We start from the raw sequence: 71,458 nt of genomic DNA on the forward strand, positions 1-71,458 counted from the left end.
TATCAACCTTAAGCTTAGACACGATTCTAAACAACCTCTATGTCTAGATGAATGTTCATTTACTAACACATTTCAAACAACAAATGTCTTCGATTGAATAATATGGAAGCAATCATTACTAACAGGTCTAAGGCTATCTTAGCATTTCTAACAACAAATGTCTTTGGCAAAATATGCTATAAGCTTAGAAGAGTTGTTTCAGGCATTTCATCGAATACCTTTTGGGTGGGAAATGCCTAAAGATCAACTTTTGAGAAGCTAACTCAGAAGATGCATTATGATTACTTTACTAGCAAGGCTTTGAAATGATCTACTCTAAAACATTCTAATCACCCTTAATCTTCCTAACCCATGAATTCAAATGGTGATTACTCACTACTCTTCATGATTCCTCTTAAACCCATTTTGGATTTCAGATTAATCATGTAGAGGGATACAACAACGAATTCGAAACACAGAATTGCAATAACTAGATGAACAAAGATGATTCAAGAGATGAACTTTCCAAAGGTTTTTTCTTAGAACCAAGATAATCTGTCTGGTGGCTGCCAAGAGTACTTAAAACATAGGTTTTCAGAAGTAAAAACGTGCATAATAAAATGACCAAAAGACCCTTGAGTAGAAATGAATTCGAGTAATCAGACGTCGCGCAGCGACCTCCAGTAGTCGCTCCGAGAGGTCGCTCCAGGCTTCGGGAGCGACCTGGAGGGGTCGCTGCGAGACGTCGCTCTGGGTCGCTCTTCGCGAGAGACCTCGCTGTGTCGCTCCGGTCACGTCGCTCCGAGTGATGGAGACGCGAGCGACCTCGCTGCGTCACTCTGGTCAAGTCGCTCCGAGTGATGGAGACGCGAGCGACCTCGCTGCGTCGCTCCGGGTGATGGAGACGCGAGCGACCTCGCTGCGTCACTCCGGTCAAGTCGCTCTGAAAGGGTGTCACAACGACTTCACGGTGTCGCTCCGGTGAGGTCGCTCCCATGCACTGCTCGTCCAATGATCACCTTTTTTCACCTCTTTTGAGCTCCAAATGCACCCAAATGTCTCCAAGAACTCCATGTGGTACTCCAATACCTGATAAGGACTCATGTATGCAAAATGAAACCTAAACATGGCTAAATCCTAGTCTATATGATCAAAATGCACATGGGTGAATGGATAAGACAATGAAAATATGCAAGATATCAGGTCCACTGGATAATGAAATTTATATGAAAGTCCCAGAGGGAATTGAATTGGAAAACAAAGAGAGTTCTCGAGAACAACATTGTTTAAAGTTGAATAAATCTCTTTATGGATTGAAACAATCAGGTCGAATGTGGTACAATAGACTAAGTGAGTACCTAGTGAAAGGGGATATAGAAATGATCCGATCAGTCCCTGCATATTCATAAAGAAATTCGACAATAAGGGCTTTGTGATCATAGCAATGTATGTTGATGATCTGAATATCCTATGAACCTCTGGAGAGATCTCCCAAACAGTATATCTTAAGAAAGAATTCGAAATGAAAGATCTAGGAAAAACGAAATTCTGTTTGGGATTACAACTTGAGTATATTAAAGATGGAATCCTTGTGCATCAAATGGCATATACAAAAAAGGTACTCAAGAGATTTAACATGGCCGACTCACACCCTTTATCCAGCCCCATGGTCGTGAGGTCCCTCGACCTGGACACTGACCTGTTCCGTCCCAAGATGGACGATGAAGATGTCCTTGGTCCCGAAGTGCAATTTCTGAGTGCCATAGGAGCTTTAATGTTTTTGGCAAGTCACACACGGCCTAATATATGTTTTGCCGTGAATCTATTGTCTAGATTTAGCTCTTGTCCGACCCAAAGGCACTGAAACGGGATTAAACATGTTCTTCGTTACTTGCAAGGAACAAAAGACTTGGGTCTATTTTATACTAACCAAAACAAAGAAGGTTTAGTTGGTTTTGCTGATGCAGGTTATCTATCAGATCCACACAATGCTCGATCACAGACAGGTTATGTCTGTACACATGGAGGTACGGCCATATCATGGCGTTCCATGAAGCAGACGATCGCGGCCACTTCATCAAACCATTCAGAGATCTTGGCCATTCATGAGGCCAGCCGCGAGGTCATATGGTTGAGGTCGATGACCCAGCATGTCCGAGCTGATTGTGGGATGATCGAGAGCAAGGACCAACCAACCGTGATATATGAGGACAATGCAGCTTGCATTGCTCAGCTCAAGGACGGCTACATCAAAGGAGACATGACGAAGCACATCTTGCCTAAGTTCTTCTTCACACACGATCTACAGAAAGCTGGCGAAGTCCAAGTGGTCCAAGTACGTTCCAGCGACAACTCAGCCGACCTGTTCACCAAATCACTTCCTACCTGCACGTTCAGAAAGCTCACACATCAGATTGTGATTCATAGACTGAAAGACCTTCAGTGATATTCAGAACAGGGGGAGTAATACGTGTTGTACTCTTTTTCCTTCACCATGGTTTTGTCCCACTGGGTTTTCATGGTAAGGTTTTAATGAGGCAACATCTAAAGCGTATTACAATCCCTGTATGGTTATGGCATCCAAGGGGGAGTGTTAGAAATCATTATTGTGGATGTCCATAACCGGTCCATACTAGAGAGAGAGAGCCGGCGCCCTAGAGAGAGAGAGAGAGAGAGCCGGCGGCTGAGTGTGGGAACCGAAATTCGCACTGTCGATTTCCATTTAAATTAGGAAACTAGGAAAACCCTAATTTCCCAGAGGTCCCGGAGATCTGTTAATACCACACGCTAAGAAATCAGAACACAAGAATAACAACGATAAAGTATAAGAAATCAAAAAGAGAGCAAAATAGATCTTATTCCGAATTCGCGTTTGAGCGTCACAACAAGGTAAGAGCCTGGGCTACGAGAGCTGTCGGTGAGATTCCTAGTTCTAAAACCCTAAGACAGCAATAACCTAGTTGAGTCGCAGCTCGAATAACAAAAACGGAAATATGCCTAATTGCTCTAAGTGCTAAGTTTGCTCTGAAAAAAGTCCTCCTCATGCCTCTCGCCTAAGACTCCTTATATACTGGCTTCTAGGTCGGTTTACGCTTTTCCTCTTCTGCCTTTAAGCCGTCATAGCATAAAAATGGAGATATTCCATTTTTTCCGATCTTCGTAACTATCTTCAAAATTTTGTATTTATCCGCGGAAACTTGACATTTATCTTTCCTTGCGAACCAAGCGTAAACCCTCATGCGTCTTACGGGCTGTTGGTTAAAAATCGTAAGTTGGGCCTCGAGTCATGTCTTAGGTCCCTTTGGGCCGTCTTCTGACTCGAAGCGTTTATTACAGCTTTTTCGATAAAGAGTGAACTTTCTGCGGTTTTTACCGTAAAGTTTGATCGATGACTTAGAATGGCGGGAAACATGAAATGGGTTCGCTAGGGTCTTCGGGAGATAGCATCGAAGGGTAGACGAGAATGCATGGACTAATGTCGTATCGACGTTTCGGAAGAGCTCGGTCGCTACATAGCGACCGAGCTTCGGCTCGAGCTCGGTCGCTACGTAGCGACCGAGCTTTGGATCGAGCTCAGTCGCTACGTAGCGACCAAGCGGAACACGCGTTCAGTCGCTGCGTAGCGACCCTTTTCGAGCTCTTGTCCGATGTCTAGTGTTTCCTCCGCAAAACTTTTCGTTTAGGAAGAATCTATTTCGAAAAAGTATTTGGCGAAGAAGGTTTTTCGTTTTCTTCTTCGGGGATTTGGACGTTAACTTCGTCGTAACCGTTTTCGACCCCAACACTGAGGAGAGATAAGAGCACCTTTTCTCTCATGCAATTTTTGAGAAACTCAATTACACATTCAACTTTTCAAAAGATACAAATGTTTAAAAAATTATATAATATGATATAATTAAGAGAAATTCTCTAGGATGATCCTAAATTCTTTTATCATAAATATAGCTCATAAGGGTTAAAATGACAAAATATTTTATTAAAGAGGTAAATTAACACTTATACCCCTATAGTTAACTAATATAGACTCATGGTTTAGATTTGAATGTGGATTTTAGGACTTAAAGCAATAAATAAATAAATACTAAAAATTTAAAATAACATTTTTTTAAGTCTCAAAAAGACTTTTTGGATTTCAAAATAATATTTTGAAATTCAAAATAAAATTTTGAAAAACAAAATTGAAAAGAAATGAAAAATAAAAAATAAAAGTTCAAATTTAAAAAAAAAACGTATAATTCGAAAAGAAAAATATATAAATTTATTTTTATCATTTATTTAAATAATTATGTAAATTTAAAATAAGTCAATTTTTCTCAAAAAACCCTAAAATGAGGTTTTCACCAAAAGAGCATAAGGAGGAAAATGATCCAAAGAAGTTTCATTTAAGAGGTAAAAAACTCTTCTATCCTTACTTTATAGATATATTAATATAAATAATTATTTAAATATATAAAAAGAAAATAAATGAAAAAAAAATTATTTTGAATCTTTTCAGATTTGGTTTTAAATCCAAAATTCTTTTTGAAGCTATTTTTAAAATTTTATTTTAAATTTTAAGTATTAATCTTTTTAAATTCTAAACCCCACCCCCTCTCCCCAAAAAAGCTCCACCTCCAAAACTCCACTTCTAAAATCTAAACCCTAAGTCTATATTATTTAATTTAAGATATAAATGTTTATTTATATATTAATGTTTTATACTGTCTAAATTTATACCGTTTATCTCATTGCTATGCAGCATATACTGAGTGACAAACATTACATTATCATATAATTTATAACTCTATTGCATATGATGATCAACTACCTGCAACATATGTGATATTTATGAACAACACCAAGTATAATGATCTCACGATAAAGTTCTCCCCGAAAAACTTGAATAGACGGACAGTTCCGCTTGTACAACATCGTTGATGGACATGCTCTTTCCGCAGCAGACGACCACAATGAATAGTTTTATTACAGTACTCTAGAACCTCATATAAGCTTTGAATCCTATATAATATGCAAGAAATTTTATAGTACGGAATTTGAATTCATACATAGGTGTGGAAACTTTTAAACTTTAACCAGAAGATTTTTAACAAGCAGGTTCAAGTGCTTCCCATGCTATGTAGCATATCTATCCACTGTGATGATCAACTACCTGCAACATATGTGATATTGATGAACACATCCAAGTATAATGATCCCACGATAAAGCTCTCCCCGAAAAACTTGAATAGACGGACAATTCTGCATGTACGACATCGTTGATGGATAGCTCTTCGTAGCAGACGACCACAATGAACAATTCTATTTACAGTACTCTAGAACCTCATATAAGCTTTGAATCCTATATAATATGCAAGAAATTGTATAGTACGGAATTTGAATTCATACATAGGTGTAGAAACTTTTAAACCTTAACCAGTAGATTTTTTTAACAACCAGGTTAAGGTGCTTCCCATGCTATGCAGCATATCTATCCACTGTCGTGATCAACTACCTGCAACATATGTGATACTGATGAACAACTCCAAGTATAATGATCTCACGATGAAGCTCTCCCCAAAAAACTTGAATAGACAGACAGTTATGCATAGGACATCGTTAATGGACATGCTCTCTTCGCAGTAGACGACCACAGTGAACAGTTTTATTCACAGTACTCTAGAACCTCATATAAGATTTGAATCCTATATAATATGCAAGAAATTGTATAGTACAGAATTCAAATTCATATATAGGTGTAGAAACTTTTAAACCTTAACCAGTATATTATTTTAACAAACATGTTAAGGTGCTTCCCATGCTATGCAGCATATCTATCCACTGTCATGATCAACTACCTGCAACATATGTGATATTGATGAACAACTCCAAGTATAATGATCTCACGATGAAGCTCTCCCCGAAAAACTTGAATAGACGGACCGTTCTGCATGTACGACATCGTTGATGGACATGCTCTCTTCGCAGAAGACGACCACAATGAACAGTTCTATTTACAGTACTCTAGAACCTCATATAAGCTTTGAATCCTATATAATATGCAAGAAATTATGTAGTACGGAATTCGAATTCATACATAGGTGTAGAAACTTTTAAACCTTAACCAGTAGATTTTTTTTAAAAACAGGTTAATGTGCTTCCCATGCTATGCAGCATATCTATCTACTGTGATGATCAACTACCTGCAACATATGTGATATTGATGAACCGCTCCAAGTATAATGATCTCACGATGAAGCTCTCCCCAAAAAACTTGAATAGATGGACAGTTCTGCATGTACGACATCGTTGATGGACATGCTCTCTTCGCAGCAGGAGACCACAATGAACAGTTATATTTACACTACTCTAGAACCTCATATAAGCTTTGAATCCTATATAATATGCAAGAAATTGTATAGTACGGAATTCGAATTCATACATAGGTGTAGAAACTTTTAAACCTTAACCAATAGATTTTTTTTAAAAACAGGTTAATGTGCTTCCCATGCTATGCAGTTATCTATCTACTGTGATGATCAACTACCTGCAACATATGTGATATTGATGAACCGCTCCAAGTATAATGATCTCACGATGAAGCTCTCCCCAAAAAACTTGAATAGATGGACAGTTCTGCATATACGACATCGTTGATGGACATGCTCTCTTCGCAGCAGGAGACCACAATGAACATTTATATTTACACTACTCTAGAACCTGATATAATCTTTGAATTCTATATAATATGCAAGAAATATCCGCTGTGCGCACCCCCCCCCCCCCCCCCCCCCCCGGTAGTCAGTGAATATGTGATTTTCCTACCCTATGTTACAAAAGGCCAACGGTATAAGTAATTGAGAACTTTACATGATAACATGCTTTGTCTAGATATATTTACATATTAAGGTACTTTACACTTGAAGTGTACTTTGAACCTCGTAGGAATTACTTTTGTGACCAAAATGCCCATAACTCCAACGATTGTAGAAGTACAAAAGGTAGATGTGGATATATTCATTTGTTTGAATGTTGGATTTGTTTGTGGTTATAGCACATAAATGGTTAAGATAAGTTTCTAGCACCATTATGTTGGCTGCCACCTCCACCATCACTGTCATATTCTCCGGTCACAGTTTGTAAGTCTTGTTCGGCTTGTGGTCAGTGGCGGAGATAGGAAAGATTTTAGGGGATCAATTTCAAAATTAACATATGTTGTATGGGTCATTTAGATAAAATTTACAAAATTTACCTAGTTTTTACATAATTTTACAAATATTTTTTTTTTAGAAAAAAAATTAACTTGTGTCAATTGACCCACCTTCCAACACTCTGGCTCCGCCACTGCTTGTGGTCACTGATCAATGCCTAGGCGTAGTTTTGGTCACTGGATACTAGTGTAGGCGCAGTTGTGGTCAATGGTCAATACTAACTTGAAGATGTGGTCACTAGGTACTGGTAAATCCGTAGAGCCAGGCTGTTGGAAAGGGTCATTTCATCTTTGTGTTCACTCCACAAAAGCTTGTTGCTCTGGCCATTCTCTAGCTACACATATGGTGGGGAAAGTAGTAACTGACTCATGAAATGGTGTCGTGTCTTCATCTCTTTGCTGTAACTTGGCGCCAATATCACACCCTACCTCATAAGCTTCTTCCGATTTTCAGAACCTCACGCCATTCTCTTGACCCATCTATAGTTGCGCCTCCGTACAAGCATTGTTCCTCAAGAATCTCACAGCATTCTTACTGTGAGCATCACGCTTCAGCTGGTTACGATTTCTCAACAAATTAGTCTCGGAGTCATCACTATCACCATCGTCTTCAGTCATGAGTGTTGAAGGAGTGAGGGCTTCTACTGGAGCTGAAGGATGAAATCTTGTGGTGGTGGAGAAAGATGGAAAGAGAAGAAGATGAGGGTTTTTAAGAGCAAAGATTTTTTGGGTAAATTACAAGAACAAAGCACATGACCAGCCCAAAGTATGTGTTAGTGTAAAAGGAGAAGGTAAAAGTATGCGTAGATGTAAGTATTTATAACTGAACCAAATTATTGAATCCAAAGAAAAAACACATGATTTTTTTAATTTATTTTTGTTCTGTGAAAAGTCCAATTAACTTTCGTTATCAGCTAATGGGCGGGACCGTTGTGGCCCGAAACATAAAATGAAAAGCCTTCTCGAGATTTGATGATATTGCGGTAAAAGAAAATCAGGAAGGAAGAGTGGTGTCCTGTCCTCAGCGATGATGAACGTTGAAGAAGAAGAGCCCAAATTGCTTATATGGTAGATACGATTTTCTCTTCTCTTCTTCCTTCTTCGCTTTCTTCTTCAGATAAAACTTCTCATGTGCCGAAGAAACCTTCTCTTCCTTCTCCTTCTTCGACGCTTCGTCGACTCTGTTTCTCGAATTCGAATTCAGGAAACTAAGCGACTGCTTGCCTTCGCTGTAACTTCTCTTCAACAGGTCCCTAATCCTCCACCGCTTCGACGTAGACGATGATGATGATGATCCCGTCGATTTGCTCTTTCTCCAACCGCCGTTCGATGATTTCTCCGGCGTCCATGGACAGTAGATCTCACTCGAAACTCCGTCCAGCTCCTTCTCTTCGTCGGACGACGACGATGAAGAATCTTCGCGATCGCGGAGGAACAGATCCCTCAGCCGAGTCGTAACCGCCGGGCGCGAAGATTCGTCGGATTTCACGGCGGAGGGTTTGGAGATTATAGCCTGATTGAAAACCGGAAACACGAGATCGCAGTCGCCGGGGAAAGACGTCTCCGCCTCAAAATCCGATTGTATATTCACGAATTCGAAGCCGTCGAAGTCGTTGTTGTTGTATTCACCGGAACATTCAAGTCGAACTCGCTCGGCGGTTTCGACGATTCCATCGTTAGCGTAACTGCTAAAGCTAGGACAAAACGACGCCGTGTAGTCGTCTTCTCTCTCCATTAATGTACTTCTCTTTATCGTAACCCAAGAGTGTATGAAGCTTTTCTCTCTATTTATAAGGAGAAATTAAACAGTTGGTTTCATGAAAAAATGGCAATTGTGTAAATTTAAAGGAAGTTGTGAAAGCGTAGACTTTCTAGAAGCATTAAGTTGATCCATAAAGTTTAGGTAGAGATTAGAATTGTAATTAATTAGTTGACAATGAGGCATTACTTGACTCTTTTGTATTTGGATGATTTACTGACTACAATCTACTAAAACTGGTAGCATGTCTATTTGACCAGATAGATAATTTTTATGACCAGATGTAAAGTTTGCTTATCACCAGTCTTAGATCCTTTTTGAGCAGTCTAGCTAGATGTAAAATTTGCCTTCTATGGGGTACAAATGAAGGAGGAATTGGCATAATTGGCTTTCAGAGAAGATTTGTGGATCCGTACGGTATGCTTTTGCATTCATCTTTGGTTCAGTGATGCATACACATGTGGCAGGTTAAATTCTTATCCAATCTTTCTACCTCTATGTTATGTTACCTTCTTCTCCAAGAGTTACCTCAAAGATTTCAATATCGCCTTACTTGCGAATCAAGTCTAGAGGTTGTTACATCACCCCACTTCTTTACTAGTTCGAGTTTAAAAATGTGAATATTTGTGACACACCAACCCTATGGAGGTGGATACCTCAATTTTTTCATCACCTGGGTGGAAAAGCATGATAGCAGCCCTACATCTACTTAGAGACGGAACGAGGAAAAATGCAGGTTCAGAATTTAATACAAAAGTTTTGGGTCGAAGTAGGTACCTTTAGTCGGTTTCTTGTGTGTAGCTTCTGTGTGCCAAAGTAGCAATAGTTAGGGATCGGCGTTTGGAAATGCTGTTCGGGTTTGATTCGAGTCTATTTGAGTTTTGGATTTTAAGAGTTAAGGATTTAAACCTTATTTAGATATTTATAAATTTCGGTTAAATTCGATTTGAACTCGGATATCCATTTATCTTATATGAAATTTCAAAAATCCAAAATTATTTTAAAATTTCCAAAATTTAAAAGTAAAAAATAATATACAACGTACATGCTAAATAATGTAAGGATAAGTATTTAAAAGTAAAAAAATAATATACAATAATATACAAAATTTAAAAGTAAAAAAAATAATAGGCTAAATAATGTAAGGATAAGTATTTAAAATTAACATGAAAATTACTTTGATTTGGATATTTGGGTGGAAAACGGATTTAGATATTTCAAATATTTCCGGTGTTTTGACTATTTTTGCTATTTTCAGATATTGACTTGTAATTTTGGATAACTTGCATATATTTTCATGTGTTTTGAATATTTTATAAATATTAAATCTAAAATAAATAATATACTTAAGTATATAATTGTGATTCATGTATTTTTGGGTATCCAAAAATATTTGGTTTAGATCGGATTGGGTTCCAATTCTTCTAATATTAAACCTATTTTGGATTTTTATTAACTTCAGTTCGAATTTGGTACTATTTCTCGGATCGGAACGAATTCGGTTCGGTTGTTCGAAGTAACGGTTATTTCTAAATCACCCCCCCCCCCTCGAAATCAATGTATTAGAATGATTTTACAACAGAATATAAATATCAACCGAGACTAAACTATTATCACAACATATAAAATTTTAAGTTAAATGAAGAAGTAAGATATAGCTTGGCTTTCGAAGTACAAATTTTATTGGCTAACAAATTAATTAGACCTTATGTATAATTCTACATCGTTAATGATAAATATTCTTAACATTAACCACATTTTCAATCGTTTATGAAAATCTATTTTGGTTAAGATTCGATTAAAAAACTCTATAATTTAAATTAGAAAAAGACAAACATACTTAAATATAAGTTCAATAAATATCACAATTGCATGTCATTGTAAATAAGTGATAAAATTAGGGATAATCTAATTTTGTATATAAAGTATTTAACTTTAATCGGATGTCGATAAATTAAATGAAGAAGTTAGATATAGCTTGGCTTTCGAAGTACAAATTTTATTGGCTAACAAATCATCTACAACTAAGTTTGCTAAATGATTATAATTCTTTCACGAAACGATATCAAATATATAGGATAGAAATTTGTATTTGTTGGAATTCAGGAAATCCTTTTCGTTTATGTTAGTGAATCAACATTCTATTGATGACTCGATCGACCAGTATCAATTTATGGATGATTTTCGTCTTGCCATTCGATTGTCATCAAAATTGGAAGCTTTTACTCATGTATCAGTATTGAAATTCTTGTGATAATTTGGACAAATCCAAATCAAAGGAATGAGCGTTTTAATAGTGAATTAAAAACATTTTCAGAGATAAAAACGACGGAAGCCATTCATAAGAATTTTTTATTTGAGGAAACCAACACATAAAAGAAATTCTCCCAAAAAGAAAAAAGAAAAGAGATATTCAGTTAACACTAGCCAGTGGCGTGACGCCAATAGAATACAAACTTACAGAGCCTTGAGGTGCAAGGAAACTTTTATATTTGGTACAAAACCTTAAATAATCATCAACCATATGCGTATAATCTTCTCTAAGAAAATGTTGTTTCTATATTTAAATAATATTCGTTTGGAGACATCACATAAAATAATGAAAACGTAATTGCTGACGAATGAAAAAAAGAATGATGACTACTTTGAATTCTAACGATTATTTTTCTTAATATTTTCTTCTCGAAAATGAAGGTTCGATTGCTTCAGTTACTTAATGTTACAGCATCATTTTTTGCTCTCGTCATAACAACGATGGCTTTAATAAAATCAAATGAATAACTGGAATTATACACTCATAACTCTATTTTGTGTAATGTACTATAAATACATCTAGGTGTTCTATAGAATAATAATAACAGCCTTGACAAATCTTAAGGGCGAAGCTAAATAGAATTGTTTTGTTTGATAAAAAAAAAAAATTGTTTTGTATGTATTGATCTAAAAATCGAAACAAATATTAAATTTGTCTTTCTGTGGTAGAACAAACTCACACCAATCTAGTTTCTAACAAGTCTTTTGTCAGTGCACCGGCATACATAATATAACATATCTTCTTTGTATTGAAAAAAACAATATCAATTAATTGTTACTTAGAGAATACTGCATACCCGTAAACAATAGTTAATACTGAGTTATTGAAATGTTAAATTAAGAGACGACAAATTAAGTTGGTGTTATGAAGACAACGTTGCAAGTAATACTAACTTGTGAGTTACGTGTGACAGAAAACAAAGCCTGAAAAGCCTGAAAGCACATAATATATATTTACTTTAATGCATGGATATTTAGTATCCGAGTCATTACATAAGGACAATCTCTTAACTCAAATCGAAGTATGTACATACTCAATCAACCAAAAATTGTAAAATGGCTAAACAGCCTAAACTTTGGTGCCAGCTAAACTCCAAACACGCAACTTCCCATTCTTGTCTCCGGTGAATAACAATCCTTCAGGACCAATCGTGATTGTGCCGACTGTGTTCGTAGAGAACATCTTTCCTCTCACTTCAAAACTGTTTGCATAACCCAAAAAAAATAACAGAACAGATGAGTAACAAGGATTAAGGTTAAAGTAACAATATAGCTAGAGAGACTTTAGGACTAAAGCTCCACTTACGATGGTAGATCGCATATGCTGACTGTTCCGTTTTCATAAGAGCAAAATACAATCGGTTTTCCCTCTGCATCGCTCATCCCACAAAGAGTATGCACACTCTGTTTCAAACCACAAAGAAAGAAAACATTAAGACACGTTTTTTCATAAATGTGGTTGTTTGTAATGGGAATAAAGTGTGTATACTAAACTTACTTGTTCTTGTCTGCGTGTATTAGTAACTGTCAAGCTGCCATTTTCAGAACAAGCCCAGACTTTGATGGTCCCATCCAAAGAAGACGATATGAGATATTGATCCCAACATAGGAGGGAAGTAACAGTGTCGGTATGGTGCCTCAGTGTCATTGTACATTCCAGTGTGTTGAGATCCCACACCTTTATTGTTCTATCAACAGAACCAGAGTATAGTCGATGACCTCCAACAATAAAGCATGTGACTTCACCGCTATGGTGTCCCTTCAGAGATGTGAGATATGTGAAAGGATCAGACTCGGAGTCAGTTGCTTTCCAGACAGATATACTACCAGACTGCACAAAGCAACTTTTCTTTAGAACCAACAATGAAGCAGGTGACTAACACAAGTAGAAAGCGAGAGAGTAAACTAAAATACTTACACTTGTCCCAGCAAAAAGCATTCCATTGCCAACAGTCATAGTACGGACCTGACCAACCACTCCGTTAAGATGCAAATCTTTACTGGTTTGAACGTTAAAAGCCTGCATAATTGTATAAAAGCAAGAAATATGAGACCAGAGCCAAAGAAAACACAACAAATCCCACTCAAGAAAATAGACGATTGTCATAATTGCTAAAAGATTCCTTAAAATAACCTTTACAGCATTCGGCAAGCCAAGGAAAACCCATGGTCCTTCACAGATTAAAGACCCTGCTTCTGCCTGGAGGTTGATTGTATGAACACACTGGCCAGTGTGGCAGTCCCATATTCGCAATGTACCATCGCTACCGGCTGAAAAGAGTTTATCTGAACCCTGCGGAAGTGCAATCCCCTTTAGATCCTATAGGCAACAACAATATTTACAAGTTAGCTAAACAAACCTTTTCATTTAGCCAAAAGTCAAAGAGTAAAAAAGAAACAAACCTTCTTGTGTCCTTCAAGAGCAGCTACCATGACCAATCCAGGGAGGCAAGTCAAAGAGTGCAAGAAAGAGCATTGATCACCCTTCTTGCAGTTTCCAGCTTTCCAAAACTTACACACACATTCCTTAGACTTGGGACTGCCTCTATCACTAGACCCCCAACCTCTCGTGTCTGAAACTGATGAGCTTCGTTGCACATATGCAGCATCCTTCCTCTGCTGGTTTGACACAAGAGCTCCTGCGCCTGAAACTTGTGGTTTCGTTGACCCATAGGTGTTACCATTCTTCCTTGGCTTGTTGGCACCTGAAGCCGTCCAAACCAGATTCCTCGACCACTTATTTGAACCCTTGTTTTCATAAGGTCTTCTGGGAACTATATCAGCTACAAAATCTTGTTGTCTTTCCACTCCGAAGTTCCTTCCGTTAGAGTATCTCCTTGGCGCCTTGTAACTCATACTATAAAACACATCGAGAAAAACACTAACTTTAGAAGACTGAACCAACAGAGTCGATCATTGTTGCTGCTTCATCCATGATGATCCGCAGAAACTCTCAGAAGAGTAACAAGACGAGGAGAATCAAAAACCTCCCATCCTCTGATACTCTCCTAAGTTCATGCTAACACTCCAAGTATCGTAGAGCACCAAGTCCACAGATACCGAACTAAACCCAATCTCCATTCATAACCCTAGTCTAACTCTAATCCAGAACCTAATCGATTCCAGATACGCCATAGATGATCGATCTTCAAATCAAAACCCAGATGATTTTCGCGCGTTCATTACGTGTAAGATCCTAACTTTACACAAAAACACAAATCAGATTGATTTGATTCCATCATCCTTCATCGGCGAAACCCTAGCTTCGTGGGTAATCGATGCGAATAGGACGACGAACATTGAGAAGAAGCGGAAACCGAAATTGAAAGCACGAAGAAGCCATCGTAAACGTGGAGATCCGTAGTTGAAGAAAAAGCAAACCTGAGACTGAGAGAGATCACTTCGATTCGGGGGAGAGAGCGAAAAAAAAAAGATCTTTTTTGACGCGGGGAGCAAAGAGACGAATGAATCAGCAGCAGTAGCCTTGAGATGTATTTATAGATGGACGTAGAGGTTTATTGGCATGGTTTCTTAATTGGGCTTTACTAAGGCCCAAAACCAATTGGATGTAATTAATGAGTATTTTTTATAAAAAAATAACTTTTTATTTTATAGTATGCATAGTCTATTTTTTTTAAAGAAAGTTTCATATATTCTACTAAATTTCATCATTTAATGATTTACATAAATAAATTTAATTTAAAAAATATTATTAACGTAAAGAAATTAAGTTAAGTATATATTAAGGACAATTCTTTCAAATAGCTTTTTTAAAATTTTTGTCCCAAAAATAGTCTTCAAAAAAGAAAATAACCAAAACAGCTCCTTTTTATTTTGAAAATTTTAATTTTAATTTTTTATTTTTTAAAATTTGAAACCCTATCCTCAAAATCCCACCCCTTAACTCTAAACCCTAAATCTAGATTAGTTAACCCTAGGATAAAAATGAATTTTTATTCTTTAATAAAATTTATTTTAGTTATTTTCTTCATTGATGATTTTTTTTGTGATAAAAACTTAAAAAAAATATCATATGGAATTTCTCTTATATTACTGCAACAAATAAATTATACTGAATATTTGTGAATGTCTTGTTAAATTTAAAATAGGCTCTTATCAAAATAAATCCAAAATTTTTTTAATAGTAACAGTGGGTAGATTATGAACTAAACTTATTGAAAGACCCATTTGGATGACTTTGGCTAAAAATTAACAAATTTGTTTGTATTTAATTAACTTAGAAAGATCTAGCTTGGCTAGTGACTTTTAGATATCAATTTGTTATTTCTTTAGCAATTTGTTATTGAAATTTCTTGCATCATTTAAAGAAACAAAATCACTAACGTCGTAACTTGTAAGTTATGTGTGACTAATCTCAGTTGCGGATGTATCTTCAGATTGAATTAGTGTAAATTTATCAACCTTTTTAGTAATGTCCCTGTTCAAAATTAAAAATTTGTAAAGATATTTAGTTGTGTTTTATGGTTTTGTGGTTTTTCCCCGAGCAAAAAATAATTTCAAAATTTACCACTCTTTGTTCGTTAAAACCATAACAAAGAATTTGATCCGATATTTAACAACTTGGATATAGACAGCGAAAGGCGAAAAAGTTTGTGTAGTGAGTGCAAATCATAGAGGATTGGATATGTAGCAGAGAAGATGAAGAGCTTGCCGGAGATGCACTTGAAGATTGACCGGCGTAACCGATCTGCATGTTTTATTATTGACACGTAGTTTGGGATTAAACTTTGTATTTACACGTGTAAAACTTGTAGCTACGTGTTCACTATATTCCTACAGTTTATGCTTTAATAAAAGCAAAAGTTGACAAAAAAAAAGGTCTTAGAGAAAACCATAAAATAAAACAGAGGAAAATATTTGTCTCTGAGCTGCCACCTCGTCCAGAGCTACTCATGACCGCTTTGGTCGCACGCGTCCCTGCTCAAGCAGAAATTCCCCTCGATGGCAACTCACGACGTCCGGAAGCATGACCAGTAGAAGTCATCTGGTGGCCAGACCCAACTCACATATATTATGTACTTAGTGTTGGGTAGTACTTTTTGGCTAAACTGTACTTGTTTAAAAAATTAAGACTATATGCTTTACATGCATAGTCGTTTCAGAAGGTAAACCACGAAAACTATTGATTAGGACATCCTTAAGATAACTTGTTTTTAATTAATGTATATAGATGATAAATTGATAGTTTTCTAGTTAGAACAATATTTGTTATGCATTTTTAGTTATAATATATTGAAAGCATCATGTTTTTTTTTAACACAAAAAGCATCATGTTTAAATGTGAAATTTTTGTTTTAAATAAGAGTGTAAATTTAGATATAATTGGTGATTGTTTATTTATAAAACTAAAGATTTACCGATAATCAATACATAAGGGCATCTCCAACCATAACACCAAATTTGGTGTTTAAATTACACTTAATTTAGCGTTTTGGTGTCATACTTTTTTTGTCATCTCCAACCTTAGCACTAAGTACTACGCTAAAAGTAATATATATATATATGTTATTTAGTATTTTCAGTTTTAATAATTATTGTATCATTATTAGTTGTAATTGATAAATAATTATTCTATCACACTTAGATATTATGTTTTTTAGTTTTTTTATAATTTTATATTTATAATTTTATATTTATATTTTCAGTTTAACAATAATATACTTTTATGTTTATTTTATATAAAATATTATATTAAAAATTGCAAACTATTAATTATGAAAAGCATATATCAAAATAGTATATTTATTTTATGTTTTGAGTCTTTATTTCAAATATATTATGCATTTTAATCTTATCCAACTTCCATTATTAATTTCTGTATTTTATAAAATACTAATTACAACTTTATATTATAACATATAAAATAGAAAATTCTATAATATTTTATTTTCTTACAATACAAAGTAAATGATAATAATTATTGGAAATTTTCATATTTACCACTTTTTTTTTGAAACACATGTTTACCACTTTCATAGTATCATTATTTATCTTTACCACTATTAAATAGACATTTTCAAAAATAGCTTTTTTATTAAACGGCAAAAGACTCTTATACCCTTGTTTTCTATATATATTTAATAAATAATTATTTAAATAAATTTTTTTAAAAATTATGTTTTCAAATTATACTTTTTCAAATTCGAATTTTTTTATAAATTTTTTTTTCGAAATTTTTTTTCCAAAAATACTTTTTGAAAATCGAAAAATTATGTTTGAAACTATTTTAAAATTTTTTTTATATATTTTAAGTATTTATTTATATATTTATTAGAATCCTAAATTTCACATTCCAAAAACTCTACTCTATCCCTCAACTCTAAACCTTAAGGGGCTATATTAGTTAACTCTATTGGTATAAATGTGTTTTACATTTCATTAAAAGTGACGGTAAAGGTGGTTAGTGTAAACATGAAAAATGATATTATGAATATGATATTTTTGACAATTTTATATAATTATTTAATGATTTATTATTTGAAAATAAAAAAAATATTTTAACTATGTAAAAATAATTTTAAAATACAATATATTTAGGTGTAGTTACAATTGAACTAATTAATAATAATAATTGAACTATATTATTAAATGAAATATAATAAAATATGTATATCAAATATTTGGTGTGATGAATAGTATTACACTAAATTTTATGTAATACTATTTATTCTATACTAAATTTGGTGAAATAATATAATTTTTAGTATTTTATAGAAGATGAAATTACACTAAATTTGATGTTTTGTTGTTTTACCGGAGTTGGTCCTAAATGAAGAAAGTAAAGAATTCCTACAGATTTATAAAATCACCCAAGGCAATAAGAAAATCTTTGAGACTATACCTGCGTGTGGGACTGGTCTTTATTATGCCCAGACCAGTCTTGTTGAGGCTAATGCCGTCTTGAATAAAGAATTCAAAGAAGAGTTCACTCTTTGGCACAATCGGCTGGGACACCCCGGTTCGAACATGATGCGAAAACTCATATCAAATTCAAATGGTCACAGTTTGAAAACAAAAAGAGTTATCCCTAAGAATATCACATGTGAATCATGCTCACAAGGGAAACTAATTACTAAACCATCACATACCAAAGTGAATAAGGAAGTGACAAATTTCCTAGAAAGAATACAAGTTGATATTTGTGGACCAATACACCCACCCTGTGGGACATTTAGATATTTTATGGTCTTGATTGATGCATCCACAAGATGGTCACATGTTTGTCTCCTATCAACTCGTAATCTAGCACTTGCAAGATTGTTGGCTCAGATAATAAGATTGAGAGCACATTTTCCAGATTTTCCATTAAATACTATACGTCTAGACAATGCAAGTGAATTCACTTCCCAAGCTTTTAATGACTATTGTATGTCCATGGGGGTAAGTGTGGAGCATTCTGTAGCACATGTCCATACTCAGAATGGCCTGGCTGAATCCTTTATAAAACAGATCTTGCTGATTGTCCGGCCACTCGTAATGAATACCAAACTCCCAGTATCAGCTTGGGAACATGCAGTACTACATGCAGCTGAGCTAATTCGCATCAGGCCATCTAGTGAGCACAAATACTCGCCATCCCAATTACTAACGGGTCATGAGCCAGATATATCTCATCTAAGAGTTTTTGGATGTGCCGTCCAAGTGCCTATAGCACCACCACAGAGAACAAAGATGGGACCTCAGAGGAGGATGGGAGTATATGTTGGATACGATTCCCCTTCTATTATTAAGTACCTAGAGCCAACAACAGGTGATTTGTTTAAGGCCAGGTTCGCGGATTGTCATTTTTATGAATCCCAGTATCCAGCATTAGGGGGAGATTATGGTAAGCTGGTACAGGATATAAAATGGAATCAAACATCCTTAACATGGCAGGATCCTCGGACTAGAGATTGTGATCTAGAAGTCCGGAAGATTATACATCTTCAAGAGCTAGCTAACAGATTGCCAGATTCTTTTGCTGACCCAAATAGAGTAACTAAGTCATACATACCAGCTGCAAATGCACCAATAAGACTTGATGTCCGTGATGGACATAATCAGGCTGCTACTACGTCTAAACCACAATTGAAACGTGGTAGACCAGTAGGTTCCAAAGACAAAGAAGTTTGGAAAAGAAAGAGTGCAAAGAAATCCGACAAAGTGAAAACTCTAGACATGGAAAAGGAAACTCATGTACCACCAAAAGATACTTGGGACGCTAAGAATCAAGGTAATGAAGTTCCTGACAATAATGAGATCTCAATAAATTATGTCATGTCTGGAAGGAAATGGAACAGAAAACATGTCGACATGAGTGATATATTTGCTTATAATGTAGCAGTCGAATTGATGGATAATAAGGATCTAGAACCCACATCTATACTAGAATGTATGCAACGACCAGATTGGTTGAAATGGAAAGAAGCCATTAATGTGGAGTTAGAATCACTGAAAAAGAGAGGAGTGTTTGGACAAATCATCCGGACACCTCACAACATAAAACCAGTGGGATACAAATGGGTTTTTGTGAGAAAAAGAAATGAGAAAGGAGAAGTTGTGAGATATAAAGCACGACTTGTTGCACAAGGATTCTCACAAAGACCAGGAATAGATTATGAGGAAACTTATTCCCCTGTGGTGGATGCTACGACCTTAAGATTTCTAATAAGTTTGGCTGTAAGAGAAGGTCTTGATATGCGGTTAATGGATGTTGTAACTGCCTACTTATATGGTCCACTGGATAATGAGATATACATAAAAATTTCAAATGGTATTGAATTAAAAAACAAAGAGAGTTCTCGAGAACAACATTGTATCAGATTGAACAAGTCTCTTTATGGATTAAAGCAATCAGGTCGAATGTGGTACAATAGACTGTCTGAATATCTCCTGAAAGAAGGATACAAAAAAGACCAGATCTGCCCATGCATATTCATAAAGAAGTTCAATAAGGGTTTTGTAATCATTGCATTATATGTAGATGATTTAAATATCTTAGGAACCTCTGGAGAAATTTTCCAAACTGTTGAATATCTCAAGAAAGAATTCGAGATGAAAGATCTTGGAAAAACAAAGTTTTGTTTATGATTGCAACTTGAGTATATGAAAGATGGAATTCTTGTGCATCAAAAGGCATATACAGAAAAAGTAATCAAAAGATTTAATATGGACCAGTCTCACCCATTGACTAGCCCCATGGTCGTGAGAAGTCTTGGTCCGGACACTGACCCATTTGGTCTGAAGAAGAAAAATGAGGAAGTCCTTGGTCCAGAAGTGCCTTATCTCAGTGCCATAGGAGCTCTGATGTATTTAGCTGGCCACACACGACCAGACATCAGCTTTGCTGTGAACTTACTTTCTAGGTTCAGTTCCTGTCCGACCCAAAGGAACTGGAACGGGATTAAATATATACTTCGTTACCTACAAGGAACGAAAGACTTGGGTCTTATGTTTACTAACAAATCTAAGGAAGATTTAGTTGGTTTTGCTGATGGAGGTTATCTCTCAGACTGGTTATGTTTTTACACACGGTGGGACAGCTATATCCTGGCGGTCCATGAAGCAGACCATGGCAGCCACATCCTCTAACCACGCAGAAATATTAGCCATGCATGAAGCCAGCCGTGAGAGTGTATGGATGAGATCCATGACACAGCATATTCGTACCACTTGTGGTATGATCAAAGGAAAGGATCCACCGACCATCCTATACGAGGATAACACAGCATGCATCGCACAGCTTAAGGATGGATACATTAAAGGAGATAGGACGAAACATATTCTTCCTAAGTTCTTCTTTACACACGAGCTTCAGAAGGCAAGAGAGGTCCAAGTATTGCAAGTCCGTTCGAGTGAGAATTCAGCCGACCTCTTCGCCAAGTCACTACCAACCTCAACGTTCAAGAAGCTCATATGGAAGATAGGCATGCGTCGACTGAAGGATCTTCGGTGATGCATTCATCAGGGGGAGTTCATGTGTTGTACTCTTTTTCCTGACTTGTTTTCCCTTTTACCACATTGGGTTTTGGGTTTATCAAGAGAGGTTTTAATGAGGCAACATCCAAAGCATGAATGAACCTTGACCGGATGTGTCGATCAAGGGGGAATGTTATAAACCATTTAGTGATCGACCCATTTATCAGCCCGTGTAGCAAGACGGACCAAGCCCATCCGCAGGATCATACTGGCGCCTATCTACTCTTGTGTTTATCTACATTATAGTTGGTGTTTATCTTACGTATTGCTAGTCATTATCTAGTTAAGGATAAGTACGATCTCATGTCGATCCAGTAATTAGACCGTCATTACCATATGTATATAAAGACCAGTTGGTCGACCTAATAATACACACAAGTTCCCCTCTTCATTCACAACAGTTTTTTGTTTATTCATCACTCCATTTTTCATTCTATTTTGCAGTAAATTATGGAGTAGAGTTGGAGATGCCGAGTATAGAAATCCGTCGGCAAAACGAAAGAAGTTAGAAAGCCTATTAAAATACTTAATATTTTGAAAAATGAAATCTATACTATTAAAGCAGTATCATATTGTACTTTTTACCTTAGTCTGCTCTTTCTTTACTAACATTGCATGTTTTATTAAGGGCAATCAAGTAATATTAATAATACATCTATATTGGGCCATTTTTTTTTGGATCCAGCCCACTGTCCACATCAGATCTCTCTTGGGCCATTTGGGCCGATTAAGAAATCAGATCCAATTCTCACATTTTTTTTTCTTTGGGTCATTTAATCCAAGTTCAAAAAAAAAAAATTCAACCATTCTTAATTTTTTTTTTTCTTAATATAATTTAAGCATTCATAAAAAAAATTTTGATTTTTTCATTGAAAAGTAATAATCTTTATTAAAAGTATATAATTATTTTTATTAAAAATATTAACCACATAATAAAATTAATTTATCAGAGTTATACCAATTTAATTCATTAAAAAATAAAGTTTAATTTTTAAACATAAATAGTCATTTAAAATGAAACACAATAAAGAAAGATAAAAAGTTTAATTTTTTTATAAAATAAAACACAAATATATGAAATATGATATTTACTAAATATTTGTCAATTGAAAAAAAATAAATAAATAAATGGACACACTTATGATCAAAATCTAGTATTATTATTAAAACACAGAAGTTTTCTTAAAGTTTTCGAAATTGAAGCTGTTACCAATGAATTGGCGTTGTTATCAATGGACACACTTATGATTAAAATTTTGACTATATAAATTTATTGAATGGTTTTGTAGAAAAAAATAAGAAAAATATATTTATGGCGTTTTTAATTTACTGTTTTTATAAGCAGTTGACTGGATTCTATTGTTTTTTCTTTTTTTAACAAAACTGGATTCTATTGTTTTATAAAAGTTTTATTTTTGTATTTTGGTCGTTTTATACTTTTGGATAAACTATACTATATAAAAGGGGGTAATTTTTTAATTAGCTTACAGCCATGATAACATTCATGAACCGACTAGATCGTGGATTTTTCTGTCTCTCTTTTTGTGTGTTTGTAGAGTCTCAACACTCTACCGGAGATTATGTTGTGTTCCTTTCTCCCATCCTTAGTGACACATACTTGTTTGATATTCTTTCTTCGTATTAAACTGAAGATAGTGAGACCAATAAGAGAAAAAAATCTTTTCATCGTTTTGAGGTTACTTTTTAATATGCTTCTGGCATTGACTAAACAAATGAATTATGGAAAATAAGAGAACCATCTAATCTATTAAAACAGAAGTATAATTAGTACTTAAACTTTATTTTTCCTTAATATTTACGAAAGGATGCCATTGAGTTTATATACACAGTCGTTTTTAACTTACCATGCCTAATAAATTAATGTGCACTTAAAACGAGACTCGGTTTAATATCTGACCCACACGCTTCACTTAAAACCGAGTTAAATATGATTCAGTATAATTTTGACCCGTTATATGGCTTCACTTAAAAATGTGTTAAATATACCACCAAATATATACGACTCGGTTTAATTTTGTCTGCAGAAATCAAAACAAACATGTTTCAATACAAAATATTTCTCGGTTCACTACATACAAAAACCAATATTTCTAGAAACATGTTTCAATAGAAATCAAAATAGACATGTTGGCCCGAATTATTATCCAACATTTTGTATATACATAGTTATGTTCACTAAATTCTCTAAATACTTAACCATGGTAAAACAAATGCCTCGGTTTAGTTTGGTCAGCAGAAATCAAAACAAACATGTTTCGATACAAAATATTCATTGGTTTAGTTACAAAAAAAAAAATCATTGGTTATATGTTGATATACAGAATCAACCAAATATATTATTAGATATTACCGGTGCACTAAATCAAAACAAATTGACCTTTTTTTATTCCTAACATTGATAATATTCTTAAACAGTTTCCTATTATTGTGCAATCTAAGAATATAACTAACACTTAAGAACTTGCAAAAGAATATTCTGATAATTATGATGATTTGATCTAAAAGGGGTAAGTAATTAAGTATTAATTCAAATACCTATATTCTCATTCAATACGTTCATATCTCAACTGATAATCGAGTTGCTCATAATATCCTATTTAACCTAGGCTATCGGAAACAAACTATATATACCTCCTCTCTATTGCGTGAAAGGAACAAAATTTAACGCAGAAAAACCTAAGCATGTCTAAGATGACAAGTTCTACTCTTCTCATAAAACTCAAGCCTTTTAAAACCTCAAGGCGAGTTCAAGTCGTCATTGTCCCCTCACTCCAAATAATCAAGCGGGTCAAATCTTACCTAAGACAAGTATCGACCATTAACTCAAAAGCTACAACTAGCCTGTTTGATGAAAAATCATAACACGGCACAAAAGATTGAACGAAACAAAGTTTCTTCTAGCTGGTGACATGATAAATAATAATCATACGACCATAAGCATAAATTAAAAAAAATGGAAAACAGAATCAAAGACCAACCCTGCAGCTCTCTTTCTATAGAAAGTAAAATATACATAATTTTTTTCTAGATTCTGTACATTTTACTTTCTATACAAATTTATAAGTATTAGATTTTGCTTTCTGTACAAATTTATATTTGATTTTTATTTCAGTTAAAAATAACTGCATATATATAAAAAATACATAGATGCGATTTTAGGTTGATACAATCTTCTTTAAAAATTTATGTTCACATGGTATATTAATACATAGTTCGATTTTTTATAAAAAAATACTATTATCTAATTGATCCAACGGACATCCCAAAAGAAAAATATATAACACAATAACAAAATATATGGTCTGAACAATAAAATAAAGTATCACAAATGAAACCATAAAATAAAACCATTGAATTAATGGGTTTTAAATGTATTTGTAATTATCGAAAAATTACAACCGCGCGGGCGCGCGGATCAGAATCTAGCGTAAACATTACATAAAAAGTACAAACTATAATAAAAGATACATTGAGATACATAAATATTATGCAAAAACAACTCATAGAAAATAACAATTGAAGACGTTTTTGTACAAGAAGCTTCTTTTGATATCCAAGTTTCATACAAAATATCAAGTTTGTCGGTTGTCTTCTCCACATTCACGTTCGACCTTGTACGATTTTCACATTTGGCTATCATCTCTGAGATGAAACTCCAATCCACATATCGTAACATAAACATTGTCAACATCAATTCCTTTTGTTGTATAACATTGGCCAACTCCCAATTTAGATCTAACCATAGATTTCTATAAAGAATCCAAAACACTGATTATTTTGAACGAAATAGAAACTGAGTTTGCCAATTTTCAACGATTATACCAACATCTCCATACAACAAAAGGGATGTACCTTCAGCCTGAAACCATGGTATCATATTCCATTGCGGTTGCATCACCATAACCAATCCACAATTTTGATTTCGAAAAACCCAATATACTGATTTTTCCAACAGAAACCGAACCTGGGATTGTCCATCATCTTCAATCTCCCCGACTGTAACACACCATGGTGGCTCCTCTTGCACTGATTCATTATTTCTCCATGAATATGATATGCCCGGATCCCAAATCCGTTGATCATAAGACCATGTAACTTGGGTGAAATCAAAACATTGAAATACTCCCAAAAAGAACCATAAATGAAACATCTCCTTAATTGGAGAAAACTCTTTCATCAAAAGAAATAATCAAGAGTGGAATAGAGACCTTCTCACCATCACAAATGACATCAACGTACAGAGCCACCGGCAAAGCCGGCGACCTAAACCCTATCGCCTTTTTGATCGCAAACACAGAGCGGTTTTATGAGTCGCAAACCTTCTTACGAGATTTTTTAAATCTATACTATTAAAAAAAAAAGACCCTAAAATAGGTGACATTCTGTTTCAACAATATTTACAGATCTTTGCCACTGGTTTTATTTTAGACTATGCTTTTTAATTATTTTTATTATTCACGAAATCTTTTTATTCCAACAAACAATATATTTCCGTTTTTCTCTATCCCTTTCGACTAAATAATTTTTGGCATAATTAAAGGTTTTTGTGATCTGGAACAAGAGATCATCGCAGATTTGTGGATTTCAAGTTAAGCGTTTTGTACGAGGTGATTACGAAAGCGATTTGTCTTAGGGTTCGGAGAAGTGGACGAAGGTTTTGCGACTTGATTTTCATGTTGCTAGAAAACCCTTTAGTGGCTTCTCTAATGGTGGTTCTGAATTCAAGATGGAGACGTTGATCCCTGCTGCACTAACAAGTTTCAAGTTCGCAAAAAAAAAAAAATCAAAAGAGAGAGAAGATTAAGCGCTGACTGATTAACATAAATATATCTGTCTTTTTATTTATCCGAGAACTCCTTTGTGGTTTTGTTGACATTTGGTCGGTGTTGGTGATTTGTAGGGTATGGGTTTGAAGAATCTTGGGAATACATATTTTCTGAATTCTGTATCGCAATTTTTAAGTTTAGGTGGAGAAGTAGTGGCTTTTGACCAAAATCCTTGGTCTAATGGTTGCAGGATTTTCACAAAAGTTTCAGTGGATGTCGATCCTATGCTTTAATTGGAGGATAACAATCAATAAAGACCTCAACTTTTGTCTATCATTTTCATAAGATTTTTTTGTTTCATTCATATATTTGTGTACCTCTCAGCTTTCCTGATGTAAGAGCAAGAAACTTCAGCAGTTGATTACACAGCAGGGGACATGATCTTTTTCTACTGTGATTCCCCATGCCTCCAAGGCTCTATCTGCAGTAGAAGAGAGTGATAGGACAGGAAATGCCATGAAAAGAGGATGACGAAGAAGATGAGCATGATGAAGAACATTTTCACTAACCTGGGGTAGAACTAAATTATAAACATCATAGAGTTTTTACCTCTATTAACTGAGCCGTGGAAAGTCTGTAAACATGAACATGTTTGGTTTGTCCAATTCGGTGACATTTGTCCATGGCTTGCAAGGCCATTCGAGAGTTTTGTATCAGAAACTCCCACAGGAAAAAAAATTGGTTAATAAAATTTTCTAAATAACAAAGTTTCCTAAAACTACTCAACGAAATCAGTTATGATATACAACCCCCGCATGCCGGTTTACAATAACCCGGACGGGTCCTATTTTTCTAAGTCATAAAAACTAAAATCACATCGAATAATACTAAACATGTATCCAGATATCTAAAATATAATAAAAACATTAATATATATAATTTAATTTATAAATAAAAATATCTAAAGCCTCAAATTACATGAATTAACTGATTTTTGGGTTTAAACCTAAATTAACCCCAAACTTTTTTTATTTGGTTCACTTCGGGGTTTATGGATGTTAAAACCCCGACTCAAACCCAACATTACCCGAACTGATCTAATCCAAAAAATGTGGTTCATAAACGGGTCTGAAACACCTAACCCCTATAACTTGAAAACCGAATAACCCGAACCGACACAAATCTAAAACTCGAATGACCATCAAAATTAATTTGATCTCAGTTATAGATGTAAACTGAAATAGTAAAATTCAAACCAAAAATTTAATAACTTTCAAATTGAAAAATTTAACCAAATAGTTATTGATCCGCGCTTTGAAAGCGCGGGTCAAAATCTAGTTTGAATTACGGAACAAAGCCCTGATAAACTTTAATGAGCGCATTTCAGAATTAATTTCTTTCTTAGTACCCCAGCCATTACATAAGAACAATTTCATGTACATATTAAATCAACCGAGAATTGTTAAATTGTTAAACTTTGGTGCCAGCTAAATTCCAAACACGCAGCTTCCCACTCTTGTCTCCGGTGAATAACAACCCTTCAGGACCAACTGTGATTGCACCGACCGTGTTCGTCGAGAACATCTTTCCTCTCTCTTCAAAACTGTCCGCATAACCCCAAAATATAGAACGAATTGAGTAACAATGATTAAGGTTACAGTAACAATATAACAGGAGAAACACTAAGACTAAGCCCCACTTACGATGGTAGATCGCATATGCTGACTGTTCCGTTTTGGTAAGAGCAGAACATGATCGGTTTGCCCTCTGCATCGCTCATCCCACAAAGAGTATGCACACTCTGTTCCAAACCACAAAGAAAACATTAAGACACGTTTTACGTTAGCACCAAGCGTGGTTCTTTGTTATGAATATAAGGTGTGTATACAAAACTTACTTGTTCTTGTCTGCGTGTATTAGTAACTTTCAAGCTGCCACTGTCAGAACAAGCCCAAACTTTGATGCTCCCATCCAAAGAAGACGATATGAGATACTGATCCCAACATAAGAGCGACGTGACCGCGCCGGTATGTTGCCTCAGTGTCATTGTACATTCCAGTGTATTGAGATCCCACACCTTTATTGTTCTATCAACAGAACCAGAGTATAGTCGCTGACCCCCAACAATAAAGCATGTGACTTCACTGCTATGATGTCCCTCCAGAGATGTGAGATATGTGAAAGGATCAGACTTGGAATCAGTTGCTTTCCAGACAGATATACTACCAGACTGCACAAAAGCAACTTACTTTAGAACCAACAAGGAAGCAGAGAGCTAACACAATTAGAAAGGGAGAAAGGAAACTAAAATACTTACACTTGTCCCAGCAAAAAGCATTCCATTGCCAACGGTTATAGCATGGACCTGACCAACCGCTCCGTTAAGATGTAAATCTTTACTGGTTTGAACGTTAAAAGCCTGCAGAGTTGTATATAAACAAAACCTATGAGACCAGAGCCAAAGACAACACAGCAAATCCCACTCAAGAGTATAGACGACTGGCATAACTGCAAAAGTATATGAGATTCCTTAAACTAACCTTTACAGCATTTGGCAAGCCAAGGAAAACCCATGGTCCTTCACAGATTAAAGACCCTGCTTCTGCCTGGAGGTTGATTGTATGAACACACTGGCCAGTGTGGCAGTCCCATATTCGCAATGTACCATCGCTACCGGCTGAAAAGAGTTTATCTGAACCCTGAGGAAGTGCAATCCCCTTCAGATCCTATATGCAACAACAATATTTACAAGTTAGCTAAAGAAAAACCTTTTTCATTTAGCCAAAAGTCAAAGAGTAAAAAGGAAACAAACCTTCTTGTGTCCTTCAAGAGCAGCTACCATGACCAATCCAGGGAGGCAAGTCCAAGAGTGCAAGAAAGAGCATTGATCACCCTTTTTGCAATTTCCAGCTTTCCAAAACTTACACACACATTCCTTAGACTTGGGACTGCCTTTATCATTAGACCCCCAACCTCTCGTGTCTGAAACTGATGAGCTTCGTTGCACATATGCAGAATCCTTCCTCTGCTTGTTTGACACAAGAGCTCCTGCGCCTGAAACTTGTGGTTTCGTTGACATATAGGTGTTACCATTCTTCCTTGGCTTGTTGGCATCTGAAGCCGTCCAAACCAGATTCCTCGACCACTTATTAGGACCCTTGTTTTCATAAGGTCTTCTGGGAGCTATATCAGCTGCGAAATCTTGCTGTCTTTCCACTCCGAATTTCCTTCCATTAGAGTATCTCCTTGGAGCCTTGTAACTCATACTATAAAACACATTGAGAAAAACACTAACTTTAGCAGACTGTACACCACAGAGACGATTGCTGTTGCTGCTTCATCCATGATGATCCACAGAAACTCTCAGAAGAGTAACACGCTTCCAAGGAGTAAGAAGACGATGAGAATAAAAAAAACCTCCAATCCTCTGATACTCCCAAGTTCATGCTAACAAATCCAAGTATCGTAGCGCACCAAGTCCACAGGAATCAAAAACTAAACCAAATCAATCTAATCTCTATTCCTAACCCTAATCTAATCGTAACACCGTAGATGATCGATCTTCCGAATTCGCGAGCGTGTTCATACGTATCAAAACCCTAACTATGCACAAAAACACCAATCGGATTGATTTGATTCCATCATCCTTCATCGGCGAAACCCTAGCTTCCTAGGGACGGCGAAGATCGAGACGAAGCGGAAACCGAAATTGAAAGCACGAAGAAATCATCGTAGATCCGGAGTCGAAGAAGAAGCAAACCTGAGAGATCACACGAACGTACAATCTATATCTTCGACTCGGGAGAGAGCGATTAAAAAGAGAGTTTTGTTTTTTTTTTTCTGACGCGGTGAGAAGAAGCAAAGAGACGGACGAATTAGTTCCTGCGTTTGAGATGTATTTATAGATGGCCGTGGAGGTTTATTGGTATGGTTTTTATGTTGGGCTCAATCAAGGCCCATATAAATGTTCAAGAAGAAGGAATAAAGTTAAACTGTGTTTTCCGTTTATCTTTACCTGGGGCACAATCCCCTGTCTTATTTTCTTCTTCAAACTGTTATATTTTAATTTCCTCTTCATATAAATGTTCCAATATTTTAGTGCTATATATATATATCTTTTTATAATAGTTTAGGAATTTCGTTAGATATGTAGATGAATTTTTGCAATAGATCTTCTCAAAATTGCAACCGAGTTTGTTACAGTTTTTTTCTTTAGTCTGTTACAGATTGGTATATTTGTAAAACGATTTTGTTAAAGATACGATTTATACCGTTATGAATAAGGATTTTGAAGATAATTTTGATTTTGAAGATAATATATTTTTATAAATTGTAGATGAATATTCTGAATTAAGTCGTGTTTTCTGTGGTTTTGCAAAACCCATGTTACAACTTTCGTACTAATTCGGTGCCCCCACTAACCAGCTCGCGTGGTTCACCGGTTCCACCGACTAGACCCAAGGAGTTATTCAGTCGATTCTCATAGAGATACAAAAACGTATCGTCCGTGGTAGTACCACGAGCCCTCTGTCCCACGCATCTATCCAGAAGCAAGTGTAGTTCGAAATATCCACCATTATATTTTAATTTCCTTTGCTTATAAATGTTAAAATTTATCATTTAAATTTAAAAAACAAATAATTAGACACCAATGGTCTGCTTTGCTGGTTTGGGTCTCACTTCCTTTTCTTCACCTATACCTTCTTCTTCATTTCTCAAGCGGCAAACCAAGTTCGATGCTTCCACTGGTACAGGAAAGAAGTTGTCAAGTCATCGGGGTTGTTACTGAAGAAATGAGCTATAAAAGGGTGTAAAGCAAAGGGTTAGAGCAATCAAGATATTGTAATTGTGAGATGGTTGGTTCATCTCTTTCTCTCTGTAATTTTTCCAGGAAAGTTCTTCCTTGTTCTCATTTTAGAATCTCTTCTTCAATCCAAAATTATTTACAAGTGAGATGAGAATCGGTGTTTCATGAACATTGATTCTCGAGTCCATCAACATACGGATTAACCGGATCACCACCTATCTGCAACACTTCTGTAAAGGATTTTGATAACAAGCTGTGATTATTATTATTCAACAATCTAGCAAATTTACGCATCGGTCATGCTTCTAGCTTAAAACAAAGTATGATAAGACAAAACAAAATGCAATTGTTAATGCTTAACGTATTAAAAAAAGGTATATAGAAAAATCATCAAACTCAAACCAAAATAAATGAAAATCTTAGAGAAATAGAAAAGAAACTGAAGCTTGAAATAAATAATGCAGAAATCTAAAAGATGTAAGACATGATCCTAAGAAACAGAGATGACTCCATCCATATTCTTCAGTTTATGTTTCTTATGGCATTCAAGTTTCTTCTTTTTGGTTTCTTCACGAGAAAGTTTGAGAGACCATTGGTCAATGCAGAGGACGAGACCAAAGAAGCTCTGAGAATGCTGATAAGCTGCAAAAGAAGCAAAAACCTTAACACTGCGGCAAAAAGGATGTAACAAAAGAAGGCTAAAAACTACAACCATACTCACCTCTGCTCTAGAAATGCTAATTTGCTGCTCCTCGAGATCACTGATGTTCACCTGCATCTTCTTCAACAAGCCAATAGTAGAAAATGAATTCATAGGAGATATATTCAGATCATTAGACACAATGAACTTTGTGTTTTTCTTCATAAACCCGGTGTCACATCTTGATGAACTTCCAGAAATTACTTTCGGATTGTTAGGAGACATTTTCACAATATCGCCACTTATTATGAGAAGATCCATAGACCACTGAATCTGCCTGGCTAATTGGCAACTCCAAGAATCGCTAGAATTGCGAGGAACAAAACATTCATACACTGGTGATGGAGAAGGGAGATAGCCGAACATAGTGTTGCTACTGCAACTATAATAATCAGGAACTTGATTGAAATTGGAAGCTGATGCTTTTCTACAAGGGCTTCTGCACAAATTTTCGACACATCCCAAAATGCTGGATAATGAGCAGATCAACTCAAGAGGGAAGATCAGAAAACTGAGAAGTGCATCGATGAAGTCTGAATTGCACTCTGCATAAAGAATCTCATTATCAAACTTTCTAACAAAAAGTTTCACAGAGAATACACTGCTTGGTTCTACAATCTCCGAGTTTTGAAGATGCGGCGATAGAATTTTGAGGGTCATGCAAGGTTTCATCAGGAACGCGCATGTTAAGGGAGTTTCGGTAGTGAAAAAACATCCCAAAAGAGTCAGCACCTAAGATTTAGACAAGTAATAGTAGATGTTATTAAAGAGGTTATTTATAAACGATAATGATGCAAAATAAGGAAGATAAGAACAGTACCTCTTCGAACCCTATGTCAAGTAGGGTTTCTTGAAGATCACTAAAATCAGTGTATCCTTGATCATTAAGAACATTCATGATAACACCAATAGAGTTCACTGATACTTTCAAATTATCAGTCACAATGAATGAGGATCTGCAATTGACAAACACTCCATCTACACTATTTCCAAACTCTTCTCCACCTTGATCTTCTTCTGATGTAAAAATCCGAGTGCTCATCCTATCTCCACAACGACATGTTGAGGTGTTAAAATTGCTGTATACATGGCCGCAAGTACTATCATCACTAAGATAATTTGAGCATATAAAGAACTTGGTGGCATCAGTATCACCCATATTCAGCTTGAGCTTTCTACAGTGAATCTCATAAGAACTCTTGGGAGACAGTAACATACTCTTGCAAGCTTCAGTCTCAAAATGTTCGATGCCCATATCTGCAACGCTTCTGTTAAGGTTTTGATAACAAGCTAGGACTGTCTGCAAATCCTTATGACTCTCCAGCAATCTAGCAATTTTTCCCATTGGTAGACTCAAAAGGCTGATGAGCACGTCCACGAAATCATGATCCGCCTCAGCCAAAACAACTTTGTTTCTCTTCTCATCGACGAGAAGTTTCAAACTAAACTTTTTACTTTTAGACATTGGGAGGCTTAGGAAAACGAAAAAAGAATCAAGTGTGGCTTTACTCATAGAGGTAATCCCTCTACATATATAGAGGAACTAGTGGTTGCGAATCTGAAAAGGTTTCAAAATGTTAAACGAATAATTCCAGTATATTCCATTCCTCTTCAATTTAATGCTTGGAAATTGCAATATAAATTCCCAAGAAAATATCCTTAGATATTGCCAAGAAAATATCCTTAGATATTGCCAAGAAAATATATCATCCAATGAACTGTAAAGTCTCCTCGAGAATATCGGAGTTTATTTTTTTGTAATAAATTTTTCAGGTTTTAGCCCATTTCTTTACGGTCTAAGGGCATAATTAACAGGAGGATTTAAGTGGGATTTTTAGTGTTGGGTCTCATTATTTTTGTAAAAATCTGTTTTTAGAAGTGTTAAATAAAGACCGATTTTGGAGGGATTTTTTACTATTCTCGGGTACCACTTACACGTGGCGATCCACAATTGGTTCGTTTTTTAATTTTTTTTTCATACAAAAAAAAAAATTTCTAAGAAACCGGTTCATGGTTTCAGCGTTAATGATGGTTTAACACTAGTAATTTCAACTTCTTACTGTGTATTGAAAATCAAGAGTTTACGGTTCATTGCTATGACTTGTAAATGCAACCTCAACAGCATTCGAGAAACAAAAGAAACGAATAGAAAAAGAATATACGTGAATAAAATAGCAAAAATGAAAAAAAAATGATTATTCCTTCTCAAATCTAAAAAAAAAAAAATTGGTTCTTTAATTTTTTACAAAGAATGAGAATGAGAGATTATTATTATTTTTTGTAAATAATAATTTTTTTTAAGAACATTAAAAAATCGAAAACGAAGAAACCATAGATGGCTCTAATACCCTATCGAATGTTTTCAATTAAAGCTTTCTTAACCAAAGTTTGTTACAAGCCGTTGTCTTTTATATCAGATTGGTTTAGTAAAAGGAAACTAAACCAACCAGTACAATACATAACCAAATATATATATAGATGATCTAATAGCATTATTCTTTCACCATTCATACCCATACAATACTAGCAAATGCTGATAATTATAACAAATGTATCAGAAGTTCAATACCGACTTCGACATAACAACAATTAACTTTAAAACATTTCAGATAAAGTTCAGATTTATTGCTCAAACATATTTTATTCCTGAAAGAAGCAAATCACAAATTGATTGTGCGCTTTAAGCAGAAGTAGTTCCAGCTGTTGCAGCAATAGCTCCAGCTTCAGTCAACATAGGAACCAACTTGCCGTCTCTGTGCAGGTTTGTTACAGCTACAAAACAATGAATATCACACAAGATTGGTTTAGAGAAAACACAAGGAAAAATCAGAAAATCTATTTAAAAAAATTAGAAAGAGAGTTGCGATCTAGTTCTCTTACAATCGCAGCCACCGATGTGTTTTTCACCTATGAACACATTGGGAACGGTGCGTTGTCCTGTCCATTCTGCCAGAGCTGATTGAACTTGGCTACCATCACCTGTATTATAACAACAACAGCAATGAACAATGCTTGAGTTTCGAGTTCCCAGTGAGTCTGAATCAGTGTAATATACTAATCGACTGGCAAGGCCCCAGAAACATATACTTTGGTCAGAAACCTAAATCGAATTATTAGAGAATTTTTTTGAGTGATGGGCCCGTGAGCAGTGCCAGTATAAGGACCAAACGTAAAACCTAAACTAGAATCTTCAGAGAAAGGAGAGAAACATTCTAGAGCTGGTTCATGAATAAAACCAGTACGTGGATCAATAACCTAAACATGAATATGTAGGGGGGGCAAGAGAACAATCAGAACTTGCTCTGAAAACAAATTTCCGACAATGTGAACAAGGACAGAACCTAAACTTGGTAGTACAAACAAAAATGTAAACCCGAATCTCAAATATACAAACAAACAGAACTGTATGAAACAGTAAAAGATGGTAAATGAAATAAAATTACAAGGGCAAAACCTATAGTTGGATCAGTAACCTAAACACAAATCTCTTCTAGGGAAAACCAAGAAACTTTAAATGATGGGCTCATGAACAAAAACCTAAACTGTAAGAGAAACAGAGAAACATTCCACAACAGTGGGGGTTCACGAAGCAAAACCTATACTTGTATTGAATTAATAAACTAAATATGAATCTCCAGAGAAAGAGAGAAGATTTCGATGAAGCGCCTGTAAATAAAACATCAAATATACAAGGATCAAACAAAAACCTAAACTTGTATGACAGAGGAAGCAGAGAATTTTTCTAAAGCGGGTTCATGGACAAAACCTAAACTTGGATCAAAAACCTAAACAAGAATCTCTAAGGAATACATGCAAGAGAAAGAGAAACAACCACAACTTTCTGAAAACCAATAAAAAAACAGAGGAATCTTTGATTATTACTCTCTTTGTCGAGCTCAACGGCGATGAATTTAGCTCCCAATTGTTGCAAAAGCTCCTTCACTCTCACACAGTATGGGCAAAACGACTTGCTGCAATTCCCAAAATAAACCGATCAGATCACACAAAACAACAGACTCGCACCCCTTTGGTACACAAAAGCGTCTAGATACATCCATGCTTTATAATCGTAATATTTTTTCATGTAAACATGCACACAATCAAATCCATTTACACAAACACAGACTCCGATTACCAAACATGTTCATAAACAACCATTAAAATAAAAAAGCGAGAAAAAAATGGAGAATCGAGAAGAGAGGGACCTGAAAACAACGACGGCGTTGCCGGAAACGATCTCTTTAGCCTTCTGCATCGCCATCTTCCTTCGAAATTATGAAAACCCTAGATTCGCTTTTTATTGAGGAGGAGAATGAAATGGAATGTCTTGAGAAGAGGTGAGCCGGTCCGCTTTATAAATACGCAGTTGAAGACTTTTGTCATCTGGTCAACAAGATGAAGCTTTTGTTTAATATCAGCCGTCCATTTTGAAACGTGAATTAATTAATTTATTCGCTTTCAATATTTTATTGGGCTTTTCTGGGCCGTCGTCGTCAGGTTGGTGTGTGGAGTCTGGCACGTCCGCACGTGTAGAACGAAGCTCTCTTCCCTACCAAAAAAATATCTAAATTTTTGCAATAATCCTTTTCACAAAAGGATAAACAAAATCAAATATTTAGTATATTTGTATATAATACATCCAGAGAGTCGATAATATACATATACTTCCAGAGAGCACTGCTTAGGGTTTTATAACTAGGAGAGAAGAAGCAATATTACTACACAAGAAATTAAAGAGAAGAAAAAACATATGACGTCGAAGAAGATCAGAAAGTACGTGTCCCATCGAATGAGCTTCTTGAAGATCTTTGCATTCGATTTGTTCTGAATGCCCCTGAAGAAGATCGACAGTCATTCGAAAGAATTTTGTTTCTTGTTGAGAGTGCTTATTGGTACTACGAAGATAACGTCGTAGAGAACGATCCTAGGCTCAAGTCGCTGCCGTTTAAAGGGTTTACGTGCCTCGTATTCAAAAGCTGTGAGCTGTTCAGTCCTTACCTTGCTCATATCGATGACATATTCAGAGATTTCAGTTCTTACAAGAGTCGAGTTCCGGTCGCGGGTGTGATTATCTTGGACGAGACATATGAACGTTGCTTGTTGGTCAAGGGTTGGAAAAAATCATCAACTTGGAGCTTTCCGCGTGGGAAGAAGAGTAAGGACGAAGAGGACTACGCTTGTGCTATACGCGAGGTGTTAGAGGAAACTGGCTTTGATGTCTCCGAGCTGCTTAAGAAAGAAGACTATATTGAGTTTACGTTCAGAGGAGAGCAAACAGTGCGGCTTTTCATTGTCGCTGGTGTAAAAGATGATACAGCTTTTGCACCATTGACCAAGAAGGAAATCAGTCAAATCGTATGGCATCCGCTTGATCGGCTTGATGATGGAGGAGTTACTGGTCTCAAGTTGTACATGGTGGCACCTTTTCTCGCAAATTTGAAGTCATGGATATCAAAGCATCCGTCTTCTGTAGCACGGAGACCTGAGAAGCCACTTAAATCAATCTGCGTGTGGAATGCAAAGACAACAACAACAACAACAAAAGCGGAAAGAAGCTACAATAAAAGAGCCTCGAAACAGTCTCTGAAGTTCAACACATTAGCGCTCTTGCCGGCCAAGGAACCATGTTCTTCAGCTTGATGTATATGGGTGGTCAATTGGGAGCTAGATGCAGTTGGATTGGTGGGGTATGTAGAGCAAAACAGTTGGATATGTTAATTATTTTTTCGCTATTTTGTTTATACCTCTCGTTTTTTTAGAAGGAAAGGTTTAATTCTTGTACATGATAATGCATGGTTAGTAGGGACAGGTGTGAGATCCTTTTGATGATGGGTTTAGATAAGAATGGTTGCGACCACCTCTTTTTGCTCTTTCAAGTTTTATGTTCAAATCTCCAAAGCGCCTGTCTATTTTGCTCTTGTCTAGCCAATAATCTCAGTTTTCCTAACCTAATTTTGCATCTTTCAATTACTTTTGAGTTTTCACATAAATGACTCTAGTTTCTCTTTACCTCAAAACGTTACGAGAATAAAATCACTAGAAAACCTACTTTTATATCCAGAAGATTATAACATAATTGATCACAGGTTTCAATACCAACTTCTAAACAAATATAAAACATTTCAGACAAAGCTCACATCTATATATGGCTCAGAACAGTTTTATTATTCCTGATAGAAGCAAACAACAAATGGGTGTGCTCTTTAAGTATAAGTCTTCGCAGTTGTTGCATTGATACCTCTCCTCTAGGCTCTAGCTTGTTGTGATTTTGCTGAACCTTCACTCTCATGGCCAGCTCTTTCTTACTCTGTTTTTGTTATCTCTTGAACGTCTCTATTTTGTTCTTACACTCTCTGTTTTAATTCCGACGTATCTCTCTGTTTTGCTTGTGTTTCACACTCTCTCTCTTTCTCTTTACTCTCTTTGTATTTGTTCATTCTTGTAAAGAAAAGAGAGAATACTTTTATGTCTACATTGTTAACCTTTTCTCATTAACCTCAAACATACAAACTTACACAGTCGCACAACACAAACCCGGGTAGATATACATCTATGGATGCTTAATAAGCGCGCACACACACACACAATCAAAGCCATATACATAAACACAGATTTCGACGACGACGATTAGCCGTCTTGGAAACGAGAATTCTATTTATTTATCTGTTCAATATTTTGTTGGGAAAGTTCAAAAAAAAAAAAAAAAAGGAAATCTTGGATTATCTCAAATATCTTTGTTTTCTAAAAAGGAAAGACTCGTAAAAAAGGAAAAGGTGATTTTCTTAAATCGTATCAGATATTACCGTTGTTAAAAAAATATTAGATATTAACGATCAAAACGAGTATAAATATACATCCAAAGAGCACTCGTACTATCTCATACAACAAAAAAATAAAATAAAATCCCACACTGATTGTAGAGTTCTAAGAAGAAGCTGGAGTGTTACGCAAGAAAAATAATGTCGAGCCTCCCGTCGAAGAAAATTCTGGACGATCTCTACACTCGATTTGTTGTGAACGGCCCCGAGGAAGAAAAACAGTCTTTGAATCGACTCATGTTTCTTGTAGAGAGTGCTCACTGGTACTACGAAGATAACGTTGTCGAAAACGACAAAACCCTAAAGTCGCTGTCCTTTGGAGAGTTTACTCGTCTCTTATTCAACAACTCCGATGCGTTGAGACCTCACGTTGGATACATGGATATGATATTTAGAGACTTTTTCTCTTACAAGTCTCGAATCCCGGTCACTGGTGCGATTATATTGGACGAGACATACGAACGTTGCTTGCTGGTCAAGGGATGGAAACAATCATCGAATTGGAGCTTTCCACGAGGGAAGAAGAATACGAACGAAGAAGATGATGTTTGCGCTATACGAGAGGTCCTCGAGGAGACAGGGTGTGATGTATCGAAGCTGCTTAATAAAGAAGAATACATCGAGATTACATTCGAAGGAAAGAAGAGAGTGAGGCTTTACATTGTCGTTGGCGTGAGAGATGATACAGCTTTTGCGCCACAAACGAAGAAGGAGATCAGTCAAATCTCATGGTTTCGGCTTGATGGGCTTGAAAGTGGATTCGCTGGTCTCAAGTTGTTTGAGGTTGCACCTTTTCTAGCATCCTTGAAGTCGTGGATATCAAAGCATCTGTCTCCTCTGAGCATTGACAAGCCCCTTAAACCACCACTCTGCGTGTGGACTGCAACAAAGAAGACAACGACAACAATAACAATAACAACAACGGAAAGAAGATACAATGTAAAACCTTGGAGACAGTCTCTAAAGGTCAACAAGTCTGCAATTTTGCCGGCCTTGGGAATTTGTTCTTGAGTAGAGTCAGTCATCATATGGTCAAATATTGGGAGCTATATGGTGTGGTCGGATTGTAGAGCAAAATAGTACATGAGATATACTTTGCTATTTAGTTTGTTGTACATGATTATATTGTATATCCAGTAGTTAATGAAACCAAGCTTTATTCTTTATTTCTAAAACGTTTTTCTTCTTAATTTCAGACCAAGTAACTTATACATACAAATTATAATATAGATGCTTCTATGGAGAATTAAACTAAGTTATGTACAATCAAAGACCTTTTATCTTGCATTGCGTGGAGCAAATTCAGGTTTCGAACCTATGACCCTTGCGTTATTAGCAGGAAGCACTAACAAACTGAGCTAATATTAGGCCATTTTGTTTATTTCAAGAATTTATTTATTATCTACATGACTGCACCTTCAGGAGTTTTAGACTTTTATGTGATCGGGATTAACCAGAGCCCACATGGTACACCTTCTCGTTGTTGTTTCTATATGTTCTTGCTTTGCCAAAGCAATCTCTTAATCAAGAATCTAGATAACATAACTTTTAAACATGTTGGAGGTGCGATGAGAGGTGCAGGGCTAATCAAGAATCTTGTTGATAAGAGAAATGATAAACATAATCTAACTAATTAAATCTAAATTCCAAGATCGCTGATTTTGGTTTGGCTCGATGTCTATATGTATGGACAAAACTCATCTTAGCACCGCACCACGCAGGAAGCCTGTAACCTACTAAAAACACTAGAAACTCCATGTGTTAGGCTCGTTAAAAAAGAAATTCACACTCTGCGAGGTTATTGATAGAGTTTACAAATTCACACTATAAGGCTAGAGTTTACACTATGAAATTTAAACGGCACGATGGATATTGATTGAGGAGAATCAAGAGATGAGATGGAGAGGAAGCAAAGCCTAGAAGAAGAAGAGCTTTAGTAGCTTTTAAGCTCGCTCTTAAGCTGTATGTAGCTTTTTAATTGGCTTGATTCTACTATTTATCAGTGAATAAAAGACTATCAGATAAACAATCGATTTTACTATTTATCTAAAAAGTGAGATCGAAGCCATTGGTTTGCGATCCAGGTTAAAAGTGTACATATTTTCTGGCACAAAACAAAAGTTGTTTGACATATTCCCATTGAAATAGTTTTCTTAAAACATGCATAATGTTCATGTTCCAACGAGAAAAGAGAAATAAATGTAGTCGAAAGGAAAACGCAAATTACGACTAAAAACAAGAGAGAGAGAGAAAAAGTTTTCTTAGATAAATGTATTGATCCTCTCAGACCAAACTAAACCAAAAGAATGTACTGTACACTACAAGAAAACATCGGTATTCTGACGGACATTCCGACGGAAAATGAAATCCTCGGAATTTCCCGAGGAATTTCCGAGGAAATTCCGAGGAAACCCAAAATGAAATCCTCGGAATATACCGACGGAATTCCGAGGAAACATCAATCCGTCGGAATATTCCGAGGAAATTCCGACGAACTAGTGATCGATCGATGCGTTTTTGGACATATACCCATCGATCGATCACATTGTTACGCTTTGGTCCATCTTAGTGATCGATCGATGCGTTTTTGGACATAAATACATCGATCGATCCGTTTATAAAAAAACATTCGAGATTTTGAAACTCCAAACACTAGTTCCTCAGAATTTCTTCGGAATATTCCGAGGAAATTCCGAGGAACACTTGATATCCTTGATCGATCGATGGGATAATCTCATCGATCGATCACATTGTTACGCTTTGGTCCATCTTAGTGATCGATCGATGCGTTTTTGGACATAAATACATCGATCGATCCGTTTATAAAAAAACATTCGAGATTTTGAAACCCCAAACACTAGTTCCTCAGAATTTCCTCGGAAGATTTTGAAACCCCAAACACTAGTTCCTCAGAATTTCCTCGAAATATTCCGAGGAAATTCCGAGGAACACTTGATATCCTTGATCGATCGATGGGATAATCTCATCGATCGATCACATTGTTACGCTTTGGTCCATTTTAGTGATCGATCGATGCGTTTTTGGACATAAATACATCGATCGATCCGTTTATAAAAAAACATTCGAGATTTTGAAACCCCAAACACTAGTTCCTCAGAATTTCCTCGAAATATTCCGAGGAAATTCCGAGGAACACTTGATATCCTTGATCGATCGATGGGATAATCTCATCGATCGATCACATTGTTACGCTTTGGTCCATCTTAGTGATCGATCGATGCGTTTTTGGACATAAATACATCGATCGATCCGTTTATAAAAAAACATTCGAGATTTTGAAACCCCAAACACTAGTTCCTCAGAATTTCCTCGGAATATTCCGACGGAATTATGAGGAAGAAAAGGATTTCCTCGGAATTTCCTCGGAATATTCCGAGGAAATTCGGAGGAAATAGGGTTTTTAAACCGAAAACAACGTTTTGCGGTTTGAATAACACCTATATAACCCTTATTAAGTGTCCTACGTTCATTATGAAGTCAAAAATTTGTTCATTACCCTATAATAAACACTTTTCCGATTGTATGAACGAAATCCCCACAACATAAGAGAAACACTTATACACTTTAATGAACGGTAAAGGGAATACTTACAATTCGTTTTGAAATTTTTTATTTCATGGTTTATGCTCATCTATACAAAGAATCCTCAATGGTATGCATTACAATTGTATAAGAAATGAAATACGGCAAAAAAAATTGATGTTTTGAAACCCCAAACACTAGTTCCTCGGTATTTCCTCGGAATATTCCGAGGAAATTCCGAGGAACAATATAAATTAATAGAAATACATGCACATGATATTCTTTTTCCTCGAATTAATGAAAATATTCCGAGGAAATTCCGACGGATATTTAAGTGGCCGTCGGAATTTCCTCGGAATATTTTCATTTAACCGGGCAAACAAGCCGCCAAATATTTCGCGAAAATTGAAATTGAAAATACTGAGGGAATTCCGACGGAAAATATCCGTCAGACCCAAGGTTTTATAAACTCGAACCGCATCTTCTTCCCCATTTCTCTCTTCTTCCCCATTTCTCTCTTCTTCCTCTCCGGCGATCTCTCTCTCCTTCCGGCGTTCTCCACCTTCTCTCGCGACGATCTCTCCGGCGAATCCTTTCCATTCCTTTACAAATCATGTAAGGACCTTATCCCACTCTCTTAGGTCCTATTTGTTAGGTTTTTAAGTAGATTTGATGATTTTAGAAGTTTTTTGATAGATTTTTGTTAGGGTGATTGGGTAGGATTGTGATTTGTTGTGTAATAGGTTTAGAATTGTGATTTGGTTGTGTTGAATTGATTTAGAACTTTTTTTATAAATTGTTTATTATTTTTTGTATTTACAAAACGTTTATATAAATTCGATTTTACAAAACGTTTTTGTATATAAATTCGATTTTTGGATTTATAAAAGATGATTTCATATTTATAAAAATATTTATATTTATTAAAACTAATTTTGTATTTATAAAACATTTTTTTGATTTATAAACACTATTTTTTTATTTTTGTATTTATAAAAACTATTTTTAAATATACAAAATGTTCTTTGTATATAAATTCGTTTTTTGGATTTATAAAAGATGATTTCATATTTTAAAATTAATTTTGTATTTATAAAACATTTTTTGATTTATAAACATTATTTTATTATTTTTTGTATTTATAAATACTATTTTGTATTTATAAAAAGATGATTTCATATCTATAAAAATATTTATATTTATTAAAACTAATTTTGTATTTATAAAACATTTTTTTTATTTATAAACACTATTTTATTATTTTTTGTATTTATAAAAACTATTTTGTATTTATAAAAAGATGATTTCATATTTATAAAAATATTTATATTTATTAAAACTAATTTTGTATTTATAAAACATTTTTTTATTTATAAAAACTATTTTTTTATTTTTTGTATTTTAAATATGTTTTCTATTTCAATTTTAATTTTATATTTTTGAATTTCAATTTAAAAAAATAAATTTATAATTTTTTTTTTGAATTTTGGAAATATTCCGAGGAAGTGTATCCCTCGGAATATTTCGACGACATATTCCTCGGAATATTCCGAGGAATTTCCGACGAAAAAAGTCCTCGGAATATTCCGAGGAAATGAATTTCCTCGGAATTCCGTCGGAAATTTCCGAGGGATTTCCGAGGAAAGATGAATTTCCGAGGAGTTATTTCCAAGAACTTTTTTCGTCGGTATGTCGTCGGAATAGCGTTATTCCGACGACATACCGACGATTTTTTCCCTCAGTATGCCGCTGTTTTCTTGTAGTGGTATTTCTTAGTATTAAATAATCTCCTCGTCCTTGTCTTTACCCACCAACAGCAACGGTGGCTCCAACAGCAATAGCAAGAAGCCTCTCCATCATCAATGTCATCTTTATAAGCATCTTCGAATCCTTGTCTACATTTTTCCTGATCAAATTCTTCACGATCGTCGAGCTGTCCCTACAAACCATGACATCATAGTTAGCCGTATCTGGAGATTCCTTGAGTTCTGCGGCAGCACTCTTGATAGATGCTATAATTGTCGCATATGCATCCTTACACGCAGCGAACTGCTTCTTCATGTTTGGATTCTGGTTTGCCGCATTTGCGGCGAAACTTGCTGATTTCCCGGCGTAGGATATGCTAAGGCTGAGCGCCGCCTCAGCCGCTTGGAACTTCAAATTAAAACGATAACTTTGAAACTTTAATGTTGGTAAAGAAAAAAGAAATCGACTGAGAAATTACTAAAACAGTTGTAGAGTAACAAACTGTTGTATCTCTATCTAATGGTTAATCTAGAAAAAAAAAGACGATTAGTACCGTGCTGGTGGCAGAAGCGGCCGGAGGATACGCAGTCAAAGTATTGACGCAGAAGGCTTTGTCAGTGACACTTTGGCATATGGCGTTGATGGATTTTGTTGAAGCAGAGACAAAGAGAAACTGTAACAAAACTGCCAGAGAACCGACAACAAAACAAGAATAGAGAGAAGCCATCGCTTCGTTATATATTGTTTGTAACTTAAAGTGGTTATGGTTATATATTGTTTTGCATAATATTAGATACAACCCCTTAGTCGTGTTTCAGAATTGTTCAATGTATTAGAATTTGGTTTACATCAATGAAAGCTAGAGAATACAGATCGATCTAGTCAATTTATCCTTTAATTTTTGGGAGAATTTGGTCTGCGACCATAAATGACCAATATTTGGTCAATGATCCTAATTCTCCTCGATTGGGTTAATGACATAAGTGAGTTGGGTATCCGTTGTTGAAAGAAAGAAAGAACAATGACAAACACAAAACAGGCATCACATAAAAAGACGGTATGCTGCAATAAAAAAAAAAGAAGAGATATGTATTGTTTTTCAGTCTATTACCTATCATATTTTTAGTTGATTTCTATTATTTAGTTTGAATAATCAGAGTTTCAAAAAAAAAAGTTTGAATAATCTAATTATCTATATATATAATTATTAGGTATGATTCGTATTACCTGAATAGTGAAATATCACATTCATAATTGTATAGCGACATAATTTTATTCAATAATTTTTTGTAGAATAATAATAGATTAGCTGAATATGTGCTCTTGTGCAGAATATTTTATACACAGATATAAATATTTATTAAATAAATATAGTATAATAATTAATAAATAATTTATTTTCAATTAGATAATTGTATAATTTACATGTATAATTTATATTATATTGTTTTAATTAGATAATATAGTTTGATTAGTGCACTTGCACAGATGTTTATTTTAATAGAATAAACATACATAATATTTCACAACACAAGAATGTATAGGTGTTTGTTCGATTTGTAATATATAATATTCCTTATAGATAATAGATTTTAATTATTTGTAATTTTTTGTTTTGCGACAATCAAAATGATATGCTACATAAAATATTCGTCAATTAATAATTTTAACTACAATAACTATTTTGATATATTTACTTATAAATTAAAACACCAGTTATTTTGTTTATGTACATTAATAAATCTATCTTTCTAAAATAAAATATTTTAAGTCAAATAAAATAAATAAAATTTTCTTATATTTTGATAAGATTAAATAAAAGATAAATATGTCTCTAAGAATTTTAAAGATAATTTATATATATATTGTGTTGTTATCTGAAAATACCTTTTAATAAAAAGTTAAAATTAAAAACAGAAAACACATAACTAAACATTAATCAAATAAAATTGTTGATTTGATAAAATTAAAAACAGAAAACACATAACTAAACCTTAATCAAATAAAATTATTGACTGGATATAACTGAAAAAAATTGTGTGGTTTTTAAATTTATTTATTAAAAATGAATATGGTGTACAAATATTTTTTTTTTAAAAATATACGTAAGAATTTTTATAAAAAGATAAATAGTAATTGGTAAAAAAAAAGAAAACATAAATAATAATTTATTATTATAGTCTTTTAATTAGTAATGAATGTAGTAATAAGTAGATCAACAATCATCTCATAGTTGGTTGGATCAAAGAGACCATCGAGCCAAAGATTCGGTCGACGATTTCAACTCGGGAAGTCGCTAAGAGCTCTAGGATGTCATCAAGAAGAGATTTTCAATCAAGAGTGGGGCTCATCTCTAGCAGCTCCGGAATTCCTTAGCGACCCGCAAGCAAAATGGAACAATGGTGGATGATTACTTTGGACGATTAACGAAGATCTGGGATGGGATTTCCGAGTGTATGGAAACCAAACGGTGTGGATGTGGTAAGTGTGAGTGCAATCTGAATGCAGGTCACGATAAGGAAAGAGAGATTCTGAAAATTCATGATTTTCTCGCTGGTTTAGATGATCCAGTTCATGGGGTTATTCGATCCCAACTTTGTGCAATAACGCCTCTTCCGGATTTGGATAGTGTCTATCAAACGATAGTTCAGAATGAAACAATTCGTCAGAGTGTAACATCTGAAGTTCCGGTGAAGAGTTTTGCTACTCAAGTTTCACCTGCGAATGGCTCTCGCTCTTTGGCTCCAGGTTGGCCTAAAGACTCTTCCAGACATATGTCAGATAGATACTATGGTTGTTCAACTAATCGAGACTACATAAGGTCTTATACAAAGGATATGATGCGACTTCATGTTTTAAGATGACAGGATATCCGAAATGGTGGCCTAAAGACCCTCGCAACAAGCCTCCTGGAAAGGGAACTCAACAGGCTTCAGCTGGTCGTGGATACTTAATAAGCACACACACAATCAAAGGCTCAAAGCTATATAGGTTAACACAGATTCGACGACAACAACATCTTCACAAACATACAAATCGAAAGAAATCACAAGAGAAAAAAATGGCCAAGGTTCGATAAGAGAGAGATCATAAAACAACAACGGCATTGCTGAAAACGATCAGCCGTCGATTTTGAAACAAGAATTCTTTTTTTTTATCTGTTCAATATTTAATTGGGCTTTTTGTTTGGGCTGTCGTTTTTTTCTCCTCGCCGTCAAGTTGGTGTGGTGAATGGCTGGGATCTGGCACGTGTAAGAAAATCTTAGACGTATCTGAAAAATCCTCTTTCTAAAAAGGAAAGACTCGTAAAAAAGGAAAAAATGATTTTCAAAACAATATTGATAGCAATGAACTTGATCAAAGCTTAAAAAACTAAAACTAAGAACACAGATACTTTTTTGAGCAATTGATATTGCCTCTTTTTGGCTTTCTCATTGATTTATAAAGAAACGAAACAGAGGTTGGAATCATTGATTCCTACAATACTGGAAGTTGAGGGTTCCTAAACTATAGGATAACTTAGTCTCCCTTATTAACAACTAAGTACATGGTTCAAACGCAGCGGTTGCGGTCATGGGAATTTGCAGATGCAGGTAGTTGCGGTTTATAGCGGTTTATAGCGGTTTTAAAAGATTTGTACGACCGATTAACTACCAAATGCAGCAGCGGTTAAATAATAAATTAACAATATTTACATTTATATAACTATAAAAATATCAAAAATTATAATATTATAATAAATATAAAAATTATATTTAGAAAGTTATAGTTTAAATTTTTTAAAAAATTTTAAAACTATAGAAAATATTTTTATTTAAATTTTTTATGATATTAATTAAAATATAACAGATATATTTAAGTATTTTTATAATTCCAATTTAAAATTTTATTGAATATTTTTATTTTTGTATTTATACTTATTTAAAAAATAAGAAAAAAATTATTTTCTCGCAACCGTCCGCAACCGCAAACGCTAACCAACTTTTGAATTTATGAGATTTAGAATGGTTTGAAGCGGTTTAGATCGGTTTGAGTGATTGTTGCAAATCACCAACAACCGCTTTTGGGTGATAGCGGGGAAACCAGTCATACCCTAGATGAAACGATAACAAGTAGAACAAAGACTTTTTTGGTGAAAGACTTAAAACAAATAACAATAATATAGAAATAAACTAAACTTCATCTTCACGTCACCTACTTACGGTTCAGTATTCCGGTCCGGTTCAGCCCGCTCCGGTTCGGTTACAAAAAAAAAAGCTTCTATGGAGAATTTAAACTTAGTTATGAACAATCAAAGACCTTTTATCTGCATTCCGTTTGAGCAAAGCTCGAGCTTCGGATTTGTATGTATAGAACTCGGTTTTTGGCAAATTTGCAGTAAGTAATGTCCCTTGAGAACATCTCAACAGTCCAATCACACATCTCATTCATATCTTCCTTGACATTGATTTAGTCTATCTTCAAATCCACTATTCTTCTGAAATATCAAATCCATAGCGCATTTTTCCTAAAGGTAGAAAGAAAGTAGCTTATATATATGTTCTTCTCCAGCAAAGAATCTCAAGCCACTATTATTCCTTATGAAGCATTTACAAATGGATCTGGTCTTAAGCAGAAGTAGTAGCAGTTGTTTCAGTGATATCCTCCAGCTTCAGTTAAAAGATAAACTTACTTACTCTGTCTATATACAAGTTTGTTGCTACCTTTGGTGTCAAGTTTTGTCTCCCATTCTGACTTTCACTACAAGAAAAATGTGTTTTAATAGCGGACGAATAACGCTATATAACGATACTATAGCGGTTTTTGAAGCGCTGTATCATAGCCCGTCATAATAGGTAAAGGACATTAGATAGAGGTTTTTGCGCTTCTATCTTTTCTTCCGATACGATAGCGCTTTTCTATCTGCAATTAAATATTATTTAAAAGCGTGTCATAAATGCTATTACTTATATTAAAATTTTTTTATGGAAATTTAAATGTTTAAAAATAAAAACATAATTAAAATTTAAATTGGTTTATATATTTAAAATTTTGTTTATTATTTAAACTGATTTATAATAAAACTGGTTTACAAAAGGAATATGGTATACAAATTAGAAAATAAATCAAAACTAAACCAACAACTTAAACCAAGATTTAACCTAAACCTATTTACTAGTTAAACCTAATACAGTAACACCTCCGGCGCATCTCCGCTATGTCAACCTTCACCTCTGGCGCGCATCCCTTTCATCATTATTCCAGATCTGTGAGCAAAAAGTAATAGATTTTATTAGAAAATAAAAGATGAAAAGAAGATGAACACGTAAGAAGAGACAACCCAAAGAGGAGGAGGCGAGGTCATGGTGATGGTGGTGAGCTGGAACCCGTTACGACAGACGACGAGTTTGAGAGATCGTGAGATGAGGATTGAATAGGTGATGAAAGAGGAGGATTGATAGGAGAAGATGATTGCATGATATGAGATGATGGGAGAGGAGGATTTCAGATGAGTTATCATGAGCAAGAAGATTGAAGAGATGGGGAGAGAGAGACGAGGAGACGAAAGATCGTGAGAAAGAAGATGAAAGAGATAATGCAAAAAAAAAATATTAAACTGAATCACTTTTGTCCGTTAGATTGAGTTATATCAACGGTGGAGATCAAATATAGTAGCTATCCTCACCATCCTGTTTTAACTAATGAAATTTTTTACTCTTTGTTTTATTAATTAACCAATGAGAAAAAAGGAAAATGATTAACAAAAGATTGAGTTGTAACCATTGAATTAAAAGGAATCAATAGTCATAGATTAACTAATCAAAACTTTTTTTATTTAATAGATGTTTTAAAAATTATAGTTTTATTATGTAACTAGTTTTATTTATATAAAAATTAAATTATCATTTACAATTATAAAGTTACGATAAGAACTATTGAATTTCAGATTTAACATATAATATTTTAAAGCAAAGGTTTGTGTGATAGGGTTCAAAGGTTATATTTAAGGTTTGAAAAAGAAAATTTGAAAAGATCATATATTTATAATTATTTTTTTAGTTTTTTGTCTTATTAAAACTTGGAAATATTAGATTTGGGATTTTTTATTTAAAGTTTAGTGTTTATATGATGTTTGAATGGGGATATAGGGTTTAGAGTTTGTAAAGATGTAAAGGATTTAGGGTTTGAGATTTAGATTTAAGATTTGAATTGAAAATAAATTTTGAAAATATTAAAATTTAAATTTAAACTTAAGATTTAAGATTAAAATAGGAAAATATTTGAGCTTTAGATTTGTGTTTATAATTTAGGGTTTAAAATATGTTATGAGTTTAGGGTTTTAAATAGCCAAACATGTTTTTTTAATTATGTTTTGCTATTAAAACTAAGTGTTAAAACCATACACTATTATAGCGTTTTCAAATATGCCACTCTCTCATAACGTTTCGAAATATACAAACGCTATCTAAGACTAAGGCGTATGTCAACCATAGCGTAAAGGCAAAAAATGTTATCCTCTACTGCTATTGAAACTCATATTTCTTGTGGTGTTTGTCGCAAACAATCTGAATTACAAAGGTGATTTACTATTTGCCTAGAGATGTTTGTTTCCCTTTTTATTCCAATTTTGAAAGAATTTTTCATACATGAAGATCAAACTTGGAAGATCAAAGACAAAACCAAAGATGAAAGAAAATTATTAGTTATGTAAAATTCCATCTAATTCCAAAACATATTAAATTGTTGTCACATGGTTCTATATCTTCTTCTTTTTTTTTTCATCTTTCTCTTGGTTAAGTGTCAGCATTCTACTATCTATTAGTACAATATTGTACACTTCGAAATGTACAAACGTTATTTAAGACTAAGGCGTATGTCAACCATAGCAGAAAGGCAAAAAATGATATTCTCTACTATTGAAACCCATATTTCTCGCGGTGTTTGTCGCACTGAATTACAACGGTGATTTGCAGAGGCAATGCTTGTTTTGGAGTTAAATCTAATGCTAAGCCCATGATGCTATATACTAAAACGGTCAACATGAGTTCAATGTAAGTTTATAAATGGATGGTCAACATGAGTCCAAAGGTAGAAAAAAAGTAGCTTATATATATATAATATATATGTTCTTGGATTATCTCAAATATCTTTTTTTTCTAAAAAGGAAAGACTCGTAAAAAAGGAAAAGGTGATTTTCTTAAATCGTATCAGATATTACCGTTGCTAAAAAAATATTAGATATTAACGATCAAAACGAGTATAAATATACATCCAAAGAGCACTCGTACTATCTCATACAACAAAAAAATAAAATAAAATCCCACACTGATTGTAGAGTTCTAAGAAGAAGCTGGAGTGTTACGCAAGAAAAATAATGTCGAGCCTCCCGTCGAAGAAAATTCTGGACGATCTCTACACTCGATTTGTTGTGAACGGCCCCGAGGAAGAAAAACAGTCTTTGAATCGACTCATGTTTCTTGTAGAGAGTGCTCACTGGTACTACGAAGATAACGTTGTCGAAAACGACAAAACCCTAAAGTCGCTGTCCTTTGGAGAGTTTACTCGTCTCTTATTCAACAACTCCGATGCGTTGAGACCTCACGTTGGATACATGGATATGATATTTAGAGACTTTTTCTCTTACAAGTCTCGAATCCCGGTCACTGGTGCGATTATATTGGACGAGACATACGAACGTTGCTTGCTGGTCAAGGGATGGAAACAATCATCGAATTGGAGCTTTCCACGAGGGAAGAAGAATACGAACGAAGAAGATGATGTTTGCGCTATACGAGAGGTCCTCGAGGAGACAGGGTGTGATGTATCGAAGCTGCTTAATAAAGAAGAATACATCGAGATTACATTCGAAGGAAAGAAGAGAGTGAGGCTTTACATTGTCGTTGGCGTGAGAGATGATACAGCTTTTGCGCCACTAACGAAGAAGGAGATCAGTCAAATCTCATGGTTTCGGCTTGATGGGCTTGAAAGTGGATTCGCTGGTCTCAAGTTGTTTGAGGTTGCACCTTTTCTAGCATCCTTGAAGTCGTGGATATCAAAGCATCTGTCTCCTCTGAGCATTGACAAGCCCCTTAAACCACCACTCTGCGTGTGGACTGCAACAAAGAAGACAACGACAACAATAACAATAACAACAACGGAAAGAAGATACAATGTAAAACCTTGGAGACAGTCTCTAAAGGTCAACAAGTCTGCAATTTTGCCGGCCTTGGGAATTTGTTCTTGAGTAGAGTCAGTCATCATATGGTCAAATATTGGGAGCTATATGGTGTGGTCGGATTGTAGAGCAAAATAGTACATGAGATATACTTTGCTATTTAGTTTGTTGTACATGATTATATTGTATATCCAGTAGTTAATGAAACCAAGCTTTATTCTTTATTTTTAAAGACGTTTTTCTTCTTAATTTCAGACCAAGTAACAGAAATATACATACAAACTATAACATAGATGCTTCTATGGAGAATTAAACTTAGTTATGTACAATCAAAGACCTCTTATCCGCATTGCGTGGAGAAAAGCTAGCTTAAGCAGACAATCAATGACCTAATGCAGCAATTACAAATGGATCTGGTCTTAAGCAGAAGTAATAGCACTTGCTTCAGTGATATCTTCAGCTTCAGTTCAAAGAGAAACAAACTTACTGTGTCTATTACAAGTTTGTTGGTGCTACCTTTTAGTGTCTAACTTTGTCTCCCATTCTGACTTTGTCCAAAACAATCTGAATTACAAAGGCGATTTGCAGAGGCAATGCTTGTTTTGGAGTTAAATCCAATGCCTAACCCCATGATGCTATATACTAGAACGGTCAAACATGGGTTCATTCAATGTAAGTTGCTAATGAGTAATGAGATATGTTGGTGAAGGGTTAATTAGAAACTTAAAAGTAATTAAAATTTTTGACCTATACAGGTTTCGAACCTGTGACCTTCGCGTTATTAGCACATTTGTATAACTTTATGTTGTGAAATTATTTATTATCTATAAAACTGTACCTTCAGGAGTTTAGAGTTTTATCAGTTTATGTGATCGTGATTAACCAGAGCCCACATGGTACTGGTACACCTTGTTGTTGTTTCTATATGTTTTTGCTTTATCAAAACTTATCTTCTAATCAAGAATCTAGATAACAGAACTTTTAGACATGGTGGAGGTGCGATGAGAGGTGCAGGAGCTAATCAAGAATCTTGATAACAGGAATGATAAACATAATTTCACTAACTAATTAAATCTAAATCCCAAGATCGCTGATTTTGGTTTGGCTCGATGTCTACTAGGTATGGACAAAATTCAGCTTTGAACCGCATCGCAGGAAAAGCCTGTAAGCTACTAAAAACACTATAGATAGTTTTGACTCATTACATCCACCAAATTTCATGTGTTAGGCCCGTTAAAAAGGAAATTTATACTGATATTTTTCACTCTCTGCGAGGTTACATGGCTGCAGAGTATAATTCTCGAGGACAGTTAACATGAAAGCTGATGTTTAGAACCACGGAGTTCTTGTCCTCTAGATAGCGTGCAAGACAAGAAACAGCGTTTGCGTGCCAGATTCTGGTCATCTCCTACAGAGAATAAGATTCCCCAGAACCTCTTATCTTGAAAATTCCACCATCGTTTCTAGGTCTGGAACCTCTGTAGACTCACTGAACAGATTGTTAGAAACCCTAGATCCATGTCTACAAGACGAGTTGCTACAATCACAAGGCAACGAAGCAGAGTTTGTAAAGTTCTTCTGTGGGATTTTTATGCGCACAAGCTTCTCCATCGCTCAGGCAACCGACAGAAGAACTCATCTGATTCCACCTCCAAACATTCCTCCATTCTTGAGGGAATAGCTCTTTAACTACAGACCCAGAGTGCAGTAGTACTATATTTTGTAGCACCAGTAGTACTACGATGTATATACAAGATTCATGCTGGACAACTAATGCTGCATATGAATGCATTACATGTAGCATTTTGAAGAAATCTAACATGTGAATACCGAGCTAGAGAGAATTTTACGGGTATAGATTTCGCAAACTCAACTCATAAGGATATATTCAACAACAAAACACTAACCTTTCGCATTTCAAAACATCGATCTAAAGTTTCCATTGTTTCACAACATTTATTGAAAGAACAATAAAACACACACACACAACGCATTCCTTTTGGTTCTTGATCTTGAACTCTTATAAGAAAAATATATGCGGTCCTGCATCAAGAAAACAAACAAAATCCAGATCAAAACTTTAGATATCCATGTACCATTTTTCGAGTCTTCCTTGTCTAAAATGCTTAAGTATCCAAATTTAAATCTAAATAATTGTAAGATAAATACCGAATTCTACTCATCTGCAACGACAACACTGATCTCTCCCTTCTCTAGCAAATCGTAAAACTCCCTCGTTCGTCTTTGGTTGTTCCAATGATGCATCTTCCACAACCCTCCAGCCGCAAGTCCTAGTGCTATTCCATATATTATCTCTTTGACTATGCTTGGTCCCTGGTACACAGCCTTCCCTATCTTTGGAACATTCGCCATTTTTATATCTCCTACCCAAAATGATATTCGTATTTATCAGAACATATAATATTTGAATTCTCTCCAATGTTCTAACATAATATAGTAAAGTTCCACTTCCAGCCTTTCCTCGAAATATATTTTGTGCAACCAAAGCCGAGAGTAAAAACAAAAAAGCATACCTTAGAAACCAGAGGTTGAAAGATTCTGAGCAGAGAAAAACAGAGAAGCTTCAAGACTCCATGAGACGAGAAAGATCTTTTAAAAAGAGGAGGCATGCATTAATCACTTTTTTCTAATGTCAAAGCAACGGTTAAGATTAAAGAGTCGATGTGAGAGAAAAGATTTAAGAGTCAGATTAGTTTTATGTTTTCAAATCACGGATAGTAATGTACTCTTTGTTTGACAAGTGTAACACACGTCAACACCGTGAGCGAGTGTCACGTATGCGGTGCAGTGCCGTCTTAGATAATTTAATAGCTTAGGTGAAACATCGATTATGGACTTTTTCTAATTATTTTCTTAATTTTGTTGATACATTTTCTAAAAAATGAACCAAAATATTTTTTTTCGTAGGGAAAATTGAAAAATCCTAAAGTGCACAAATTTTTTTGAGAAATTGCACTCTACACACACAAATTATTCCATATTTAGCTATATACACATGAAGGTGTTTCATTGTTTTTGTCAAAAAATCATGGACCATTATACCACTATTCTTATTTCATAAGATATATATTGTATGCGTATTTATTTGATAACAATACACTAAAGCTCCTCTCTCATACCACTTGATATATTATATTATTTTCGTAGTTTTTCCCCATAAAATTAAATTCTCGTATCTGGAAACCTCTTTCTTACTCCTTTATAATCAGGTTTTTGTCTGTTCGTTGTTTCCATTATCAATTAACAGTATCAATTTCTTAGTTTTCTCATTCCTAACCACCAGCAAAAGCTAAGATTTCTATGGCTCCTAGCACTGGTGTAATCCCTCATCCTCCATTTCCTCATAGGATGTTTGCCATTGGCGACAAACCTCTTGGCGTTAGGGTTACCCCTTATCACAAACCCTCAGTGTATAAACAAAATTCTAAACGTCTTCGATGAACACGAAGTCGCTTTTATTAAAGAGTCTCAATTCGGAAAGCTCGTGGAAATTGACTGGAGATAGATGTAGCTGGAGAAGAAACAGAGTTTGTGACATAAGTGTTCAATTTTTTTCCTGTGAATAAAATCGAGAGTAAAGTATCTTAGAGAAATGAAATTGGTTTGAATCTTCCATTGCCGAAACGTTGTGAAGAGGTTGAAGAAGAAAGTAGATTAAAAAGAAATCTAACAAAAGTGATTGTATTGATAGTTATTGCTCTTGTTGGATAGACAATTACATATTTTTCCAGATAATACAAATTCTAGCCAAATATTATTTTATGTATACGGCTAATTGGGAAAATAAGTACATATACGGATATCATTTTATTTAAACGGATTATAAATAAGAAAATTGTAATACACGTGATGTTAGACGGCTATTTTGGTGCATTGTAACAACCCAAAGGTAATAGAGGGTTACATAATTTATTAGATTGTATACTTGTTGTTAGCTGGATAATATCACTTTATAAATGTATTATAGATAAAAATGGTGGTAGATGATACACATGTGCCTCAGCTTATACGTATGGGCTTATTTACCAAATTCTGATTAATTCACACCAAGCATACAAACAAAAGCTCTTACATTATAGTTTCATATTATAAAACAAGCTAACTTCCTTACATTAGGCTAATTGTTTCTACAAACAGTTATTCAAAATTTATCCATCCAAAAATTTATTACTCCTGGCTAAACTTTAAATTCCTTACATTAGATCTTCATATCATTTAGGTTAACTTCCTTACATTACACTAATTGTTTCTATAAACGGGTACACAAAATTTTAACCATCCAAAAACTTACTATCCCCGGCTAAATTTTATGTTACCCGTTTTACAAAAACTCGTAGACATTTAGAAAATAGATCCTAAGCTTCCATAGTATAACACAAGACCCAATCATTAATGGTTGACTCCACTCAACATCCACCATGGGTGTTGCTGCCTTCCGAGGATGTCTCCCTAACCTTTGACTTCACTACATATTTTTTCCACTTTTCTGCCAAAGTTAGCTTCAACGACGCTCGACCAGTTGTCTACATCTCCCCGAGTTTATGTTCTCCATGGTTTGGTGCTCACCACCTCCACGTTTTAAGCATGGTGCATCACCTCTAGCGATCGCATCCAGAGGAAGGACATGGTCTTGATTGCTAGACACCACAACACCTAATCATAAAACACGGATGTATTCTCATTAAACATTAATATTCGCACCACAATTGATATTTAATCATTACATTAAAAATTTGATCACATTTTATTTTCTGTCTAAACAATTTATTATCATGCCAATAAAGCAAGAAACAATTCAAACTATTTTTATAACCATTGTAACTGCACATCAACTAACCATTGCTTCCGAGGTTGAACTATTTTGTGCTTCATATGTGCTGAAGAGAAGCACAGAGTCACGGAAGAGAGATGGAGGCGCTGACGAGACGCAAATGTGCTGCAAAGAAGCAGAGGTGGAGGCGCAGCAAGTGAGCGGAGGCGCGTCTTTGGTTTCTCAGATCCAAAAAAAAGTTCGACGACATCACCAACAAGTAAGAGAGAAAACACCGGCAAGATGCTCCACCGCCTCAGACATGGTCAAGAACATGGTAAAGGAGGAGGAGGAAGACGAGATTCAAATTTTGAGTATGTGGTGAAATGGTGGATTGGGAAAAAGCCTCTGTAGCTCCTCGAGAACATCGTCTGAGAGCGTTTTACATTTTTTTCTTTTTGGTTTTTTTAGTCAAAAAAAAATCTTAACAAAATCTTATAAATATCTTTTAAAATCCTACACACAACTATAATTATACGTCTATAAATTGACCTGAATATAGTTTAGGGACACTAAAGTAATTTTCTTTGACACAGAGAAAAACAAACCCCCCACAATATTTTTGTTTTGGGTATTTTGCTAATTTCAACATTGTTTTAAGATTTTAACTTAATTAACTCAATTTTTTTGTGGTTTTATTTCGTTGTACATGAGTTAGTTTTAGTAAATTAAGGATCATTTATTATAATACCAAAAAATTGTGGACCTTTAACAAATTGAATTGGGACTTTATAATCAATTAAATAACATTAAAATTGAAATTTTCATAAATATTTTTTTTAGTTTTTCTTCTCTGTATTTCTTTCTGAGTTGAATCAAAATAGTTTTTCGTTAGAAATATTAAAAAATAAAGAATCGCACGTAGTTTTTTTTATAGTTTTTTTTTTTTTTTTTTTGACGTCAAAAGGCCATTCTATTACTCAAACTTGAGGTGGACTGGGTAACCAGACCGGAACAGAAAGACCAATAAAATGTAACTTCCTATGGAAGGATCTAGCAGTCTTAGCTAAAAAATCTGAAAACTGATTGCGCACTCGTGGAACATAAATGATGTCGAAGTCCGGAAAGCAAATCAGCAGCGTCTCTATCCTTTCCAACTCTGTCGCAAAGCTAGGCCAGGCATGAGGATCCTTTATCATTGCTATCAGCTCTTTACAATCTGTCCCAAAATTCTGGCAAGTTGAGTGTTGAAGCATGTTCTCCATTGCCCACCGCAGTGCTTCGACTTCCGAATGCAGAGCTGATTCCCGTCGATCGAAATTTCTTGTCCCCAACAATTGAGTGTTTCCTCCACTGTCCAACCAGACCCATCCACATCCACTATACTGAGCAGAAGCTGTCCAAGATCCATCTATCAAGCAAATATTACCCAAGCTTATGACTTGGGGCTCCTCATGAAGGCCTTCTTGTACCACGGTTCGTGCCACTTCATTCGCATTAAACCAGGCTTGACACTCACTCTCTGCATGTCGAACCAGTTCCAAAGGATCTCTGTCTATTCCCCTGAAAAGTTTATCGTTCCTAGCCTTCCAAATGTACCAAATTATCCAGGGATAAGGATCTATGTCCTGCTCCGGCTCGATAATGCTGTTTTTCCTCCAAAATAGATAATCCATATTTGCGTAAATACTTGGTACTGGAAATAGACCTGGGCTAGACGGAGTCGCTGATAAGGACCATACTTGTAGAGCTGGCGGACACTCGAAAATAGCATGTGTTACAGATTCTTCTAGCTCTCCACATCTTGGGCAGTAGTTATCACATCTCATATTACGTCTTGCTAAATTCCTCGTTACCGCCACATAACCAGTTAATAGCTGCCATATAAGATGACATATCTTCGAAGGTGCTTTTATCTTCCAAGCAAAGGCTTGAAGCTTTGTGATACTCGGTTCTAGGACTTCCTTTTCCCCCTCTGTCATTAACACATTCTGAGCCACCCAATATCCAGATTTAACCGTGTATTGGCCATTCCTTGTGTAATTCCAGCAGAATGTATCACGACGATGTGCTGAGCTTGTGGCCAAACTCCTTATAAGTGTTATGTCCTCTGGATTGACATAACTCTCCAAAAGACCAACATCCCACTCTTTCGTTTCCGGGTCAATGAAATCACTAACTCTCATGTTAGGATGCAGTACCGGTGCTATAGGGAGAGCTGGTCTTGCTGGGATCGTTGGAATCCATGGATCTTCCCATACCTTGACTTCATAGCCTGAATGTATCTTCTGTCTGATTCCCGTTAGAAGCAACTTTCGCGCAGCACTAATGCTAGACCACACGTATGATGGGTTACTAGCAGAGATTACTCTGAGAGGTGAGCTCATCTTGTAGTATCTTCCCCTTAAAACCCTGGCCACCAATGAGTCTGGGAATTGAACTAGTCTCCATAATTGTTTTGCCAATAAAGCCAAGTTGAACTCATGGATCATACGAAATCCCATCCCACCCTCTTCCCTTGGTAAACAGACTTTTTCCCATTTCGCCCAGTGGATCCCTCTTTTTGGTGGGTTTGAACTCCACCAGAATTTAGCAATGGCACTTGCAAGGTTTTTACATATCTCCAAAGGGAGCAGGAAAGTAGACATTACGTATGTCGGAAGAGCTAGGAGAATAGATTTAATCAACACTTCTTTTCCTCCTTTTGAGAGCCATCTACATGTCCATCCGTTCACTCTATGCATCAGCTTATCCTTCAGAAACGCAAAAAGTTTGCACTTAGAGCCACTGATGTCTTCCGGGATCCCAAGATACGTACCCATTCCACCTTCATTTTGAATTCCCAACACATCTTTAATCTCTTGTTTACTTGTTGCAGTAATCCGCTTACCAAAGAGTAAGGACGATTTATCAAAGTTGATACATTGGCCTGACGCTTTGCCATATTTCCTGACTACTTTCATTACTTCTTCACATTCACGGGGCTCCGCCTTACAGAAGAAAAGGCTATCATCAGCAAAAAGAAGGTGGGACACCGATGGACACGCGCGTGTAACACGCATCCCCGTTATCTTCCCTTGGCTCTCTGCATGATTGAGAAGGCTAGCGAGCGCTTCCGTGCATAGAATAAATATGAAAGGAGACAAAGGATCTCCTTGACGTAGACCTCTGCCTGGAACAATATTTCCCCTTGGCTCTCCATTTATGAGGACCTTATATTTCACCGACGAAATGCATCTCATTATCCATGCGATCCAAATTTCTGAGAAGCCCATCTTGCGCATGACAGCTTCAATAAAAGACCATTCCATCCTATCATATGCTTTGCTCATGTCAGTTTTAATGGCCATCCTCTTATTGCGCTCACTTGGTTTAGTCCTCAGAGCGTGGAACATCTCTTGTGCGATCATAATATTGTCTGAGATCTGTCTCCCAGCAACAAAGGCTGACTGGGTTTCCGATATCAGGCCTGGTAACACTTTCTTTAATCTCTGACATAAGACCTTAGAGATTATCTTGTAGCTGACGTTACACAAACTAATGGGTCTGAACTGAGCCATCGCATTAGGCTTTTGTATCTTCGGGATGAGGCATATATTTGTATCATTCAGTCCACTCGCCATTGTTCCCTCAAAGAGGAATTGATTAACCATAAGAGTTAAATCCTCCTTTACTATATCCCAAAATTTTTGATAGAAAAGCGCAGTCATCCCATCTGGCCCAGGGGCCTTTTCTGGATGGATAGCAAAAAGCGCTAATTTGACCTCCCATTCAGTGACCGGGGCGATAAGATTGTCATTCATTGCACCAGTGATCGTGGAAGGAACTTGAGCTAGCGCCTCTTCAATGTCCTCTGGATTTGATGATTCAAAAATATGTCTAAAGTAACTAGTAGCAATGGCAACTAGTCCTTCTTCATCCTCAACAATATTCCCATTCTCATCTAAGAGCTGTGTGATCTTATTTCTTGCCCTTCTTTGCTTTGTCAAGGCATGAAAGAATTTTGTGTTTCTATCTCCTTCTCTCAGCCAGAACACCCGACTTTTCTGTTTCCAGAACATTTCTTCAGCTTTAAGAGCATCAGAGAATTCCTTCAAAGCTGCTGCAATTTCTTCAGTTGGGGCATTATTATCTGCATATAAACCCTCCACTTTTTCCTTAAGGTCCTCCACTAATTTCGCCGAGTTGACATTATGTTGCTTCCGCCACTCACTCAAAGCTTTGGTGTAATTGGAAACCATTTATTATAACAGTAAAACATTATGGACCTCTAACAAAATAAAATGGACCTATTATAATCAACCCATGGCAACCGCCCTTACCAATATGGTCAAATGATGGTTTTATCCTCATTACATTTCATGTTTGCGCCTGGAAAAGCGACGACTTTGGCTTGGAAGTCGTGGTTCTTGTTCACCATCTTTAAAGGCTCCTCCTTTTGCTATAGGAGTAGCGAGTAACAGTCACATCTTGGACCCTCTCTTTGATTCTCGAAGGTGGGCATTTTACGACGGTTTCTGGTTGGTCGGGTTGTCTCCACATCTTGTTCTCCGCCATGGCTCCTTATGTTCGAGTAGCATTTCCCAGCACTGGCACTTGTCCTTGATAAATGTTAGTGGTGCTCTTCGGTTCCTATTTTGTGCAGGTATTGAACCTTCTCGACATCGAGCAAAGCTGTCTCTCCAAATCCGCCTTTCGTAGGTGTGGTCTATTTTTATCAGTGAGCTTAAAAGTCTACAATTACGTCTGCTAGAAGGAGAGTTGGTTGCGTCAACCTTGCCCGAATTAATCTGGTACGGTAGTAATGATGGAAGGCTTCGGAGTTGCGCCTACAATTTGGCTGTGTGGCCGATGTGTCAAAACTACTATTATCTTTGTTGTATTGAATTTTGTTCAATTTTTAGCTGTTTGTAATTGTACAATGCCCAATTGGAAAATTAATATAATATTAAAAGAAAAACCGTTGGTTCGTAGTTTATATGGGCCACACAAACTTGATCCAAGGTAGTGCACAAGTTATCGATAAGTAAGTTCATTATGATGTATCAAAGTCAAAGTCATTTAATAAATTTCCAATAATTTCTTTATATTAAAATTTAAAATATAAAATACTTAAGAGTTTAAATTGAATTAAAAATTTATGAAAATATAAGACTACTGGACTATTTAAAAACCATTTTGAGATTCTTAGATTATCTGGATAATCAATATTATTTATTTTTATAGTCCTGCAAAATATTATAAAAACGTTCCCCAAATCGATTTCTTTTTATCCAGATATTTATTAGAAAATATAATTGGCCTTCAAATATATTTATTTTCAACTAAAATTTCTATAGAACCTTAAAACATCGTAAAAACAGTCCTAAATGATTTTTGCGTATTTGTAAACCAGTTATTATACAGACTGAGTTTGTTTAAAACTAAAAATTTAAAACATAGATTTTTTGGTAAAATAAAATTGAAATGTAAATTTCATCCGTAGATATATTATATTTTCAAAACATCCATTAATTTTTGTATTAAAAATTGTTTGTTTTGTTTATAAAACATGTAAGAGATTACGTCTTTAACTTGAAACATGAACGTAAATAAATCAGATAAAACGTTGCCGACTTAAAACGCATGCACCAGAGTTTTATCTTCTTAATTATCCTAACTAGCATTGACGGGACGAATTATTTCAAGTGCATCAACTAAATGCAAGAACTAACAAGTAAAACACAGAGTACACTAGAGAATATCTATACAAAAATATGTGTTATTACTAGTATTCTTTTAAAACGAACTTACAAGTATCTATTTAAAAAGAACTCGAACAAGATCAAGACCAGTGGCGTATCTAGAAGTTTTATTAGTCGGGGGCACTTTAATAACCAACTCGTTTAGATAAAATAAATTATAACTACATAAAATCATGAATCAAGACATGTCGAATTTTTTTTAAAAATCAAAATTAATTTTATTTTGTTTTGATTGGGCTTTTTAAAACTAAACTTATCTTTCTTTTTAGAATGGGCTACGTGAGATTTAGGTCATAAAATAATGGTGTTTTAGATTATTACTTCTTTTGTGATCTTATATACATACATAACTATATTTAATTAAACATATAATTTTTTTAAGTAATAGGGGGCACGTGCCCCCGTAGTGAACTATGTACGTCCGCCCCTGATCAAGACCCTTCTTAACTTGCTCCCCTAACCTCACACGTCCTAAGATCGAATACAAGATCTCTAGAACCTCTACCCCTTAGCCTTTAGCGTTATTCACTCGTTTCCAAGCTTAGTGAACTCCACTCTTATGCTAAGAATACAATTCCCTCGACAACCCTAATCCACAGGTAGAGTATGACTATATATACAATACAACCAAGTCGGTTATCCACGCCTATCTATCCAATATACCCTATCTACCCAAATAAAGCAAGTTTCCTAAAACCTCTCCAAAGTCTTTTAGAAAAATTTCATCGTGAGATCTCCCTTCTCCAAGGTGAATCTCTTCAAGCTTGCTCCCCAAGATATCTTCGTATCAACTTAGCCTTGATCCGCAATCCATTCTTCAAGTCACAATCTTCATCTTGACTTGTTAATCCGCACGTACAATTCTCTGTTGCAGACTCTGCTCCCTTCGCTGTTGTACTTTCGTCTGTATGAGAACGTCCATCTGATCTTTGCATCTACAATCTCCCCTTTTTAGCTTTGGACGTCTCTCAAGTACCTGCACAGATCCGCTCAAACAACCACACACATTCGAACATATATATCATGAATAATATGTGCATTAAATTGAAATGAAGGTTCAAAACATGCGAGTTCAAGAGTTAGAGATAAACATAAAACCAAAACACAAAAACATCAACATTGTTTTATCTCTCACTCCCCCATAATAAAAAACCGAGAAAAAAAAAATTCTCTCCCCCATACTCTAGTTCCCCTGATCATCCTGCTGTTGTGGATCGTCTGCCTCTTCTTCTCCCCCTGCTTGAGAGCATACATAGTTAAAATTCATAAAGATCAGAGTAAGTAAATAACCAGATAGAAGACTTACTTGGGAATAGCATGCTTGCAATCTGTCCCGCGACGCTCGTCAGAGTCTTCATCGCAGTTGCAAGCTGTTGAATTACTTCGGAGGTCGTATCTAGAGCCAGCTTTGCCTCTCCAGCATCTATCGGTTGCCCTGGAGATGCAACTGATCCGAGGTAAATGATCTGGAATTTTCCAGCAGCCCGTGGAGACTGTCTTGGTGGCACATACCCAGAAGGATCAGTCCTCTCAGATCGAGGAGTGCTTGGAGGTGGTCCAGAAGTAGGTGATGCGGTTGATGTTGATGCATATTTTCCTTTCTTCTTGGTATGCTTCTGAGCCTTCTTCTGAGTCTCTCGTGCTTCCTTTTTATTCTTGAGATACTCTTCTCCCAGACGAGGATCTTTTTTATATGGAACCACATGCACAAGTTTCTCTCTTGGTCTTCGCTGCACCATGTGATGCATCTGAAGCACACCATAGATAGCACGAGGAAATATCAACCACCTTGTGTCCTTCTTTTCTCCCTCTTTTTGAATAACTCCGAGGTTAAGAACTTGATTGTAGATCAATACTCCTATGTCAACACGGACTCCATGAAACATCTTATAGACAAGTTTTGCACGATCAATGGACACGACATTTTTGTTAGACGAAGGTACCCAGTTGTCTGCTGCAAGGACTAGAAGCACAACTTTACATGGAGACAGAGTGCTTGTTGGGAGGTTCTTCATCTCCCGTGTCCCCTCGGTCAGGAAGTCAGCGATCTCGTCACTATTAACTTCATCCATGGTTTCCTCTACTTCTAGCTCCTCTCCTTGAAGTGGTGAGACATCGAAGTATTGATCAATCATAGCTGGAGAAAATTCATACTTCTGTCCTCGTACTGTCACTATGACTTCTGATCTTCTGGTCATCTCACCAGGCAACGCTGCATAGAATTCCTTCACAATCTCAGGAATGTAACCTCCTAGACCTGTGACAGTCTTCTCTAGTTTCCCTTTCTTAATTATACTCAGATAGCCCCATGTGTCTTCTGAGCTCAGATCCATATAACGTTCTGGAATAATCTCTCTAGAGGCAAAACTTGCATACCTTTGCTCTGCGAGCCGTTCTGCACCTGAAGTTGTTTTGGCCTTCCCTTGAGATTTGATTCCCGAGGCATAGGTTTTCCTGGTTGATTTTCTCACAGGATTGCTCTGGGTTGCTGATAATGGAGCTTTCCTCTTTTTCTCTTTCTCCTTAACACTGACTGATGGTTCCACGTTCTCAGCATCAACTTCCTCAGCTTCTTCTCAGTCAGTGTTCTCCGAGTCATCTTCTTCCTCAGATTCACCTGAAGAGACTTCGATTGCTTTTCCTCGATTTTCTTTGGAGGTCTTAGTTGTATCAGCTCCCTGTGAAATCGTCTCAGAGGTTTGTGTACTCCTTCCCTCCTTCACGTTCTTCTTCTTCCTAGTTGATATCACTGGTTCTGACTTAGCATATGACTCAGAATCCAGTTGTTCGGCTGCGGTATGAAGATCTTCAGATAGGGGTTGAGACGTCTGACTCTGTTGTGGCGTCGTTTGCTCCTCATCATCAGAGTAGTCTACGAGATTTAATTGTGGTGGATTTGAATATTTACCGGCGGCGTAGGTGCTTCTGTTCATCGACATGATTTCTGGAGAGATAAAGAGAGAGTTTTTCTTTTGAAAGTTTTTGAGTTTTGAGAGCAAAGAGAGTTATGAGAGAGATAAGTTAGCATCTAGGGTTTAGTAAGGGGTAATCAATTTTTTTTGGTACATTACCCCATGATCTCCTAGATATTCGCCATATCTCCCACTCTCTCCAAAATGGAAGTTTTTCAAATTTCAAAAATTCGAAATCTTCTATTTAGGCTCACACGATCTCTCTTCCCTTTTCTCTGATGTCGACACGTATTGCCCACTTATGACTTGATCGGACCGAACCTTCACTGTTCCATTGTGACACTTGATGACATAGACTGGTAACATTTACTTAATGACTTTTGCTGACACAACCAATTAGCCAAAAGAACATTTAGTACATTAAACACACAAGTAATGAAAGGATACATGTCACACAGATTAATTTTCAATTTTTGAGTATAACAGGATTTTTTTTTTACCTTTCCCGTTGACAAATGTTCGTCGAGTGATCCAGAGGTTGACATAGCTTCTGCTACAGATGCACTCTTCTGCTCTACTAGATCCTCATCTGATCATCAGACTTATTTCATGTATAGCTTTCGCACAAATATGTCTTTATCATGTCCTGACCGCTTTACCAATTTTCAACCTTTATTCGTCATGAGAGAGCTGAGGGTTGTTACTTCTTTTCTTTTTCTTGCCTTTTTCTTTTTCTTTTTCTCTTTTCTTTTCTAAGAGTTTTCTCGTGCTCCCTTTTTGATGATGGGAGACACATGACATCTTCTTCCCCTTATTACTTGATTGCTCTCTCGATGCGAAACCTGTACTTTTTGAGATCATGACGACATATTTGGCAGCCCTTTTCCACTACTCGCTTCTGATGTAAGACAAAATCTGAACTTTTGGTGCCTCTGTATCAGCTCTTCCGTCATCCCCTGTGCACTTACACAAAATTTTTACATCTCACAAATCCCAATGGAGTTCCGAAGAGTAACAAAACGGTTAAGATCTAAAGGTTTAGTAAAAAGATCAGCTAGTTGTAATTCTGTGACAACATGTTCAATCACTACCTGTTGTTCATCGACTAGTTCCCTGATGAAGTGATGTCGAATGTCAATGTGCTTGGTCCTTGAGTGTTGCACCGGATTCTTTGATATGTCGATTGCACTCTTGTTGTCACAGTAGACCAGAAATGATCCAGTATACATGCCATAGTCAGCAGAAATTTGCTTCATCCACATCAGCTGCGTGCAGCAACTTCCCATAACATTGTATTCTGCCTCTGCGGAAGACAATGATACAGAATTCTACTTCTTGCTCAACCATGCAACCAGGTTGTTTCCAAGAAAGAAACACCCCCCACTGGTACTCTTTCGATCGTCTATACTTCCAGCCCAATCTGCATCACAGTATCCAACAAGATTTCCATTCGATCCCTTTGAGTAGTAGATCCCAAGATTAACTGTGCCTTTGACATATTGAATGATTCTCTTAGTTGCCTCCAGATGAGACTTCTTTGGCTTTGCTTGGTACCTAGCACATATCCCCACACTTAGACTTAGATCTGGTCGACTAGCTGTCAGATAAAGTAGGCTTCCGATCATCCCTCTATACAGCTTTGTGTCCACTGGTTCACCCTCCTCATCTTTGCAACTCTTGTTTGTCGAGCTCATTGGAGTTTTTGCCTCCTTGCAGTGATTCAGTTGAAATCTCTTCAGTAGTGCCTTTGCATAGGTACTTTGCGAGATGAAAACACCTTCCTCTGTCTGCTGTATTTGTAGCCCGAGGAAATATTTCAACGCTCCCACCATGCTCATCTCAAACTCTTTGGTCATGTCTCGAGTGAAACCATCTGCAATTTGTTTAGATGTTCCTCCAAAAATGATGTCGTCAACATAGATATGAACCACCGGCATCTCTGTTTTATTCTTCAGCACAAGTAGTGTTTTATCAACACTTCCTCTGATGTAGCCTTTGTCAACCAGAAAGTTTATCAACCTTTCATACCATGATCGAGGTGCTTGCTTCAACCCGTATAGATCTTTGTTGAGTTTGTATACATACTCATGATTAGTTGCGTCGTCAAAACCCTTAGACTGATGCACATATACTTCTTCAGACAGTATCTCATTCAGAAATGCACTCTTAACATCCATTTGGTACACTGTGAAGTTCATGATGCATGTCATTCCAATGAACAGTCTGATAGACTCCAATCTAGCCACTGGAGTGAATGTTTCTTCAAAATCAACTCCCTCGATTTGCGAATACTCCTGAGCCACTAATCTTGCTTTGTTGCTGACCACATATCCATTCTCATCAATCTTGTTCTTGAAGATCCACTTAGTCCCAACTATGTGACCATCAGATGGCTTCTTCACCAACTCCCATACATCATTTCAGATGAACTGTTCTATTTCCTCCTGCATGGCTTGAATCCAGAACTCATCCGAAAGTGCTTCGGTGTGATCTTTTGGTTCAATATTTGAGACAAAGCATGCTGATTGCACCATTTCTCTGAAGTTGATCTTCACACCGTTTGTTCTTCTCCCTTCATTCACGTTCCCAATGACATCGCTAGATGATTGATTTTGTGAATGTTTGGAGTGATCGTCTCTTGAGTCAATTCTGAGGGAGTTGGTGTGTCATTCGTTGATTCAGTAGATGGGTCATTTGATGCATCCGATGGCGTAGCTTTCTTCTGTTCCTCATCGTTTACCCTTTCCACTGCTGTGACATCATTAAACACAACATTTACTGACTCCATGATCATCAGGGACCTCAAGTTGTAGACTCTGAAGGCTGTGATGTTTGCTGAGTATCCTAGGAACATGCCTTTGTCGCTTCTTGCACCAAACTTGCCAAGATGCTCTTTGTCGTTCAGGATGTAACACTTACACCCAAAAACATGAAAGTAACTGAGGTTTGATGTTTTTCCTTTCCATAGTTCATACGAAATCTTGATAGTTCATCTTTTGACGTAGACACGATTTATGATGTAGCATGCGGTGCTAATAGCCTATGCCCAGAACCTCTGCTTCACATTGTTACCATGCATCATAGCTCGCGCCATCTCCTGAAGCGTGCGGTTCTTCCTTTCTACTACTCCATTTTGTTGAGGAGTTCTAGGTGCAGCAAATTGTTGAACTATTTCGTGATGTCCCCACATAAATTGCTCATGGCTTCATTCTGAAATTCTCCCCATGATCACTGCGAATCTACTTCAGTCGTATCTTCCCATTTGTAACTTGAAGAGCCCATATCTTGAAGCTTTCCAGTGTATCAGACTTTTCACGAATGAATCTGACCCATGTAAACCTTGAGTAGTCATCAACCAGAACTAGAACATACCTCTTCCCTGCTATGCTCTCTATCTGCATAGGACCCATGAGATCCATGTGTACCATTTCAAGCATATCATTTGACTGAATATCTTGAATCATCTTGTGTTGAACTTTGACCTGCTTTCCTTGATTGCACGGTCCACATACAGTCTTCTCCGTTTCCTCCAGCTGAGGAATGCCTCTGACTGCACCTTTTCTGATGATGTTGGTCATATGCCTCATGTTCATGTGACCAAGTCTTTGATGCCACAGACTTGTTTCATCATGTGCAACAAAGCACTGTTTTACACTCTGCCATACATAGCAATTGTTAGAAGATCGTACTCCATGAAGCATGACTCTGTTTTCCTCATTCACAGCTTTGCACTCTCTGCTTGTGAAGTGAACTATCAACCCTTCATCACACAATAGACTGATGTTGATTAGGTTTGATTTTAATCCCTTGACTAAAAACACATCCTTCAGAGGTGGTTTGGTTTCAACAGTCTTTCCCTTGCCTTTGATCGCTCCTTGGCTTCCATCTCCAAATGTGACTCTACCTCCTTCCAATGGCTTTATCTCTCTGAGATTCTTACGTGTTCCTGTCATATGACGAGAGCAACCACTATCGAAGTACCATGGATTTTCATCTTTGGATATCAATGCCACTGCTTCAGATACAAGTGCCATGCTGCATCTCGGACCTCCATGCATAGATCGTTGAGTTGATTTCACTGTTATACGTTCTAAATCAGATTTCCTGATCCAGACTTGATTTCGAGAGCCATTCCACCAGTACTTTCCTTGTCTCAGCAACTGATTTACTTTTTCCCGAAAGTGATAGCATTTCTTCTTGATGTGACCCGGTTTTCCACAGTAGTAACATCCTCTCTCCTGCTGAATCTCTGATCGTCCCACTTTCTGGAGATTCTTAACTTTCTCAGCACCAGTCCTGGAGGTAGCACCTTCAGTTGCTGTTCTCCCTTTGGAGTTGGAGCTTGGCACAAATTTGATGGGTTATGTATCACTCTTTCCATACCCAGTGTATCCTAGACCTCGAGAAGACTGATCATGTCTTCCCAGACTCAGGATTTTATCAAGTTCCTTTGACCCAGTGAGCATTCTGACAGTCTTGTAATGAATATTCAAACAGTTGGAGAATCAGTTTTGTAATGTCCATACCCCTTGCACTTATGAACTGAACCTTCGCTTTATTATCGTTCTTTTCCGACTCAGATGTTCGTTTCTCACCTTCTGTAGCACGTTGTGATGTGCTTCCTCTTCTCTGACCTGATTCGGCTCTACGAAGGACTCTGCCAAATCAACTAACAAGCATACTTACTGGATCATCGTCATCTTCTTTGTCATCTGATTCTTGTGATACTAGTGCAACTCCCTTTCCTTTCTTTCCTCCGTCAATCTCCATTTCATGTGCTCTCAGCATCCCTACTACTTCATCAAAGCTTATCTCATATGTATTTAGTGAGACTGACATAGCTGCCTTGTATGCGGTATACTTAGATGGTAGACACCTTAGAAACTTCTTGACCAGCTTCTTATCCTTGTATTTCTTTCCCAATACCAAAGATTCAAGAGCTATGCCACTGAGTTGTGAGCTGAATTCTTCAACTGATTCACTTTCTTCCATTTTGAGATTCTCAAATTTGGATGCTAGATAATCCAGTCATGAGCTCTTCACTTTTGACGTTCCTTCGAAGTGAGTTTGCAGTATTTCCCACGCTTCCTTGGCGGTCTCACATCCTTGAATCAGCTCAAAGTGTTTCTTTGTAACACTGGCGTGTATAGCTGAAAGTGCTCTGGACTTGAACTTCGCCATCTTGAGTTCTGTCTCGGTCCAAAGTTCTTCTTCTTTGTTGGATTCAAGACCATTCTCGTCCTTAGCCTTTGGTTCTGACCATCCACTTGTCACAGATTTCCACGCCATGGCATCAATTTATCGAATGATATACCTCATTCGTGACTTCTAAAGTCCGTAGTTGGATCCATCCAACATCACCCTTGTGCTTGACACCAGCTCATGATAGTTCTCCATTTCTTCCGCAGGATCTCACCTGTTATATAATCGAACGGGTGACTGCTCTGATACCACTTGTAAATGCAAGAACTAATTCACGAAGTAAAGCACATAGTACACCAGAGAATATCTCTACAAAGATATGTGTTATTACTAGTATTCTTTTAAAGCGAACTTACAAGTATCTCTTTAAACAGAACTCGAACAAGATGAAGACCCTTCTTGACTTGCTCCCCTAGCCTCACACTTCCTAAGATCGAATACAAGATCTCTGGAACTTCTACCCCTTAGCCCTTAGTGTTAATCACTCGCTTCCAAGCTTAGTGAACTCTACTCTTATGCTAAGAATACAATTCTCTCGACAACCCTAATCCACAGGTCGAGTATGACTATATATACAATACAGCCAAGTCGGCTATCCACGCCTATCTACCCAATATTTTCTATCTACCCAAATAAGGCAAGTTTCCTAAAACCTCTCCAAAATCTTTTAGAAACTTCCATCATGAGATCCCTCTTTTCCAAGGTGAATCGCTTCAAGCTTGCTCCCCAAGATATCTTCGTATCAACTTAGTCTTCATCCATAATTCATTCTTCAAGTCGCAATCTTCAACTTGACTTGTTTATCCACACGTACACTTCTCTCTTGCAGACTCTATTCCCTTCGCTGCTGTACTTGCGTCTGTATCAGAACGTCCATCTGATATTTGCATTTACAAACATGTGTCAAATGCCATTAAATTTGTTCGAACCGAGTTTTTCCAAATTACATGAAGCCACGTATTTACTTAGTTGGGTTTTAGTCAAACAAGTTCCTCTCAAATCACATGGGTGCCGATCCTAAAATACTAAATAAAAATCAGAATTCTAAATAATACATA

The 71,458-nt window shown here is 36.0% G+C and overlaps 9 protein-coding genes, 2 long non-coding RNA genes and 1 pseudogene across 12 annotated transcripts; 4 read left to right on the forward strand and 8 right to left on the reverse strand.

The window, feature by feature from the left end:
* Window positions 1–7,963: 7,963 nt before the first annotated feature.
* On the reverse strand, window positions 7,964–9,032 carry BNAC04G32360D. Its single transcript, XM_013864894.3, has one exon. It carries the CDS (start codon window positions 8,898–8,900, stop codon window positions 8,187–8,189), a length of 714 nt encoding a protein of 237 aa, XP_013720348.1. The 5' UTR covers window positions 8,901–9,032; the 3' UTR covers window positions 7,964–8,186.
* A 3,135-nt stretch (window positions 9,033–12,167) lies between these two features.
* Window positions 12,168–14,704, reverse strand: LOC106424094 (annotated as a pseudogene).
* A 797-nt stretch (window positions 14,705–15,501) lies between these two features.
* On the forward strand, window positions 15,502–21,867 carry LOC125585098. Its single transcript, XR_007321992.1, has 2 exons — window positions 15,502–16,287; window positions 21,660–21,867. It is a non-coding gene; the product is annotated as an uncharacterized LOC125585098 (long non-coding RNA).
* A 2,698-nt stretch (window positions 21,868–24,565) lies between these two features.
* LOC125585097 lies at window positions 24,566–26,171 on the reverse strand. The gene is made up of 2 exons (XR_007321991.1): window positions 25,089–26,171; window positions 24,566–24,985 (listed from the first exon to the last, which is right to left on the reverse strand). It is a non-coding gene; the product is annotated as an uncharacterized LOC125585097 (long non-coding RNA).
* Window positions 26,172–27,251: 1,080 nt separating this feature from the next.
* On the reverse strand, window positions 27,252–29,882 carry LOC106446143 (zinc finger CCCH domain-containing protein 59). The gene is given in 7 exon segments (XM_048753527.1): window positions 27,252–27,605; window positions 27,706–27,803; window positions 27,900–28,232; window positions 28,320–28,421; window positions 28,543–28,728; window positions 28,815–29,312; window positions 29,315–29,882. Coding segments are annotated over 7 exon segments (1,383 nt in total). The 5' UTR covers window positions 29,348–29,882; the 3' UTR covers window positions 27,252–27,472.
* Window positions 29,883–31,135: 1,253 nt separating this feature from the next.
* Window positions 31,136–33,106, reverse strand: LOC106449613. The gene is made up of 3 exons (XM_013891349.3): window positions 32,330–33,106; window positions 31,531–32,241; window positions 31,136–31,451 (listed from the first exon to the last, which is right to left on the reverse strand). Exons 1-3 carry the CDS (start codon window positions 33,020–33,022, stop codon window positions 31,332–31,334), a joined length of 1,524 nt encoding a protein of 507 aa, XP_013746803.3. The 5' UTR covers window positions 33,023–33,106; the 3' UTR covers window positions 31,136–31,331.
* An 858-nt stretch (window positions 33,107–33,964) lies between these two features.
* LOC106446144 (glutaredoxin-C2) lies at window positions 33,965–35,924 on the reverse strand. Its single transcript, XM_048753298.1, has 4 exons — window positions 35,715–35,924; window positions 35,392–35,480; window positions 34,390–34,488; window positions 33,965–34,281 (listed from the first exon to the last, which is right to left on the reverse strand). The coding sequence occupies exons 1-4, from the start codon at window positions 35,768–35,770 to the stop codon at window positions 34,190–34,192; spliced, it is 336 nt and encodes a 111-aa protein (XP_048609255.1). The 5' UTR covers window positions 35,771–35,924; the 3' UTR covers window positions 33,965–34,189.
* Window positions 35,925–36,243: 319 nt separating this feature from the next.
* On the forward strand, window positions 36,244–38,164 carry LOC106449614 (mRNA-decapping enzyme subunit 2-like; the record flags this gene model as incomplete). The annotated part of the gene is made up of 1 exon (XM_013891350.3): window positions 36,244–38,164. A coding segment is annotated over one exon (906 nt), but the record flags the coding sequence as incomplete, so codon positions are not given.
* A 5-nt stretch (window positions 38,165–38,169) lies between these two features.
* LOC106395904 (mRNA-decapping enzyme subunit 2-like) lies at window positions 38,170–39,694 on the forward strand. The gene has a single exon (XM_013836226.3). The coding sequence runs from the start codon at window positions 38,469–38,471 to the stop codon at window positions 39,336–39,338; it is 870 nt and encodes a 289-aa protein (XP_013691680.2). The 5' UTR covers window positions 38,170–38,468; the 3' UTR covers window positions 39,339–39,694.
* Window positions 39,695–43,586: 3,892 nt separating this feature from the next.
* LOC106393814 lies at window positions 43,587–45,304 on the reverse strand. Its single transcript, XM_022714838.2, has 2 exons — window positions 44,170–45,304; window positions 43,587–44,024 (listed from the first exon to the last, which is right to left on the reverse strand). The coding sequence occupies exons 1-2, from the start codon at window positions 44,341–44,343 to the stop codon at window positions 43,674–43,676; spliced, it is 525 nt and encodes a 174-aa protein (XP_022570559.1). The 5' UTR covers window positions 44,344–45,304; the 3' UTR covers window positions 43,587–43,673.
* A 4,747-nt stretch (window positions 45,305–50,051) lies between these two features.
* LOC125586258 (mRNA-decapping enzyme subunit 2-like) lies at window positions 50,052–53,406 on the forward strand. Its single transcript, XM_048756148.1, has one exon. It carries the CDS (start codon window positions 50,971–50,973, stop codon window positions 51,838–51,840), a length of 870 nt encoding a protein of 289 aa, XP_048612105.1. The 5' UTR covers window positions 50,052–50,970; the 3' UTR covers window positions 51,841–53,406.
* A 200-nt stretch (window positions 53,407–53,606) lies between these two features.
* On the reverse strand, window positions 53,607–54,465 carry LOC106356139 (putative cytochrome c oxidase subunit 5C-4). 2 transcript variants are annotated; one of them, XM_013795958.3, is made up of 3 exons: window positions 54,306–54,465; window positions 53,941–54,155; window positions 53,607–53,814 (listed from the first exon to the last, which is right to left on the reverse strand). In XM_013795958.3, the coding sequence occupies exon 2, from the start codon at window positions 54,142–54,144 to the stop codon at window positions 53,947–53,949; it is 198 nt and encodes a 65-aa protein (XP_013651412.1). In that variant the 5' UTR covers window positions 54,145–54,155; window positions 54,306–54,465; the 3' UTR covers window positions 53,607–53,814; window positions 53,941–53,946. The 2 variants fall into 2 exon arrangements, with proteins under 2 accessions (XP_013651412.1, XP_013651413.1); XM_013795959.3 differs by having other exon boundaries at window positions 53,941–54,152; window positions 54,306–54,458.
* Between the last annotated feature and the right edge of the window lie 16,993 nt (window positions 54,466–71,458).

The sequence above is a fragment of the Brassica napus genome, chromosome C4 (assembly GCF_020379485.1).
Source record: "Brassica napus cultivar Da-Ae chromosome C4, Da-Ae, whole genome shotgun sequence".
Taxonomy (NCBI): domain Eukaryota; kingdom Viridiplantae; phylum Streptophyta; class Magnoliopsida; order Brassicales; family Brassicaceae; genus Brassica; species Brassica napus.

Coding starts and splice junctions, on each gene's coding strand:
- BNAC04G32360D (XM_013864894.3), bottom strand. CDS start 8,900: ATGGAGAGAGAAGACGACTACACGGCGTCGTTTTGTCCTAGCTTTAGC.
- LOC106395904 (XM_013836226.3), top strand. CDS start 38,469: ATGTCGAGCCTCCCGTCGAAGAAAATTCTGGACGATCTCTACACTCGA.
- LOC125586258 (XM_048756148.1), top strand. CDS start 50,971: ATGTCGAGCCTCCCGTCGAAGAAAATTCTGGACGATCTCTACACTCGA.
- LOC106449613 (XM_013891349.3), bottom strand. CDS start 33,022: ATGAGTAAAGCCACACTTGATTCTTTTTTCGTTTTCCTAAGCCTCCCA. Junction 32,242..32,329: donor TTGACATAGGGTTCGAAGAG/GTACTGTTCTTA, acceptor TCTAAATCTTAG/GTGCTGACTCTTTTGGGATG. Junction 31,452..31,530: donor TTAGCATTTCTAGAGCAGAG/GTGAGTATGGTT, acceptor CTTCTTTTGCAG/CTTATCAGCATTCTCAGAGC.
- LOC106393814 (XM_022714838.2), bottom strand. CDS start 44,343: ATGGCTTCTCTCTATTCTTGTTTTGTTGTCGGTTCTCTGGCAGTTTTG. Junction 44,025..44,169: donor CCGCTTCTGCCACCAGCACG/GTACTAATCGTC, acceptor TTTAATTTGAAG/TTCCAAGCGGCTGAGGCGGC.
- LOC106446144 (XM_048753298.1), bottom strand. CDS start 35,770: ATGGCGATGCAGAAGGCTAAAGAGATCGTTTCCGGCAACGCCGTCGTT. Junction 34,489..35,391: donor CGTTGAGCTCGACAAAGAGA/GTAATAATCAAA, acceptor GTTATAATACAG/GTGATGGTAGCCAAGTTCAA. Junction 34,282..34,389: donor ACACATCGGTGGCTGCGATT/GTAAGAGAACTA, acceptor ATTGTTTTGTAG/CTGTAACAAACCTGCACAGA.
- LOC106356139 (XM_013795958.3), bottom strand. CDS start 54,144: ATGGCGAATGTTCCAAAGATAGGGAAGGCTGTGTACCAGGGACCAAGC.